Here is a 70972-nt window from a genome sequence, read left to right on the forward strand (position 1 = left end):
ACTGTCAGACCCTGCTGGCGTACCCTCCTGGAGTGTAGTACCATCGTTATCCGCAGCTCTCTCTACGCGCAGGATGGCCTGCTCAGACCGCCCAATACACGTCCTAGACGTCCGCCTCTCTAATGCCTCTCCACTTTCTTTGCCCTCAGACAAGCACTCAGGGTCAAAGGTCAGTTCGTGGCTGAGCCGACTGACCTCCCGCATGTTGAAGCCGAGCAACACCTTGGCCTTCTGGGTCTCACAGTCCCGCGTGCATATCCTCCTGCGGTTGGTGAAGTGGCTGGAGATGTCAGACTTCCACAACCACAGACTGGCGGCTAGCTTCTCCACCTCCCTACGCATTGGGTAGGGTTCACGGTTAAAGTACTGCGTCAGGAAGGCTTTCCGCGCCTCGTACGACTCATCCTCGTGGCCTTTGGGGTCAAGGACCAGGTTGACAGGATCGTCTGGGTTCTCTACAAAAGCCGCAGAGCCCTCATGCTCTCCAGGCAGCAGCTTACGGCGCTTTGGGTCGTTAGGGTCACAGTTCTCAAAGCCAGCCCGTTTGAGGGCAGTGCCCTGAGCCTGGGAGACCCTGGGAGAGGGTGCAGGCCTGTTGTCTTGCCCGTTCTGGGTCTTTCCCACACCACGGCAGTGCACCAGGTGCAGTGTGATGGTGGAGGCAGTCATGTTGCTTGTGTACACACCCAAGCAGTGGATACATTTGTAGGTGAGTTTTTTCTCCACTGGGTGCACTGTTTGGATAACCTGGTGCCTCTCTCTCAAGTGGTGTGCCAGTGCATCAGAGATGGGGCCCTTGAGGATGGAGAAGCACAGCGGGCACAGAGTCTTGCCCACGTCTTTCTTGTATGGCACGGCCGCCTGAGGTGCACTCTTGGGAGGCGAACCATCTTCGGATTCAGAGGGCATCTTTGGGGGTTGGCTGGGCACTGTCCTCTTGCCAGTTTGTGTGGAAGAGGAGGCACTCTGGGCATGGAAGGCCACTGACTCCTCTGGTGCGTCTCTCATGTTGTAGGTGGTGACAATCAGCTGGACATTCTTGGGGTTGCCCTGCTGCAGAGTGAGGTCAAAAGTCAGAGGGGAGTCAGTGCGCGGCCCCACCGTCTCGTCCGGGTGGGACTGTCGCATGTGTGCCACAATTTTCTCCACGTCGTTGAAGGTGGCGCGGCAGTGCGGGCAGGACAGGCCGTGGATCAGCATGTGGTTGAGGAGTGTGTCGCTGGGCAGGTAGCGGTTGCAGTACAGACACTTGCTGGTGAAGTTGTGGATCTTCATGATGTAGTTGGCTACTGCAGGGACCTTCTCCGCCTTGTGCTCCTTCTCAAAGTGCGAGCTGTACACATTCTCAGGGAACAGCTCGTTGCAGATAGTGCAGATCTTCCACTTCTGGGTGTAAGACGTGCCCAGGACTGAAGTGCCTCCCTTCCCCTTGGCCGTGACTGAGGCCACCGTGGTGGCAGCTGCCTGGACCCGGGAGTTCAGCTGGGTGGGCTTGAGTGTAGACGAGGAGGAACTCACCACTATGGGGCTCCGCAAGCCACCAGGGAGGTTCTGTTTGGCAGCCTGCGAATGCTGGGGCACAGAGACCTGTGCGTTGCCGGGTAGAGTGATTCTCACCTGCTGCCCGCCTATAGAGAAGGACTGAGTTGTCCCGCTCTTTAACCCAAAAGCCCCCTGCTTCAGGTGAGACCCAGACAGGAGTCCCGTTGAGCTTAGGCCTGACTTTGGGATGACGATCCTGCTGAGCTGCTGGGTGGGAAGGGAGCGGACTCCCCCCACTATGGTGGTCACCAGCTGACCTTTGGGTCCTACACCAATGACCGTCTTTTCCCCCGGCTTGGGGGATACCATGATGACAGGCTTGACCCGTGGCACCACCACGTTTGTGTGACCAATCATGGCAGTCACCTGGTAACCAATGCGCTCGTGGTCCTCAATAACATGCTGCACGAGTGCCTCATAGGTGCGTAGCACAAAGAGGCAGCGCTTGCAGTGGATGGTGTTGCTGTTAGCATTGACATTGGTGTTGCTGCTGCTGTCTGTGTTCCCTGTGCCCGCACCTGCTGCAGCACCGTTAGGTGTGGTCTTTTCCCCAGGCTTAATCAGGTAGGGTGCGGCCACATGCTGAAAGTGTTCTCTGTAGATGTGCTTGCGCACCACGTTGTAAAGCGGGTCCCTGTAGGTACACTTCTTGCAGTAGTACACCGCCTGCTCGATGCTCTCTCCAGGCCTCTTGCCCAGCTGCATGCCATCCTTCAGCCCCTGCATGCCTCCGGGGCCCTGTCGCACCACGTTGTTGGGCATGTGGAACAGCTTGATGTGCGTCTCCAGGGTCTTTTTGTTCCCATTGTAGGTGCAGTAGGGGCAGTTAAGCAGGATGCGGCTCTCGAAGTCCTCACTGTGGACATTGCGGAAGTGGCTCTTGTACGCTGAGAAGAACTTGGAGGAGAAGGGGCAGCCGGAACAACAGAAAGGCTTTGATCTGTAGTCCTGGGAAACAAGGGGAAAATAAGACGACAGCGGCAAGTCAGTTGTTGATGTTTATCAAATGTAAATACATAATTTATTGAAAATAAGCAGACACAATAACAATACAATGAACAGTGGGTTCCAGTGAGCCACTCACCTGGGCTTTGGTCAGTGAAGGATCCCACATACACACATCATCCCAGGTGGTGTGCTTGATGTAGAACTCATTAGGGACATAGTCTTTGTAGTCCTAAGGGGAGAGAATTACAATCACAATTAATATATACATCAATAAAAATCAAGTCAGACAGAGGTGATTTGCTAGGAGGGGTTATAAAGGCCACAACCTTTGGGAATGTTATTATGGTTGTGGACTGGGTTTAATATAACATCAAACTGACAAAGTGATAGACATCATAAACATGAGAAATTTGACAACTCCTGTGTTGATGGCTGAAACAATGACTGATTGTTTAATGAGCTATTACTTCTTCATGTTTGAAAAACCAGTATGGTCAAAGGAATGATGCTCATTCACAGATAATAGAACTCCATGTGCTGCTCACCTCAATATGGTCTTTACAAAACTCCAGGCCGATGTCTCCCAGAACCCGCTTGACATTTCTTCTGGCTTTCCGTAAGCTGCCCAGGTTGTTGACCGGGAGCTGGAACATACTGGCCACTTGGAGAAGGGAGGGACACAGGTGTGACTAATAGGTGAGGTCAGGTAGGTCAACATATGTACTAAGCATTGTTGTAGAGAGCAGAGTTCCGCAGACCCAACACAAAAACCTTAGTGTTATCCTGGGTGACCGAAACACCCCCCCCCCCCCCCCAAAGAATTACACTAGAGTTACATTAACATAATCACTGGAGTGACTAGTGCATCTATGGGGGGGAAAAGGCCACAAGAGAACCAGCTGTCTGTCAGTCACCTTTCCTCATAAAACCATCAATGGTTTTCCTCAGCAGCATTACTCATCATGTCTATCCATAATGACCCTACCACCATCTTTATGTCTGTCTGGACTGATTGGTTTGTTTTATATTCCAGTCAACGGTAAACAATCAAAACACTGCAGAATGGATTCTCTACTCAGGTCAAAGGTCAGATAGGACTAGATGCTTTAGTGACAAGCAGCATGAGACCAAACACTCTTCCCCTATCCAGTGATGTCATAGCTCTAGTTGTATGTTCCAGAAGATGCAACTATGGTACAGTGCTGCTGAGCTGAATGCCGTCTGGCTGGCTGTCTGTCTGCCTTGCTGGCTGGGCTTACTCCCTCCTATGCTTTCTCCCATCGCTTGTAGATGGCGCTAGAGGACAGCTCCGCCTCCATTATGTAAGGCTTCCATTGCTCTGCCTGCCCCCTTTTTGCAGCCTCTCTGCAATCACGGAATGGCGCCTCCTATTGAGTCAGCAGCAGAGCCCAACATTTACAATATGTCTGCAGTGTATTTTTMGGGGGGAGGGGAGTGGGGGCTGGGTGGGTAGCTGGCAGAGAATAGCCACTCTCTACAGCTGAGGCGAGAGGAAGAGGAGGAGAGGAAGAGGAGGATAGCACAAAGGGAGATAGGCCTAATGGGTKAAATATAGACTATCTAAAAAAAAATCTTTCAGTGTGTTCTGTCCTCAAAGCAACAATGACGACATTCCCTCTGGTCACCATAAGATCCTCCAAACTCACATTGTTTACAAAAATAAAAGTTGATTGTATCAGTCATACCCTCTTTTAGCAAATTGTTACCTATGACCATACACACACCAAAAGGAAGGGAGTTGGCATTTAAGTAGAACACCTATCTAAATGACCAAAAGGTTCAATCAGGATCACCACATTGTTTCTCCTGATGGCCCTCACACAGGGACCATGGGAACATATGGTTAAATCAACAGAGTACCAGTATAAAACCAACCTCGAAGACTATGTTGACACCTTATAAAAGTTGCTGGCAACATATCAGATACCCATTATGATAATTGTGAGGTGAATAACGTGAGGTGAGACTACTTAGCAATCTGACGTCACTTGTGTTACAACATTCAAAATCAAATGTGCGACCTGCAGATCACAACTCCTTGTCACCTATACACACGCTGTAGGCAAGTTGCTGAATGAGTCTGACTAACGTACCAGTTAGCTGCCAGCTAGATTATAACACCGGGTTCAGTTATATTTTAAATAATGGGGGYAAAATACCATTACATTTGATAAAGGTCAAATGTGTCTATTAACTAGGAGAGTGACGTTAGAGTAGGTTACGAGCTATCGTCTCCCTCCTTCAATTTGGCTAAATGATGGCTTTGATTGAAGTCAATGATGAATATCGTATATGGATGGCTATCTGGTCGACCAATGAAAGAGGATACAATTATTTCTTACACGATTAGCTATTACGTGAATCATGCCTCATGGTTCTACACCTTAATAACGTCTGACTTGGTAATACTGTTACCAGAAAGATAGCTGATTGCTTCCTCTCAGTAGCTAATCACCCACCACAAAGGGAAGCGCAAGTAAAACACAGCGAGCTAGCAGCTGCTACATGAGTACTAGAAAGGAGCCCCGCACGAGCTCTTCAGTAGGTGCTGATTTTGAGCGCTACTCGGTGCCCAAGTTTAGCTGGCCAAAAGTGGCACAATGTCACCGACAACTTATGATATACGGTATCATAACACTCCACGTAATACTGTTTAATTTGTTATCATCAATACATAAAGCTTAAGTCTACATTGTTCGCCGACCTTAGCGAGGAACGAATAGCGGCAACGCATCATCGTAGTTAACCCTCCTAGCTAGCGAGGTTGTATGAAAAGCGGAGTGTGACGAGTTTACCTGGTTTGAAATACGGTGGTCCCGTTGGTGTAAATGATTTCAATTACGAGAAACGGTGAGACAAATCGTTGGGCACTCTCACGTCCCCTCCTATTCCTCCAAATAAGCAGCCGGGAAAACCGCCTTGCCGTCTACTCTCCAAGCGGTCACACCACACCGTGAGTGAGCTCGACTCCTCTCACTATCCGACACAGAGTATCCTTCTCGGATGCCGGGGATGAAGTGCCGCTGGAACTCATTTAGCTAGATAAACATCGAAAATGCCCATTGCAGGAAAAGATAAAGTAGCGTTGTTTTAAATATTACGACGTAGTTACCCCTCATCCAAAACGGTGTAAACTCTGTGACTGTTTACTGATAATAATGCATACCCATCTCTTCCCTATAAAGACAATACACCCATCCTAGACTATAAACTGCCCTATCCAAAATGGCGCAATTGAAAGGGCGGAAGTGACATATGTTTGATTAGCATAAAAAGCTAATTGTGATATCAAAATGAGTCGAGACTTATAAAACTAAATTACTGTGTGGTAATCAAGTCTCTCTTACCGTGCAAGACAGGCCTCAGATTTTGGTCTCGGTCGTTCTTCAACGTCTGTCAAATTCTATGCCTGGGGGATTGGGGTAAACAAGCTCGATCTGCAATTACCAGATTGAACCAACAGGAGGCGCCCTCTAGTTGAGCGTGAATGCATGCGTTAGGACTAGCTACAACTGGCGCCCTCCCCTGCAGAGGGTCGGATGTATACAGTGCCTCAGTACTAACACAGTGCCTTTGCACTTGCCCAATGTCAGAGTGCTATGAGAACAGTAGGTGGCGCTGTTCTATGCTGGCACTTAACTCACCGGGACTACTTTCCTTAGAGACTGGGCAGCTACCAAGCCTGAGAGCATATTGTTCTCTGTCCATTTTAGCATGGGCCCCTTGGCGAGATTGGGGTGGGGGTGGATGGAGAGACCTCATCATGTGAATACTGGATTTCAATTGATGGGTGATAGCATGACATGGATAGTATAACATGGCCTCCTTGGAGGTCTCTCAGCTCTTTGCTGTGCATGGCTTGTCTTCCAAGTAGAGGTATTCTCGGATCCGGACCCGAACGGACCTGAGGACAATCAGACCCGGACGGACCCGATCATTATTTAAAAGGGGGACCTAGACCCGTACCCAAACGGGTCTGGGTCTAGACCAGACCCATTTGGGCGGCACGTAGCCTAGTGGTTAGAGCATTGGACTGGTAACCAAAAGGTTGCAAGATCGAATCCCCGAGCTGACAAGGTCAAAATCTGCCGTTCTGCCTCTGAACAAGGCAGTTAACCCAATGGGCTGTCATTGAAAATAAGAATTTGTTCTTAACTGACTTGCCTAGTTAAATAAAGGTAAAATAAAAAAGATTGGACCCGAGTGACAAAAAAAAWYTTTATCAGCCAAGTTGCTCTTCTGGTTAATGAATAGGTCTTTATATGTCAATAAATTCACCTTATTAGCATAAAATAAATATGCTACAGGCCAGTGGTCACCAACCAGTGGTCACCAACCCCAACCAATTCTAAATCAAGCTTTTATCCAAAGCGAGACCATTTTGAGTCAAAATGCAAGCCGAGACCTACCGCTCAGATTTGTTTTACAAACGTAAGCCTATGCAATATTAACCAATTAAAAACAGTTATGTAGCAATGAGGTTTGTGCAGTAGGCGATAGGCCCAATACATAATCAATGCATATTGGCTAAGCTTAAATTGCCTTTCCAATGTTGTTCTTTTCAGACCATTTTGCAATTATATTTCTGGACTGATTTCCTGCATCTGATGGTCAGTCTGAGGGAAGGGAGGGAGCAGCGGTGAAGCTGCCTCTCACCCGAATCACCGACACTGTCCCTTCGCTGTATTTGTCGAGTCTCTCTCTCTAGTCATTGTTTTAAAAGTTTTGAAATCTCACATCAACTTTGCTGTGCATTCGAGGCTTAATTTTACAGTCTATGGAGCAAACTGTGTAGATACAGTGATCTGAGCTATGTGATTGGCCAGTGGTAGGCCTATAACTGCACTTGATTTGCTCTTTGCTGGGTAGGCGAAGTTCTACCTTCAGACACATGAAATGGTTCAAAATGGTAACACTTTGCCTTTCTGGCACTTGGGCTGCTGAATCAAGTCTACCAAGTGACAACAGTGCAAAAAAAATAAAAATAGGAACCAAGGCTTTATCGTTGGGGTTTTTACAGAAATGTTTTGTGATTGACTAGGAATTCCATGGAGATCGGTTGGTGACCACTGCTCTAGGCCATGCAGAGCCGTGGTCGGGTCCATTCGGGTCTATCAGCTGTAGTTACATACATTACCTTCAGAAAGTATTCACACCCCTTTACTTTTCTCACACTTTGTTGTGTTACAGACTGAATTTAAAATTGATTAAATTGAGATTTTGTGTCACTGGCCTGCACACAATAACTCATAATATCAAAGTGGAATTACATTGACTTCAGAAAGTATTCATACCCTTTGACCATAGCCGCAGGAAGTAGTTTGGGGGTGGGGGTGCCGTTATATTTTTCCGGTGTGGGGGTGATAATATTTATTTGTCAAAGGCGCCACAGATGGCTATCTCGGTCTGCTAATAAAGGACTAGTAAAGGGTCAGTGCACTACTTTGGTGATTATTATTTTATGTTTAAATATATACAGTACCAGTCAAAAGTTTGGACACACCTACTCATTCAAGGGTTATTCTTTATTTTTACTATTTTCTACATTGTAGAATAAGTAGCCACCATTTGCCTTGATGACAGCTTTGTACAGGCTTGGCATTCTCTCAACCAGCTTCATGAGGTAGTCACCTGGAATGCATTTCAATTAACAGGTGTGCCTTGTTAAATGTTAATTTGTGGAATTTCTTTCCTTCTTAATGCGTTTGAGACCATCAGTTGTGTTGTGACAAGGTAGGGATGGTATACAGAAGATAGCCCTATTTGGTAAAAGACCAAGTCCATATTATAGTAAGAACAGCTCAAATAAGCAAAGAGAAATGACAGTACATTATTACTTTAAGACATTAAGGTCAGTCAATGCAGAATATTTCAAGAACTTTTAAGTTTCTTCAAGTGCAGCTGCAAAAACCATCAAGCGCAATGATGAAACTGGCTCTCATGAGAACCGCCACAGGAAAGGAAGACCCAGAATTACCTCTACTGCAGAGGATAAGTTCATTAGAGTTCACTGCACCTCAGATTGCAGCCCAGATAAATGCTTCACAGAGTTCAAGTAACAGACATCTCAACATCAACTGTTCAGAGGGGACTGCGTGAAGCAGGCCTTCATGGTCGAATTGCTGCACAGAAACCCCTACTAAAGGACACCAATAAGAAGAATAAACTTGCTTGGGCCAAAAAACACAAACAATGGACATTAGACCGGTGGAAATCTGTCCTTTGGTCTGATGAGTCCAAGAGAGATTTTTGGTTCCAACCGCCTTGTCTTTGTGAGACGCAGAGTATGTGAATGGATGACCACCGCATGTGTGGTTCCCACCATGACGCATGGAGGAGGTGTGATGGTGTTTGGGTGCTTTGCTGGTGTCACTGTCAGTGATTTATTTAGAATTCAAGGCACACTTAACCAGAATGGCTACCACAGCATTCTGCAGCAATATGCCATCCAATCTGATTTGCGCTTAATGGGACTATCATTTGTTATTCAACAGGACAATGACCCAACACACTTCCAGACTGTGTAAGGACTATTTGATCAAGGAGAGTGCTGCATCAGATGATCTGGCATACACAATCACCCAACCTCAACCAAATTGAGATGGTTTGGGATCAGTTGGACCGCAGAATGAAGGAAAAGCAGCCAACAAGTGCTCAGCATATGTGGGAACTCCTTCAAGGCTGTTGGAAAAGCATTCTTCGTGAAGCTGTTTGAGAGAAAAATATAGGAAAATGTAGAAAAACCCTTGAATCAGTAGGTTTTCTAAAACTTTCGACCAGTAGTGTAAACCCATCAAAATATGAAAGTAATGAACAGAAAGGAGTTAATCAATCTACAATAATACATAGGAAGAAGCTTGATGCTTCAACATCTTTATGTATGATTGGAGATCCATCTGAAGCAGAGGCAGTGAAGATGGAATATTTTAATGTATTACTTTCTGTGCTTTGACTTGTCAATAATCAACTACTCATAGAAAGGAGCATAGTCTGTCCATTTCCCCTTCTCTCATTTTTATCAGTGACATAGTGCAGTTTCGCGAGGTCCCCATGCAACGTTCAAGCAAGCCCCCCCCACCCCTGAGAGAAAATGTTGCTGTTTTAAAGCAAATTTGCTTAAATTCTACACATTTTGCCATGGGGTAGAGAAAATGTTGCAGTTTTAAAGCAAATTTCCTGCAATTCTACACATTTTGCCATGGGGCAGAAAGAAAAATATGCAGTTTTATAGCTAATTTAATGCTATTCTATACATTTTGCCATGAGGGTGAGAGAAAATATTGCAGTTTTAAAACAAATTTCCTGTAATTCTAAACATTTTGCCATGGCTTATGAAGTGTTCATTTGCTATCTGGGAGGCTCCCTGAGTTATAGGGGTTCCCCAACCAAAATAAAAGTTTGTTTGATGCTCCCTAAAGCTTGGGGGCCCCAGCCTCGCGTGGATTGTGGGGGTGCGTCCTACGCCACTGATTTTGATGTAGGTTAATTACTGCACTAAAGGCCATGACTGAAAAACTAAAAAGCAGTGCTGAGTCCAAACATAGAGCATCATAAATCATGTTGTTGCGAAGAGAGTAAGCAGTCCTTTCAGGAACGACACTATTTCATTTCCTCCCAGTTTAGACTCCCCATAAACACGATCCACAAACGAAATTGGAACCTGTTTGGAAGAAGGAAAAATATAGTTAAAGGGATAGATTGGATTTTGGCAATGAAGAGTCAGATGAACTCCAGGATACCATTTTTATGTATCTGCCTCCAGTATGAAGAAAGTTAGAGGTAGTGTTTCCGATATACTTCCAGTCATTGCGCTAACGCTAGTTAGCAATTGTACACTAGATAGCAACTTCCTTCAAACTGCACGCAGAGACATAAAAATGGTATCCACAAGTTAATCTGGCTGTGGGAAAGTAGATAAAACTCTCTCTTTAACTAAGCTACATACAACCTATTGACATGATAAACAGAACTTAATACAACAGATGTATAATGTATTCCCAGAGGATAGCACTTAAAAGTATTAATTAAAACASTGTGTCCAAATGTGGTCCTCGACGGTAAAAACAAATCAAATATCTCATGATTAAGAAACTWAAAAAAATTACACAAAACCCACAACACAAAAAAAACACACAAAGGGTTAAAAGGCCTCACCTCTCCAATGGTGTAGTTCAGCTGTCTAGCACGGACAATCATCTCCATCTGAAAGACGTAGCCTTTGGACACACACCTCTCCACCAGACTCTCTAGTACCACCTTCTTGTAGAGCCTGAGATCACCATGCATAAAAAAAAAAACAGTGAGATAACACACACTGGCACACTGATAAAGGAAGAAGTTGAAGCCAGAAGTTTACATATACCTTGGCCAAATACATTTAAACTCAGTTTCACAATTCCTGACATTTAATCCCAATAAAAATTCCCTGTTTTAGGTCAGTTAGGATCACCACTTTATTTTAAGAATGTGAAATGTCAGAATAATATTACAGATAATTATTTATCACATCCCCAGTGGGTCATATGTTTACATACACTCAATTAGTATTTGGTAGCATTGCCTTTAAATTGTTTAACTTGGGTCAAACGTTTCAGGTAGCCTTACACAAGCTTCCCACAATAAATTGGGTGAAATTTGGCCCATTCCTCCTGACAGAGCTGGTGTAACTGAGTCAGGTTTGTTGGCCTCCTTGTTCGCACACGCTTTTTCACAAATGTTCTATATGATTGAGGTCAGAGCTTTGTGATGGCCACTCCAATACCTTGACTTTATTTCCCTTAAGCCATTTTGCCACAACTTTGTCTATTTGGAAGATCCATTTGCGACCAAGCTTTAACTTCCTGACTGATGTCTTGAGATTTTGCTTCTATATATCAACATCATTTTCCCTCCTCATGATGCCATCTATTTTTTGAAGTGCACCAGTCCCTCCTGCAGCAAAGCACCACCACAACATGATGCTGTCACCCCCGTGCTTCACGGTTGGGATGGTGTTCTTCGGCTTGCAAGCATCCCCCTACGATCTTTGTCCCCATGTGCAGTTACAAACCGTAGTCTGGCTTTTTATGGCAGTTTTGGAGCAGTGGCTTCTTCCTTGCTGAGCGGCCTGAACGGCCTTTTTTATGTCGATATAGGACTCGTTTTACTGTGGATATAGATACTTTTGTACCTGTTTCCTCCAGCATCTTCACAAGGTCCTTTGCTGTTGTTCTGGGATTGATTTGCACTTTTCACACCATAGTACGTTAATCTCTAGGAGACAGAACGCGTCTCCTTCCTGAGCGGTATGACGGCTGCGTGGTCCCATGGTGTTTATGCTTGCGTACTATCGTTTGTACAGATGAACGTGGTACGGCCTTCAGGCATTTGGAAATTGCTCCCAAGGATGAACCAGACTTGTGGAGGTCTACAATTTTTTTTCTGAGGTCTTGGCTGATTTATTTTAATTTACCCATGATGTCAAGGAAAGAGGCACTGAGTTTGAAGGTAGGCCTTGAAATACATCCACAGGTACACATCCAATTGACTCAAACTATGTCAATTAGCCTATCAGAAGCTTCTAAAGCCATAACATCATTTTCTGGAATTTTCCAAGCTMTTTAAAGGCACAGTCAACTTCATGTATGTAAACTTCTGACCCACTGGAATTGTGATACAGTGAATTATAAGTGAAGTAATCTGTCTGTAAACAATTGTTGGGGAAAAATGACTTGTGTCATGCACAAAGTAGATGTCCTAACCAACTTGCCAAAACTATAGTTTGTTAACAAGAAATTTGTGGAGTGGTTGAAAAATGAGTTTTAATGACTTCAACCTAAGTGTATGTAAACTTCCGACTTCAACTGTAGGTGTGATTGCTGTGCCTGCTGTTCTTCACACCTATTTACATTTAGCCCCTTACCTGAAGCTGCCAGTCAGGTCTGATGCCCCAGGTCTCAGCAGCACCTGTGTGACATAGTTTGCTCCCCGACTGTTAGAGAGGGAGGGACACACACAGACGTGAGTTTAATACTGGCCTTCTGTATAAGCAGAATAAAATACGGCCAACAGCCTACACTACCATTCAAAAGTTTGGGGTCATTTAGAAATGTCCTTGATTTTGAAAGAAAATAACATTTTTTGTCCATTAAAATAACACGAAATTGATCAGAAATACAGTGTAGACATTGTTKATGTTGTAAATGACCATAGCAGCTGGAAACGGCTGAAAGGAGTATCTACATAGGCGTACAGAGGCCCATTATCAGCAACCATCACTCCTGTGTTCCAGTGGCACGTTGTGTTAGCTAATCCAGGTTTATCGTTTTAAAATGCTAATTTATCATTAGAAAACCATTTTGCAATTAAGTTAGCACAGCTGAAAACTGTTGTGCTGATTAAAGAAACAAAAGATCTGACCTTTAGACTAGTTGAGTATCTGGAGCATCAGCATTTGTGGGTTTGATTATCAAATCAAAGTTTATCTGTCACGTGCGCCGAATACGCGCCGAATACAACAGTGAAATGCTTACTTACAGGCTCTAACCAACAGTGCAATTTCTAAGTAAAAAAAAAGGTATTAGGTGAACAATATATTAGGAAAGAAATAAAAACAACAGTAAAAAAGACAGTGAAAAATAACAGTAGCGAGGCTATATACAGTAGCGAGGCTATATACAGGCACTGGTTAGCCGAGCTGATTGAGGTAGTATGTACATGAATGTATAGTTAAAGTGACTATGCATATATGATAAACAGAGAGTAGCAGCAGCGTAAAAGAGGGGTTGGCGGGGGGGGGGNGGGGGAACACAATACAAATAGTCCGGGTAGCCATTTGGTTACCTGCTCAGGAGTCTTATGGCTTGGGGGTAAAATCTGTTGAGAAGCCTTTTGGTCCTAGACTTGGCACTCCGGTACCGCTTGCCATCCGGTAGTAGAGAGAACAGTCTATGACTAGGGTGGCTGGGGACTTTGACAATTTTTAGGGCCTTCCTCTGACACCGCCTGGTGTAGAGGTCCTGGATGGCAGGCAGCTAAGCCTCAGTGATGTACTGGGCCGTACGCACTACCCTCTGTAGTGCRTTGTGGTRGGAGGCCGAGCAGTTGCCATACCAGGCAGTGATGCAACCAGTCAGGATGCTCTCAATGTTGCAGCTGTAGATCCTTTAGAGGATCTGAGGACCCATGCCAAATCTTTTTCGTTTCCTGAGGGGGAATAGGCTTTGTCGTGCCCTCTTCACGACAATCTTGGTATGTTTGGACCATTCTAGTTTGTTGGCGATGTGGACACCAAGGAACTTGAAGCTCTCAACCTGCTCCATTATCAGCCCCGTCGATGAGAATGGGGGCGTGCTTGGTCCTCCTTTTCCTATAGTCCGCAAACATCTCCTTTGTCTTGGTTACGTTGAGGGATAGGTTGTTATTCCGGCACCACACGGCCAGGTCTCTGACCTCCCTATAGGCTGTCTTGTCGTTGTCGGTGATCAGGCCTACCACTGTTGTGTCGTCAGCAAACTTAATGATGGTGCTGCAGTCGTGCCTGGCCACGCAGTCGTGGGTGAACAGGGAGTACAGGAGGGGACTGAGCATGCACCCCTGAGGGGCTCCAGTGTTGAGGATCAGCGTGGCAGATGTGTTGCTACCTACCCTTACCACCTGGGGGCATCCCYTCAGTAAGTCCAGGATCCAGTTGCAGAGGGAAGTGTTTAGTCCCAGGATCCTTAGCTTAGTGAAGAGCTTTGAAGGTACTGTGGTGTTGAACGCTGAGCTGTAGTCAATGAATTGCATTCTCACGTAGGTGTTCCTTTTGTCCAGGTGGGAAAGGGCAGTGTGGACTGCAATAGAGATTGCATCACTTGTGGATTTGTTGGGGCGGTATGCAAATTGGAGTGGGTCTAGGGTTTCTGGGATAATGGTGTTGATGTGAGCCATTACCAGCCTTTCAAAGCACTTGGTCCACATTGGTGTGGATGTGAGTGCTACGGGTCTGTAGTCATTTAGGCAGGTTGCCTTAGTGTTCTTGGGCACAGGGACTATGGTGGTCTGCTTGAAACATGTTGGTATTACAGACGCAATCAGGAACATGTTGAAAATGTCAGTGAAGACACCTGCCAGTTGGTCAGCACATGCCCGGAGCACACATCCTGGTAATCCGTCTGGCCCCGCAGCCTTGTGAATGTTTACCTGTTTAAAGATCTTACTCAAATAGGCTACGGAGAGCGGGATCACACAGTCGTCCAGAACAGCTGATGCTCTCATGCATGCCTCAGTGTTGCTTGCCTCAAAGCGAGCATAGGAGTGATTTAGCTCGTCTGGTAGGCACGTGTCACTGGGCAGCTCGCGGCTGTGCTCCCCTTTGTAGTCTGTAATAGTTTGCAAGCCCTGCCACATAACGAGCGTCGGAGCCGGTGTAGTACGATTCAATCTTAGCCCTGTATTGACGCTTTGCCTGTTTGCTGGAGTTCCTCTGTCCAGTGTCTGTGTTCTTTTGCCCATCTTAATCTTTTCTTTTTATTGGCCAGTCTGAGATATGGCTATTTCTTTGCAACTCTGCCTAGAAGGCCAGCATCCCGGAGTCGCCCCTTCACTGTTGACGTTGAGACTGGTGTTTTGTGGGTACTATTTAATGAAGCTGCCAGTTGAGGACTTTTGAGGCGTCTGTTTCTCAAACTAGACACTCTAATGTACTTGTCCTCTTGCTAGAATAGACTGACGAGTTTTAGAAGAAATTTCTTGGTTTCTGGCCATTTTGAGCCTGTAATCAAACCCACAACTGCTGATGTTCCAGATACTCAACTAGTCTAAAGGCCAGTTTTATTGCTTCTATAATCAGCACAACAGTTTTCAGCTGTGCTAACATAATTGTAAAATGGTTTTCTAATGATAAATTAGCCTTTAAAATTATAAACTTGGATTAGCTAACACAACGTGCCATTGGAACACAGGAGTGATGGTTCCTGATAATGGGCCTCTGTACACCTATGTAGATATTCCATAAAAAATTTGCCATTTCCAGCTACAATAGTCATTTACAACATAATGGACAATTTTTTACAAAAACAAGGACATTTCTAAGTGACCCCAAACTTTTGAATGGTAGTGTAGATGTAGCAGACGGGAGTGTGCCCCTGCAGTCACCTGATGAGTTTCCTGCGCAGGTCCCATCCGTATACGCCCCCATTTCCTCTGTATCGGGTGCCTGACACAAGGTCATACCCGCCTTCTCTCTGTTTCCTTGGAGACAAACACATTCACATCAGATACTTGGTTACAGACGATCACATTGTAGAGATGTAGATTGCTAGCAGACATACTATATTCAGAATTCTATGTTCTACATTTCCCCCAAAAATATACACATTCACATTTTGCGATGAATTAAAATAGATTACTTACTTTATGAATTCTGGAATAAATTTAGGCTGCAAGGAAAGATAAAATTATGTATTTTAGGATGTATGCATTCAAAGGATTTCATAAAAGATTATCCTGGCAATGAAGCATTTTGATACAAATATCCAACCAAGCAATGTAACACCACAAGTAACCTCCTGATTAGAAAAAGGGACTAGAAAATAGCCTGTTCTTGGGAAAAAAAAWTATTGTTATTATTGTATGTACAGGGTCCGGTGCCATTATCCCAACCTGCTTCTCTGATAGTGTATTGTCCAGATATACAGGAGATCCACTCACATGATGGGAGAGGTCTGCATCCATTATGAAGACATAGTTCCCTCTGGCATGTTTAATGCCATGGATGTAGGCAGTTCCTGAATGCAGAATTAAAAGGACATTACCTGACATGTGTACCTGAGATAGTGTTCAATAACACTGTGTTCACTCTGATGAATGAGTATGTGACACTTACCTAACCCTAGTTTCTTTGCTCTTGGTCGAAGGAGCTGAAAAATAACCACAAAGAGCAGAGAGTGAATGAGTGTCTTGTTATGCCAGCAGGTACGTGAATGTTAAAGTATATACAAAAATAACAACTAATCTATTAAATTCACTTACTATCTTGTCCTCTCCGTATATCTTCTGCAGTTGTTCTGCCACCTCAAGTGTCCCATCTGGACTTCCATCATCAATGACAATAATCTCGTACTCGTATCCACTGTGAATAAGTAAAAAGACGTTTCAACCCAACACACAACAAATGCTAATCTGACATTTGATGAAAACTGGGACTTTACAATGAGCTCTATCATAGTTCCAGTTACAGCTTGAATTTCAGTCAGTCTTTCAAATAMGCAATATCTGTTCAAATTGTGTAAGTTATATGCTATATTCTCATAAAGGTACAATCTGCAAAATGTTATTGCAGTCTTTGATGTCTATAGAGTAAAATGTTGCATGTTTACATCATTGCTTGGCCCACCCACAACTGCCTTTTGTTGTTATGAAGACCGCAGAGGTAAGACAGCTGTAATAAGCTCATACAGGTATTTATATAAGTCATATTCCACACACACACACACATACAAATCAGAGGGTATGTCATTAGCTGAAATAATCAATGAGCGGCTGGTAATCAAAGAAACTGATGGGTGGGTATAATTTGTGATACGTTCCAACAGGAATCTGTTCCAAAAACTTAGTAAATACAAAGTTGTATAGCGGCAGAATAAGATACCGGGTAGGGAATGGGCTTTTTAATTAAGTTTTTCACTCACCACGTTTATTCCCGAAAAATGTCTGTTCTCACTCTGGTAGCCTATGGACAAACATTAAGAATAAGCTACGTGGTAAATTGATGCCTATTCGGCACCTAGTTAGCGAGGTGAATTGATCATGCTACTTTGGATGCGTTGTTTGTTGGTAACCATGTACTTTAGAAGTTTTTTGGAACAGATTCCTGTTGGAACGTTCCACAAATTATACCCACCCGCAACAGATTGCAAAAGTAAGCCATTGACTATCCCAATGAGGGCTGTCCCCTCTTGGCAAATCTGATTTTAGTGACAGCTCATCACTGACATCTTGTTYCACACTCCGGACAACATAACCTGAAATGATCTACCTTTCACCGAAGTATTTTACCAATAGCCAKACAATAAGCGGTAGATTCTCTCGTTCATTGTAAGTGGGCAACAGCACCGAGTATTTATCACCATCTCCCCGGCTTTGCTGTGAACCTTTTCGGCTTGCCATGTTGGTTGGAATGTTGTTGAGCCGGATGCGGGTGCGTGGTAAAATATTTACCCCTGCAACAAATTCTTTAAAATTTGGTTCCTAATAATATACATACCACTAGGTGGAGCCACATACAGTAGTTATAAATATATTTGACTGTACGGGATTTCTTCTTATTCTTTGGCATTGGGTTGGCGGATCGCATCCAACGTTCAATGTGCATTCATCACCACCTACTGTACTGGAGTGTGAGGCCAGTCACAGACTAACTACATTAAATTATCTTCATTAGTCATGTTCCTCTAACAAAGGGAAATAGAGCCCTAGACACCACTTCCCTCCCCCCACTACACCACCCAAACCCGTCCAGCCTCTCTAACCCTTTCACACAATCTCTCCCCATCTACGTCATACAATTCACAAAATATCAACACATGGTCCACCGTTTCCTCCACTGAACACTCATCACACAGACCTGTTTCATGTCTCCCTATCATCCACAACGTGGCATTCAAACCTGTGTGCCCAAACTGTAGTCTACTCCACACAACTTCCTCTCYCCTACATCCCATGCTCCCCCCTCTTCCTTTACTCACCGATATCGACATGKAATAACATTGTCTCCCCTTACTACCAGCATCCCACTCCATTTGCCAGACTGAGCCTTTTTGGCCAGATCAAGGACTTGACTTCCCTGCGGCCCAGTTGACCTGAATATCTACCCCCTCTCTCCTCACTGCACTGTCAGCCACCACATCGACCTTCTCATTACCCTCCACACCCACATGGGCGGGAACCCTACAAAAGTTTACCACCACTCCATCCTCTCCAACAGCACTAGCATCTCCACAAACACGTCTCCCCTATCCGACCTGCCTGTCTTCACACTACTCAACACTGCAGCCGAATCAGAGCAGATCATCACTCTGAGTGGTTTCACCTCCTCCTCCCATCTCAAACCTAGAATCATGGCTATCAACTTGGCCGCATACACTGACACATAATCAGTTAACCGCTTACCTACTCCAACATTGAAATCTGCAATATACATCCCTGCCCCCACCTTTCCACTGACTGGATCCTTTGAACCAATTGTATATATCCTTAAAAACGAATAAAAACGATTATCTATATATCTCTCCAAACACCATCTCACGTCCTTACTCCATTCTCTCCTGCCCTCAATCATGTCCACACCTACATTTGTTTTGGAACAGCCACGGAGCAACGTTCCCCAATGCCATTGCCGGCCCTATCTCTCTCTCTCCCAGTCGATATTCTACCACCTTCTGCCCGATTGTCCACCCGTATGCCCTCTGCTTACACCCTCCTCTCTCCCAGCATTCCCCAGTTGACGTGACCACAGGATGTCCTTCTGAACTCCCTTTCAACCTCGCCCAGTATGCTAATGTTTGCCCCGCTTTATCCTCAGTGGCAGTTGCCCACTATCTACCTGCAATGCCTCAACAGGTGTTGTCCTGAAGGTACTACACACAATCTCAGGGCCCTTGACTGTATCCTTTCCATGCACTGTAGTACCGTTTTGGCTGCCGATCCATATACAAAGCACACATAATCCAAAGATGACCTAATCACATCCCTGGGTTGCTCCTCTTTTCAGTTCGCTGCAGCTAGCGACTGGAACGAGCAGCAACTAACACTCAAACTGGACAGTTTAATCTCAATCTCTTTATTCAAAGACTCAATCATGGACACTCTTACTGACAGTTGTGGCTTCTTTGCGTGATGTATTGTTGTCTCAACCTTCTTGCCCTTTGTGCTGTTGCCCAATAATATTTGTACCATGTTTTGTGCTGCTATCATGTTGTTGTCATGTTGTGTTGCTACCATGTTGTGTTGTCATGTGTTGCTGCCTTGCTATGTTGTCATCTTAGGTCTCTCTTTATGTATTGTTGTGTTGTCTCTCAAGTCGTGATTTGTGTTTTGTCCTATATTCATATATTTTTATTTTTAATCCCAGCCCCCGTCCCCACAGGAGGCCTTTTGTCTTTTGGTAGGCCGTCATTGTAAATAAGAATTTGTTCATAACTGACTTGCCTAGTTAAATAAAGGTTAAATTAAATTWAAATCAATAAATCAATGTCTGGTACATATATAACAGTGTTTGTCTATCCGACCCCCAATCATATCCTGCCACTGCCCTTATGAGGTTCAGCACCTTCCTACACTTCATTTCAATATACTCAACATGTCTCTTCCACGTTAGCCTCTCATCAAACCACATAACTAAGTACTTAAACTCAGACACCCTACCTATATTCTGACTGTATATTTTCAGCCTAACATCTTTAACCTTCCTCCTAGAAAACACCATAAAGCAGGACTTGGACACAGACATCCTAAACCCTCATGTTTGAGTCCAATCTTCCACAACTCCCACACTTTCTTGCATCTTCATTACATATTTCACATTCCCACCTCTCTTCCATAGAGCCCCATCATCAGCATACAAGGCCACACCCACTCCCTGTCCCACATCCTCTAATATGTCATTTATCAGCAGGGTGAACAACATCTGACTTACCACACTTCCCTGAGGAGTACCATTGTCCACTTCTAACAGCATTGACAATTCTGACCCACCCACACCTGTAAGACCATGATCGAGTTATACAGACGTCCCCCAACACACTCAGCTTGATCAACAACCCTTCCCTCCACATGGTATCATAAGCTTTCTCAATGTCAATGTCAAAATACACAACAGTCATCKCCTCTTTTATTGTCAGGGCCTTGGCTATCTCTGTACTAACTGTCACCAGGGCATCCATGCCAGGCCTCCCTCTCCTGAACCCACTCTGTGCTACGCTCATCAAACCCCTAACTTCCAAGAAATACATCATCCTACTCACTATCATCTTTTCCATCAACTTACACGTTGGATGTCAGTGCGATAGGCCCGCCCGGGATCTTTACCTGGTTTTACAAACGGCAACACCATCGTACGTTTCCACCCAGCAGGTATCACCCCCAGTCATCCACACCTACCAAAAKACGACCCAAAAATGTATAAATCAAATAAATCAAACAGCTTTTCTGTTACATTTTTTTTTTTACAGATCGGATCTTCTGGCGCCAGTACCCCTTGTAAATCTTAATCTAAAATCCTGAAGTCCCAAAATCTTTTCTACCACAGCCACAATAATGTCCAGTTTCTTAGACTTCTTTGAGACTTGTGCTGTACAGTTTATAACTGTGGCAATGAACGCAACAAAATCCACCTTTTTAACACACAGGGTATATTTTGTCTGGAAGGAAACATTTASTGCAGGCTGTGGTGTATCCACTACCAGATCTTCACTAGAGTCACTTCTTTTAATCGCCTCCCCATAGGAGATTCGATTGACCGCTCTAACTTTTGCCACCTCWATCTCCTTCACCCTTACAGGGCACTCCAGGACCTCAGGATCATGATCCCCACCACAATTGCAACAAAATAATGAATGAAAAACTCAGTGTAGGCTATAGATAGAAATTGCACAATAATTATACATTCAGGGATTTTTTAAAGATAMCGTTTTATTTTTATTCAACCCGCTCGCCACCCATACCCCCTTTATCCACACACAATAATTTCATGACCCTAAACCTGCCGTGACTGCGGGTTTTGAGTCAACCATCTCATCACTACTTTGCATTACCATTGGGGTGAGGCTCGGACTTGGTCAGTCTTCCCTACATCTGCCACCGCAGAAAATCATCCCCACTCCCGTCAGGGTTCAATCTCCATCAGAGACAGCAGAGTATGGTTTGTAGGCCTACTTGGCYCCATTCTTCCTCACCTTCCCTCTACACTTGGCTCTTACTGTTCCTAGCTGTCCATAACCACTTCTATCCATTCTCATGCCTCGCCTTCATCTGCTGTATTGTTTCCAGAACACGCGCGGATGGCCTTCAACCAATACCCAACTTCGGTTCCTTGGCCCAATTTACTAGTCTGGCTTTCTCTGGCCTCTCCCTGCTGGTAAAACGTGGGCWACTCTGCATCCGAGCTCTTGCATCAAATATCATTGATGAGGTATATTTTAGCAATAAGGCATGAGGGGGTGTGGTATATGGCAAATATACCACGGCTAACGCCTGTTCAAAGATGCAACGCGGAGTACCTGAATACAGCCCTTAGCCGTGGTATATTGGCCATATACCACAAACCCCCGAGGTGCCTTATTGCTATTATAAACTGGTTRCCAGRYTATTAACAGAYGTAAAAATACATGTTTTGTCACACCTGTGGTATGTCAGCCAATCAGCATTCAAGACTTGAACCATACAGTTTATAATGGATAATACAGATCATGCCAATATTCAATTCAATTCACCAGTAATAGTAGCCTATAATCATTATCTCATTAATGTCAAAAGTGGTCCACTGTTTAGGGATTAAGAAAAAAAGAGTTCAGGGAAGTTTACTTTTATAGGTCATGATTTTATTACTCTCAATTGGCTTCCTGCTGTTTAAGTATTTAGACTACCATATTTATGTAAAAGCTGGTCTAATGCTGGTCTCTCATGCGCTCTCTCTCTCACACACACACACACACACACGTCGGAGTAGAAAAAAAGTAAAAAAACATAAAATATTTTCAAGAACACATGGCAACATTACAACTGCCAATGGCCGTTTACACACATGAAGCAGGAATTGTAAACAGGGCTTTCCTGTGAGACAACATACAAAACGTAATACAGGAAATCTGTATGTTAGTGTATAATGAGAATAACAAGATTCAATTTATCATATACAGTATATCTATAAAATAATTAAGACATTCTCACAGTATATCATTTGTTTGAAACAAAATATAGTTTTTTTTACAAAATTAACTCTTTGGATTAACATTTTGAGGCAGTTTAGGTAAAAAAAAAAAAGCTACAGATAGTAACCATATTTGAATTTATGCTAAACATGTAATATGTTACAGTGCATGAGTACAAAAACATGGACATAGTAAGGAACAGCTTTAACATTTTCAGTGCGAAGGTGGTAACATACATCAGTTAACTATAACAATAGGCCTACTGTCTACCAAGATATCCACTACATAGCCTCCATTAAAACATAGGCCTTTACAATATGTTAGCGAGTTTATTAACAGGTAGACCTATTCAAATACTTAAAAATGTACTTTTCATCAGTTTGTATGTAAGTGGAAACACATGATACATTTGTGTTTCATGAGAAGGAGAAGTGTAGTAGAGGCACCATGTCAACTTCCTTTTCCCCTTAATAGTGGCGCATGCATCTCTGAGTCACTGACTAGCTCCAATGCACCAAACACGCTCCACTGTGGTGCTTCGTCAGCTCCAGTCCCAGTCTGTCCATCAGGTCTAATGACACAAGTGCTCTATGGCCACTTAAAATGAAGGAGATGACAGGAGCTGGACCACAATGTCACAAGAAAATGCAGCTTCCACTGTGTGCTCAAGGCTGGTATCCAAAATATGGGTCCTCTGAAAAACGACATGCAGTCAAAACATTAAAATAGCATGGTAATATCTTCAAGCACTGTAAATGGTCCTAGATATGGCTGTTGTACCTGCTTGTGTCTGAGCACCTCTATGACAGCCACTGCTATCACAAACACCAGGGGGACCGATCTCTCCTGTCTGCCCGACTGCTCCTGCGATGCCCGGAGGTCCCGTCTGGCCATCCTCTCCTCTAGGGCCGGGACTGCCCAGCTTGGCCTCTCCTGGGAGACCTGCACAAACACAATCACAAAAAACCCTAATCACTAAGTTGACAGCAGCAATTAAACTTTTGGGACCATTTCTTGATTTTTCTGCTCATAGAGAGACAGCTGATGAGTGTACCTGCAAATCCTTTGATTCCCTGTGGTCCCTGGACATTGGGCCCTAAGTTGCCTTTCTCCCCGGGGGCACCTCTACGTCCTGAAGGAAAGAAGGAACCACTGATGAGAGACACTTATCACTTAAGAAGTATGACCAGAACTGAATATATACCACCACCACCACTAGTAATTATCAATATCATTAGAAGGAAGAGAAGGCGTAAAACCCAAGGCCTCACCCTGCTCTCCTGGGTATCCAGACTTCCCTGGTTCCCCACTAGATCCCAGTCTTCCCTGGTTCCCCCTCTGTCCTGGTGGGCCCTTTCCCCCTGGTATACCAGGCTCTCCTGGGGGACCCACTGGCTCCTCAATGGGCACAGGCTTACGGCTCATCTCATTCAGGAACAAATCCAGCTTCAGCACCTCGTCTGAAAAACAATCATGAGTAAGTCTACACAGATACACACACAACTATGTGCACTTCCTCAAACATCAGCATTGCAGTACGTACTGTGCACCAGTTGCTCACAGGCCTGTGTGACTAGCTGGAAGATCATTGCCATGGACTGAGGCTCTCCCTAAAACACAGAGCATGTCTGTCAATCAACGGGTCAAGAGAGCACAAACACATTTTCTTGCACAGAGACAAACTTGCATGATAAAAATGTACCTTCTCTCCCCTTTCACCTTTATTCCCAGGAAGACCCTGTCAATAGAAAGGGAAACTACGTTCAACTAGTTGATAACCATTATCGCTACAAATACAAATTTGGTTCACCTCAGACAATGGATTATCACTTAATGAGTTAACATTGAGCATACTGAAATTGTGTGATGGCGTGATTGTTGTTTTCAACAGTATATTGGATGCGACCGTCCCAGGGTATGAAGCTCCGTTTGTGCCACAGTACTTACTGTCGGCCCCACCCCCCCTAAAGGTCCTCTCTCTCCAACAACCCCTGGGTGTCCTGGCATACCCTGGAAACCCTGAAAACACAGATGGGTGGATTAGGGGAGGAGCAATAGAGAGAGAGATCACTAGAAAAGCAATGACAACTATMTCTCCGCTTGACATTCATCCCATTCTTACCCTAGGTCCAGTAATCCCTGGTCCGCCCATGTTCCCCTCAACTCCTCTGATTCCCTGAAAAACACCGGGGAGGCAAAGGTCAGGGTCAGTGCTGGCTTCAGACTGATACACATAACTAATAATACAAACACTTGGAGTCTTGAGCTCCAGGCATGGATTGTGGAACGTGTTTGAATAAGGGTTGAGATTGAGCTCACCTTGGGGCCTGGGGCTCCTTCGTTCCCTTTGGGTCCAGGAGGACCTGGTAAACCCTAAAGAAACACAGGGATGAGGATGGAAGGGGGGAGGAGATTATAGGGAAGGAGAAGGAAGGAAAGTGGAGGGATCAAAGAAAAAAAACATAATGCAAACTACAGCACAGTGAATCAAATGTTGGAATACAGGTAAATCTGTTTATTCAATGGGAATGTTGTAAATCAGACTCACCTGCCCACCTGGCTTTCCCACCTCCCCCTTCCCACCCCTAGCCCCTGGAGGTCCCTGTAGAGACGGAACGGGCAGAGAGGTCAAAAGTGTTGATATTGTTGTAATCGCATAAAAACACGGCACAGATCTGCAATATGCTGACATTGCACAATTGATCACAATAACATATTTTTCCAATTCAAAAAGGGCAAACATGATAGATGCATTTAAAAAGCAATGTAGCACTTTGCTTTTTAACATAAGGATAAGGATGCTCTAAAATAATCATTTAAAATTGACCCACCACTTTGCCCTGAACTGTCAATCCCCGAGGGCCACGATTTCCCAGGGGCCCAAGAATGCCTTCTGACCCCAATTTCCCTGAAGGGCCTATCTCACCCTGAGAAAAACAGGAGTGGAGAACAGAGGTTAAAATATAGGAAAATCTGTCAGCATCACATTCTGACAAACATGATGATGTCCAGTACAAGTGAAAATAGGCTATGATGCAATACAGATGGTGTTCAGCTGTGTATGGTGAACTGTTCAGGCGCTTCTGTATAGGCTTCACAAGTGTCACGACCTCTGACCTTTTGGCCCTCCTCTCCCTTTTCACCCTTTTCTCCACGAGGACCCGGTTTGCCCTAAAAAACAGGGACAAGGATTGTTGCATAATAACCTTAGGATCAGTCATGAAATCATTGCAATTGCTAATCACTTCACAACTACATTACAGTTAACTGAATCCATTTATTCTGATTTAATCATAATGTAACACTGACTCACAGGAGGACCAGTGACCCCAGGAGCTCCAGGTATGTCGGAGGTACAGGTGCAGGCATAGGCAGGGGCGGGGCAGCTCTCCTCATCCCTCTGAGATTGTCACACAGGCAGGATTACAGTCAATGAAGTTACAGTGATATTCAGGGCAGGACGCCAGAGGGCCTCCGCTTCTAATGCATTAATTAACTCCATATTCCTCAAGACGTCGGTATTTATTCATTTCCCATGACCTTTAATAGAGAGTTACTGTGTGTCACTAACCAGGCCTGGCAAATCACAGCAGGTGTCCTCTAATGCCCAGGTGGTGTTGCACACAATCTCAAAGGACTGTAGCTGGAACTGGAGGAGGCAACAACAAAAGTCTGGTTACTACAGTATATGTTATGTGTGGGTAAAAGTAACAGTTTTGTTCCAACTAACCGGGGCAGAGCCGCTGTGTGGTCCACGCGTCTTCATCAGTTTGCCCAGTGTCTCAAAGCCGTCAGTGGGCAGAGTCCCCAGTGGCCGTGCGGGCCTCTCACCCACATGCTGGCAGTCCACAGACAGGGATACGCTCACCTGGCTGATAGACAGGTGGATCTGCCAATCACAGAACAGAAGGGTGTGTTAGAACGACTCGTGCTGTATGTCATAACCATAGACAATATATTAGAGTTCTATATCTATGGTCACATTCTCTAATCACCATCTAAAACTCAGCATTGTCTTGATGTTGAACTGCCCCTCGTCCTCGTTTTCTCTCCCCCTTTCTTCCTTCTATTTATCAAGTATTTTTTCTCTCGTTCACCTTGTGGAAGCTTCCGTAGAACAGCCTGTGGACCTGTGGCTGGTTGAAGGTGAGCTCCTGAACCTCCCCTCTGTAGTCCAGACTGAAGTACAGCAACAGTTTGCTCACAGCTGGGGGGCACAGAGAGAGAAAGGAGAGAGAGAAAGGAGAGAGAGAAAGAGAGAGAGAGAAAGAGAGAGAGAAAGAGAAAGAAAGGAGAGAGAGAAAGAGAGAGAGAAAGAGAGAGAAAGGAGAGAGAGAAAGAGAAGGGAGGGGAGATGAAAAACAGTTTTTTGGGGGAAATGATCCACCGTATGATGAGTAAACAATCTTCCCCCTAAAGTCAGACCGCGGCGTTCCTGCCCATCTTCAGAAAACGTCTACCCCTTTGAAGAGTGTTTTTAATAACTCACGGTGCCCCCCCCCCCCACACACAAAAAACCACTTGTCTTTTCCTACTGGCACTGACTTTGCTAATAAATACTTAGTTGAGGGAAAATGTACTGTGATGTATTGTTGTCTCACCTAGCAATCTTATCATGAATGCACTAATTGTAAGTCGCTAATGATGGCTGAAGCAAATTTAGTGAGATCCCTGAGCACAACAAACAGTAAAAACTACAATTCCCTCAAAATGGCAGTCCTCAACCCCATCCCTCTCCTCAGACTCACGGTCCAGCACCACGCCCATCTTGGGCTGGAAGTCGTTGTCGGTGAGTTGCCAGAGGGCAAAGGGCTCCCTCGGGGTGTCCTGTAGTAGACGGAAAGCTATACTGATGGTGTGCTCTGGAGAAAAGCCTGCTGGGTGGATGAACCTGTGGATGGGACAATATAGAGATAAGTGACCTGTGTGTGTGTGTGTGTGTGTGTATGTGTGTAAATGTCTCACCCTGTGCTCTGGGTCAGTTGGATGTCTCTGTACACAGTATAGGTGTGTAGAGTATTGAAGACAAAAGGCTCAGCAGCCACCCCCTCCACAGATGAGTAAGCCCTCTGGGTCAGACCAAAAGCCTCCATCATATCGAACCCTGGTGCAGAAACACACACAGACTGTCTCACACACCCATGAGTATATGACAAAAGCTCTTTACTTTACAAACATAATTTTCTTACCTTTTACAATGCTGTTTCTGATGGTCACCTCAGGGCATACTGTAACACAACAGGGCAGTGTTTAATCACAAACAAAGTTATGTTACAGCACTGTCAATATAGCTCTGTTCTGTACAATTAACTATAATATAAAGAAGTACCTTCATTGCGAATTGGGTGCAGTCTGGGATGAATGGGGATTCTGGCTGGGGCCGATGCTGTAGGGGTCAAAATCCAAATGCTCATTACTTCTATCTAGTTCTACTTTCATGAATGTGTAATGTTAGGTTGAGAGTGTTACACGCCGCATCTATCCACTCTATGACTAAGTCAGGATAAATCAAGAGGATTGTACCCCAGTGATCTGTTTACATCTACAATCATTCCCCGAGCTGACATGGTAAACATCTGTCGTTCTGCCCCTGAGCAAGGCAGTTAACCCACTGTTCCCCGGGCGCCAAAGACCTGGATGTCGATTATGGCAGCCCCCCCACACCTCTCTGATTCAGGGGTGTTGGGATAAATGCGGAAGACACATTTCAGTTGAAGGCATTCTGTTGTACAACTGATTAGGTATCCTCCTTTCCCAATGCTGATGTTATACAGACCTGTGGGGTGGAGAATGGAGACTGCAGCTCCCTCTACAGTGTCGAGGCGGGAGTGCACACTGATGCGATACACAGTCTCTGGCTCCAGCTCAGTGAAACAGTAGCTGCTGCTTGATGCATCCACTATCTCCTGCTTTATCTGCTTGTCTGGGCTCCCAAACACAGTAGGGACAGAGAAAAACATACACCACACACAATATTCTTGTAAGAAACAGCGATGGATGGTAGCTCCAAAACCAAGATCCCTGACTACCCGTGTCACTTCGAGATGTGCTAGAAAAGGTCTTGTTACCTTTGAAAGACTGGATGGCAATGCGGTAACCGCTGACTGCTGAAACAGGCCTCCAAGACACACAGATACTGGAGTGATCAGACCTCATCACACTGACACTGCTCACTCGCAGACTGACTGGAGAAACAGACATAGAGAGACAACTGACAGGATGTCTGCGTACACTAGAGCATGCGAGACCATGCATTCACAGGTGATAGACTATTAATGACAGTTAGTGTGAGTGACTCACTGGTCTTGCCCTGTGCGGAGGCGCTCCCTCCCTCTCGGTTGCGGTACTCCGCAGTGACCAGGATGCTGTAGCGTGTGTCAGGTAGCAGGGTCTGCAGCAATGTTCGTCTCTCGCTGCCTGAAACCAACACCTGCAGAGGCATAACACTGTAACAACCAACCTAACCTGTGTGTGTGTGTGTGTGTGTGTGTGTGTGTGTTTTACTCACAGTGCTCTCCTGTGTCTCTCCTCCCGTCAGGGCGGTGTAGGAGACATGGTATTGCAGTACATGGGCGTTGGGAGGAACCCAGCTCACCAGGAGACTGACTGCAGTCTCCTCTGAGATGGACACACTGGAAGGGCCGCCACCTGACACTAGGACACATTAAAACGTGCTCTTTAAGCTGAGAACTACAACACTACATCCCAATATTACATATTGATCCGATTAACATCTCCAGGTCTGTGACAACGTGTGTATTTTGTACTCACAGGTGCTGTATCGGATAGCCACTGCCTCACTCTGTGCTCCATCGGCGTAGAGGGCAGACAGTGAAATCTGATACTCCTTATCGTCCTGCACCCCCTCCAATATGGCCCCCTCGCTGTCCCCATCCACCCTCAACTGAAACACACACAGCAAATGTAACACTAAAATCCATGCAACACAGCGCTGAATTGGCAATGAAATATGGTGCGTCTTACTAGATAACAGACAAGCGGAGGTTCCTCCGCATACCTGTCTGAGGTCCCCTCCACTGAGTGAGATCCATTTAATCAGGTAGGAGACAACATCATCGGCGGCTGACTCCCATCGAACTGTGATGTCACTTCCTGAGAAGTTTGTGACTCTGAGATCAGAGGGGGCTGGTACCCTCACTGACAGAGAGACACAGAGAGAGGGGCAGAGGGGAGGGAGAAACCACAATCTCTGTCATATGCACAGGTCATGTATGGATGTGTGTGTGTGTGAGACGTGCTAGGTTTCATGATCTTACATGTGGTGACGTTGGCTGTGAGCGGTGAGGACAGGCCCTGCTCATACTGTGACTGCACCGACACCAAGTATCTAGACAGAGAGGACAGGTTCTGTAGCAGCACTGAGTTCACACCTGTCACCTCCACCTGGAGAGAAGAGAGGCGAGCGGGAAAGTGACAGACAGAGAGAAAGAGATACTAAATGAATCACTCAATCAAGGAAACATCTTAAAATAAAACAAGTTTGTTGAGTAGTGTGTGTTTTATTCCACAGTAGTTAAATGGTGAGCACCTGTTTGACGTCACTGCCATGGTTAGTGCTGCAGGTGATTCTGTGACCGGGAACATCGACCACTCCAGGAACCCAGCTGACCCTGACCATGCTGTGGCTCACATTGGGAAACTGCATACTGACAGGGGAGGGCAACGGGTCTACAGATAGAGAGAAGAAAGGATTTTCATTTTATTATTTATTTATTTCACCTTTATTTAACGAGGTAGGCCAGTTGAGAACAAGTTCTCATTTACAACTGCGACSTGGCCAAGATAAAGCAAAGCAGTGCGACACAAACAACAACACAGAGTTACACATGGAATAAACAAACATACAGTCAATATATACAGTGTGTGCAAATGTGGTAGGATAAGGGAGGTAAGACTATAAATAGGCCATAGTAGCGAAATAACTACAATTTAGCAATTAAACACTGGAGTGATAGATGAATTTGCAAGTAGAGAAACTGGGATGCAAAGGAGCAAAAAATAAATAAATAATAAAATAACAGTATGGGGATGAGGAAGTTGGATGGGCTATTTACAGATGGGCTATGTACAGGTGCAGTGCTCTTTGAGCTGCTCTGACAGCTGGTGCTTGAAGTTAGTGAGGGTATGAGTCTCCAGCTTCAGTGATTTTTGCAATTCGTTCCAGTCATTGGCAGCAGAGAACTGGAAGGGAAGGTGGCCAAAGGAGGAATTGGCTTTGGGGGTGACCAGTGAAATATACCTGCTGGAGCGCGTGCTATGGGTGGGTGCTGCTATGGTGACCATGGATTCTGAGATAAGGCGTGGCTTTACCTAGCAAAGACTTATAGATCACCTGGAGCTAGTGGGTTTGGCGACGATATGAAGCGAGAGCCAGCCAACGAGAGCATACAGGTCGCAGTGGTGGGTAGTATATGGGGCTTTGGTGACAAAACGGATGGCACTGTGATAGACTGCATCCAATTTGCTGCGTAGAGTTTCAGGTTATTTTGTAAATTACATCGCCGAAGTCAAGGATCGCAGGATAGTCAGTTTTACGAGGGTATGTTTGGCAGCATGAGTGAAGGATTCTTTGATGCGAAATAGGAAGCCGATTCTAGATTTAATTTTGGATTGGAGATGCTTAATGTGAGTCTGGAAGGAGAGTTAACAGTCTAACCAGACACCTAGGTATTTGTAGTTGTCCACATATTCTAAGTCAGACACCGTCCAGGGTCAGTGGATGCTGGACGGGCGGGCAGGCGCGGGCAGCAATCGGTTGAAGATCATGCATTTAGTTTTACTTGCATTTAAGAGCAGTTGGAGGCCACGGAAGGAGAGTTGTATGGCATTGAAGCTCGTCTGGAGGTTAGTTAACACTGTCCAAAGAAGGGCCAGAAGTATACAGAATGGTGCAGAGAGTGGGATAGAAAGAGAGTGAAATGGGAAGGACGCATATCTTTCAAACTTCACGCGTATCAGTACTGTAACATTGTCTGGGTTAACAAAGAGTTAATAAAAGGTTGATTGGGGCCTCCTGAGTGGCACAGCGGTCTAAGACACTGCATCACGGTGTTGTGGCATCACTACAGCCTGGGGTTCGATAGGGCAGCGCATAACTGGCCCAGCGTTACTTGGCTCATCGCGCTCTAGCGACTCCTTCCTCCGACACATTGGTGCAGCTAACTTCCGGGTTAAGAAGAGTGGCTTGGCGGGTCATGTTTCGGAGGACGCTTGACCCGACCGTCACCCCTCCCGAGCCCGTTGGGGAGTTGCAGTGATGCGACAAGATCGTAATTGGATATCACGAAATTGGGGAGAAAAAGGGAGGAAAATTACACACACAAAAATAAAACATTTGGATTGAATGTTAATAATAGGCAGTGATAACATCCTCACATGTGGTGGCGATGGCGGTGACAGGGTCACTGGGGTCCTCGTCATACAGGGCGTACAGGGTGACAGAGTAGTCTGTCACTGGCATCAGACCACCCAGCATCACATCAGTCTGGTCTGCCCCAAACTTCACCTGGGACAGGGATTTAATACACAAAATTATCCTAACAAACACGTCAACATATTACACACGTCAACATATTACACACGTCAACATATTACACACGTCAACATATTACACACGTCACTCTGCCATCCCCCAGTAACCTCACCTCCTTGGCATCGTCGGGCTCTCCGTGGCTGAGGGAGGAGTAGAGAACCATATACTGAGTGGCCCCCGCCGTGGCACCCCAACGCACCCTCAGACTGCTGGGGGACGAGGGGGTCACCTCCAGACCCTCCGGCATGGCCAGGGGCACTGATGATCCAGGAGAGGAGCGAAAGAGAGAGAAGGAGACGGTAGAGGGAATGTATCAGAAGTTATTTCCATGGTTTCGTCTAGTTATTTGCATTATGAAGTGCATGATATGTGAGGAATGTGGCAGATGGGTTCTGCCTTACATGTGGTGATGGTCCCTCTGAGGGCCAGACCAACGTTGTCATCGTAAACAGGAAAGATTGATATGTGGTAGTGGGTCTGGGAGGAGAGTCCACCCAGCAGAACACTGGAGACGGTCCCATTCACAACCACCTGAACACAGACGCCACACAGATCAAGTCACTCACAGCCAAAACCACCAAATAGCTACATGTTCACACAACTGATTTTTTTCCATGACTAAAGTTCTAGAGCTTCATAACTYCAATGACTTGTAAATGCCGACATTTATGACAACATTCTGTCTAACTCTGACCTCCTGTGGGCTCTGTCCCTCGGCGCTGTGAAACACCACTCTGTACTGCAGGACAGGTCGGGTCGGTCCAGTCCAGCTCAGCTGCACCTCCCTGGGGCCCAGCTCAGAGAACTTCAGGTCTGTGGGGCTTGGGTAGTAGAGCACAGGGTCCTCTGTCGGCCTTTCGTTTCCTACGCAGTAAACAGAGAATGAGGAAACTCTACTTGGTATTTCCTTACAAAAAGAGAGTTTTGTAAGAGTTTGTAMAAACATATGGATGAATGTACTGAAATACTAAACTCACTCTTAGCAATGCTGCGCTCCTCTATCTTCCCACAGAGGATGTGCACCAGTCGYTCCACCAGTTTGCTGAGCAGAGGGAAGTCATTCACATTGTAGACGTTGATCTCCAGAGGCTCAGACGCCACTTGCCTCAGCTCTGATTCGTCTGCGTTCTTTACACCTGAAAGACACAGGGACTGTCCTTTTTTCACACGGTAATACATTCACGAACAGACACACAAATTACTGACAAACACAACCAAGCATAAATAACATGCAAAAAACAAACAAACAAAGCCACAAACTCCTGTACTTCAGGCTGCACCACCAGGGTAGATCTCACCTACAGCGATGATCTCCACGCCTGTGTTCTTCAGCCGGTTGGCTGCAGCGATGGCGTCATCCTGCGACTTCCCATCCGTCAGGAGGATCAGGAAACGAGGGGTGTCCGGCCTCGCCCCRGACTCTTGTCTCAGGTTCTCCTCCAGGACATGCAGCAGAGCCAGGCCTGTGAAGGTGTTGCCTCCCTTGTATCTGAAGTTCCTGACTGCCTCCAGCAGTTGCTCTTTGGTAGTGAAGTTGTTGAGCTGCCACTCAGTGCGAGGGTCTCCACTGTACTGAGAAAGGGCTGGGAAACGGAGGGGCAATAAACTGTTAATATCACTCCACACGACAGTTATTGGTGTCCCGTAAAGTATAAACCTAACAGAGGAGAGTTCTGTTATAGGGCTAYTATTTACAGCTGCAGAAACAGGAGAGAGGCCAAAACAACCTGGATTTAGATGAAAGAAAATGTAAAAAACAGAATCATTAAGATCAAAAGACTTCTGCCTGGGGACGTCTTATATGTGGCTTATTATTATATTAATTATGAGATCACACCACACACCCTTTCATAAGAAACCCAAAACGCTAATTCAGCAGAAAGAGTCTGCTGTGTCTCACCTATCTGCACCCTGTCTGGGCCGATATGGAAAGGCGTGACTAGACCCTCCAGGAAGTCCCTGACACGTCTGAAGTTGGTGCGTCCAATGCTCCAGGAGCCGTCCACCAACATGACCACGTCAGCGGCTGCTGTCGTGTCACACTCAAAGGCCTTCCGAGTGGACACCACTGGATTAATGAAGAAACACTCTTAAATCAAGAAAACTGGCTGATCCAAACTAAGGAAAATGCATTAGTAGTAGTATTAGAAGTAGGTGTGTGTGTGTTACAGAGGAATACAGGAGAGTGCGAGCACATTTCTGCTCCAGAGGCCCTATCATTATCCTGTCCTCTCTGTGCTCCCCTCCTCAGGAAACACTGTCATCAGATCTGAAATTGCCACTCACTGGAATATTTTTTCTATGATTGCAGTGCTGAGGATGACAAAGTAAAGCCCAAACTCCTCTTCTAGGACTTAACTTTATCCTTTAGCGTTAGAAGAGTGTGCATACTATGGGCTCTAAATAAGGTACTTCACTTACAACACTGAAAATACATAGACAGGCTTTTTAAACAAAAACATTTTGCCTGGTACATCTTGAAGTAACACTAATAGTGTTTTTACAAACTGTTTYCTGTAGGTGGGATGGATGGGAGTTAGTGTACCTGTGACAGGCTGGGTGGGGARTGTCTTCCTGACTTTCTCCCTGTCGGAGTTCTCATCCTCTACTGGTTTCCCCTGAGTTGTCCCCTGCTCCTCCTTATTGTCCACCTTGGAGCGATCCTTCTCTTTCTTCCTCTTCCTCTTCTCTTTGGGAGCCTTCTCTGTCACCAACTCATTATTCTGGGTAGTTGTTTCTGGAGTAGTTGGAGGTTCTACAGATACACAATTTGACAGTTGGTAGTGTTAAAGAAACAACGTCTGACAGAAATTCCAACAGCATAATTATTTCAGGCCACCAGTTGTTATATGATGGCAAACATTCAGGAATAGGTCATAGTAATATCCAATTTCCAGTTCTTATGAGACATTGTTAAGATACAGGGAACTAGGAAAAGCCCTTTGTACCGTCCCTTAGCCCTCCACCCCATGTCCACTCCCTGTTTCCTCTCAGCCATGTTTCTCTCCAGTGCAGTCCATCTCCCATGCTGGACAGGGCAGCTTACAGTTGTGGCACTGCATCAGCGCTCTCATTACAGACCTAGTGTGACAACGCAGGCGCCTCTCTAGGCTCCTACCCCCACCCTGCCAGTTAAACACACATAATGACAGAGCCCATGGCGAAACAGAGAGGAGAACACACTATCAACTATGGGGAGGATGTGAGGGGATTGTGTTTTGTATTTTCTCTAAGTGCCACTGTTGCCACACACAAACAAAGCAATTATCAGACCTGAACACATTAGATATGGTATGCATACCTTTTTCCAACAGCACTGTAGTGTGACGTATACAATTACGACAGTAAACAGGAAGTGAAATAACCCTCGGAACATAAAATCCTGTAACAGCACATCACTTGCAGAACTGATTGAGGATGACCATTATATTAACTTCAGTGCTTATTGGCCTGAGTAAGGTTCCTGGGCATTGCTCTATGGCCATCAAATTCAAATCTGGACCTAAAAAACAATTCCACTAATTTCCCCCCCCCCATTATAATCAGAGACTGATTTAGCCCCGTCACCAGGTAGATTCAATTAATTATCAAGTATAACAGAAAAACAGTGGCACTCTCGACCTCGTAGGTTAAGATTTTAATACCCCTGCTCTAGTGTAAAATCCTTTGACCTAAAAGCCCTCCCTGGGTGAGAACACACCCTACCTGTAGTGGTGGTGGTGGTTGCCGGCTCATGGTAGACCACAGTGGGTACAGCTAGCAGGGCCTCTATGGGGTCATCCAGTTCACCTGACCCTGACCCCCCTGGTAGGGCCTTCCGCCGCTGTTCACGACTGCCACTACGGACCAACTCCTCCTCTCGCAAGCCCTCAACTGGCAGGATAGAGAGGAGAGCAGAAGGACAGAAGAGAGGAAATAGAGCCATGGATAGACAAATTAAGGAGGAAAAGATGGTGGAAGAGAAATGACAGCAGTTGTTGAACAGGAAGGAGAAGAAGAGGAGAAAGAGTAAGAATTGAGAAGGAAAGGGGAAATGTGGAACAGCAGATGAGTAAATGAATCTAAAATAATTGTACATTCTAAACATACCATTTTTATGCAGAGCTTGACAAAAATAAATGCCAGCACATACACAGCACRGGGAAAAGGGCAAATGTTGCCTCGAGAAAATGGTAAGTGCGACAGAAAATGAGTATGACATTTCTATGGAAATAACAAGTCGGGCTGGGGGTTTGAGAAGAGGCCAGGAAGGAGCTCCCAGACTAGGATCATTATTGAATGATAGACAGACGTTTTCCAGTCAACACCAAAGTCTGACTTGTCCCAACGCGCTTCCGTTGACACAGTAACCCACTATCACTGAAAGGCTGGCAACAACAAGAAACATTTTGAAGGGCATTTTGTTCCTATAACAGCTTTTTACATAAACCAGGTTTCCATCCAACCTTTTTATGTGACTAAAGTACATTGGCTAAAAAAAATGTCATGACATATGCCTGATGGAAACAGAACATTTTTACATAAACTTTCCAAATGTCAACATAAACAAAATACACTAGACAAGGTGGGATCTTTTTGTGTCGGTGGAAACGCTTTTATACACAAATATTGATATAATAACCATCATATCGAAGTAAACTTGGGAGTCACGCGATGACATGTTGTGTGGTCCTCCCACTACGACTCCTCGGGAAAGCATGCAATTTATTAGGCTACAGATGAAATAAATACGGGCACTGGGGATGGGGGGACATGTCCCCCCACATTGTGAAATTGCATTTTTGTCCCCACCAGTTTTATCATTGGAATGTGATACAAAACCAGGCAAAGGTGTGCGTTAGGACCATGCGGAAGCCTCCGAGCGGTCGGGTAGGCTGTTTGGAGTGTTTATCCAACTGAATAATAATTATAATTTATGTCCCCTCCACTTCTAAAAACAAAGTTGCGCCCCTGGAAATAAATGATGAACTTCACAGTGCAGTGAAATTGCAAGGTGATGAGCTTGATGCTCCTTTACAATAAATATCGATGGACATGATAATTGAGGCTTGGCTGCAGTTTGACAAATAAAAATAATCTTGCTCTGTTATCCATAATAACAATCTCATCATGTACAGCGCTGTTGGCTAGAGTCCACATGCCAATACCAGAGTGGGCACACTTGCTATATAAACACATTTTTTTTGGTGAGAAAACCATCAGTAGTGTTGAAAATGCGATGGAAACCCATTTAACTTGTATTTTTTAATTCGGTACATGGGAATTTAACAGCAAAAAGCATTTTACGTGGACTACATCATCACGCACACCCTTTAAACTGCAACAAGTCAATTTGATGGCAACATCTCCGGAGGGAAAATTAGCATATTGTTTTTATGCAGATTCTAGAATATTTGCATGTAAATCTGTCGTCAATTGGATGGAAACCTAGCTTCTGTCTCCCTCCCGCAATATTCACAACCTGTAATTGTGCAAGAATACTCTTAAAATGTGTAAATTACAGACAGTCCTTTGTGAAAGAAAGGCTGATAGGTGTGTGTGTGTGGTTACATGGAAAGGAATGATACGGAAGTGTTCGCACACATTAAAATGTCAAAGGCACACAGGTATTTAGAAATTCCCAAATAACTGGGGGGGAAAATGTACTGCAAATGTCTGAATGTGTTGGGTCTATAAAGGCTTCTTTTGTCAACCCACAGGCATGATATGTCTTGTTACCTGACAGAGAATAACAGTTGCTTTGTAATGACCAGTTCACCAACCAGAGATAAAGTGAATTTGGTAAAGCCCACTGAGGTCAACTGCGTTTTTTAAAGGAATTCGCAAAATTCCCTTAATGCTTTGAGAATTCCTACGGTGGTGGGCATGAGACATAGGCCTACACTAGTGGGCATGAGGGCCTATGTCGTCACTCTTGATCTTTGTACAGTATCTGTACAGCTCTCCCTTGCTGTGCCCTTCACTCTCTCCTTCTCCGTATAGTGGTCATCTTTCTCTAACATATGTTACTCTTTCCTTCTCGCTCTCATTTCCCCATACCGGTCATTCCAAACATTCACCTAACCTCCCACTCTATCGAACACTCTCTCCCTCCAGTCCCCCCTTACTGTAAACTCTCCCTCTCTGGCTCTTTATCCATCTTCCTCCTGTCCTTCACACCCTTAATTTCATAGTCTCTGCTTCCTCTTTAATAATTCTCTTTAATAATAATAATTCCTCTCTAATCCTACTCAATATTAACCTCCACCTTTCCAAACTCCCTCCGCCATTACATTCTTTCTAACATCATTTCATCTCCCTCTTAAGTCATCTGCATTCCTTCTCTCCCCCCCTGTTATTCCTCCTCGCCTCTCCTTCCTGTTCAACACTCCCTCTCCCCTGCCGTCTCTTACTGGTGAAGCGTCTCTTGGCGATGAGTTTCTCCAGTGTGCCGTTGAGCACTAGGACCTGGAGGGCGTATTCCTGGCCGGAGTCCAGGCCTGCCACTGTGGCCCGGCCACGCGTGGTCGTCAGCATCAGCTCCGGCTGGGGCACCTCTGGAGGACAGAGACATCAACACATCACAGACAGTCTCTCAGATTGTTACAGAAGTGAGAGAGCAACTGATAGACCGACACATACAGCTGGTGTTACCACAACAAATGGTAGAAAGAGATAGTGAGCCGAAGAAGGGGAAAAAATGGACAAAAAGATGTGCAGCGTTTTCATAAAAAGGCAAAAACTCGACAAGGAAGAGAGACGACTGTTATCTTGTTGTTCTATAAAAAGAATGTGTGAGTCATGACCCAGAAGGTGGTTGGATAAACCACAGCATATCTCCCTAAGCTATCAGGTGAGAGCCTCCACAGCCAGGTGTGCTCACGCTGCAGCAGCCAAAACATCAAAAAGATCAATTGTTCCTTGAGGCTTTGTTAACAACATCAACTGAGCCAGATATACTATACTCCTTTTCCCTCTTCTAGCCCACTGCCACTTCTCTTCATCATCATCCCCATCTCTCCAAAATCCATAATGTCTCCTTGTGCTTCTTTCATAGTGGTCCCCTCCGCTCTTGCTCTGTTCCCCCCTATCTCCTCATCTCCCTCTAGAGAGCTGCAGGGTAAGCAGGCATGTCTCATGTCTGTTTCACTGTTAACAGTCTCTGAGTCTTACGATCACAGACCTGTCTGGACACAGCTATGACAGAGAAATGGAGATACAATAAAAGATAATATGACAGTGAGAAACAAATGTGGAAGGGGGGGATGGACAGAGAGCTGACACAATGAGAAAATACTCTTGTGAAATAATGTTTCACACCTATTTATTAAATAACATGAGAATGTAAATAAAAGAGAGTTGTATAAGTAGAACAAAGGAGAGAGACATCTAGCTAAACAGAGTAGCAGGGCAGCCCTTGTACCCTGTGGTTCTGTCAGATTGACCAATGAACGGTTTCCAACTAAATTAGAGTGAGGAGGTGTTTACTAGCCAGTGGCCAGTGCTTTGATCAACTCTGGCTCTAGTTAAATAAAGGTTAAAAAAAAAAAAAAAAAAAAAATGGTCTTGGTTAAATATGTAATCCGTAGTATCGTAGGGAAAACAGCACCACTGTCCGCCCCCATGGCCATTGTTATTGATTTTGTTTTGTTGTCAAACCAGAGGTGGGGTGCATCGCTAATCAGTGTAAAAAAAATAAAAAATAAATGCTGTACATATGCTGCTGTTCTAACGCGCGTGCAATGACTTCAGAGGGGGAAAAACACTGTTAGTTGTTTGTAGTAACATCTTTGTTGTTTTAATATCGCAAACAGACGTGACAGTTTCACCATTAAGGTTTCCAGCTTCGAGTCATTGTGACCCAACATTGTCAACTCTTAGTTAGAATCAACCTCACAGTACACACCAGTACTGCTGTCTCACCTGAGATGGGCTTCACGCGGACCTTGTATCCCTGGACCGGCCCTTCAGCCTCTTTCCACTTCATCTGCAGCCGATCCTGAGACAGCACTGTCAGCTTCAGACGCCCTGCAGTGTAGCCAACACACATGCGCACCCACGTTAGGAATAGGTCCACATCTAACATCAAATCAATCAGCCAAATCAACAATCAGACTGCAGTTCAGAAGTATACCCGCCAGAGCACAGAACAAAAACCAAACAATCAACTTGTGATTGGAACAACTGATTTTTGTCTCACACAGACAAAAGCATAATCAACACGAGGCACTTGAAATATGAACATCTATGCAGTGATTACTTGTTGTGAGAGACCAACTGAGCTGTGTATCTGCTGTGGAAGTGATTCTGGGTACGAGTATGGCGGTGAACTTGGCAATGGGTGGTGGTGGTGAGGGGGTTGCAGGGGTGGTGGGCTGTTCTAAGATCAAAGAAATCCCCCCCCCAAATGAATTTATTAGTAGGTTCTAAACCTTTTTCAGACATCCAATTTTGGAACAGGAGCCTCCCATCCCTCTTCCTCCTTCACTAATCAAATCAGTCTCTTGTTTTCAGGTCATCTACATAATTTCCAACGGGGGATTCCCAACAATCCTCTTCTTTCATGTGTCACTCTCTGTCCTCCTCTCTCCTCTCCAGCTGCCCCTGTCTGCTCAAAGCAGGCCTTGTGTTCTCCACTGGGATAGCAAGAGGGACAGGAAATCCGTTTAGGGCCTGAGGTTGAAGGTCAGTTTGAAGGCACCTTATACACAACGTCATGGGGAAAACCGAAGACATTGTAGAGGAGTGCAGATATGAATCATAGCACTTACTGTTGATGCCTGACTTTAGGCACAGTCTTCATTCAGGGAGGTGGGGGCTGGGACAGGGGTAAGGGGCAAGGGTCTCTGTTCACATGGAAATTCTTTAGTAGTGTCCCACTGTCTCTGCATCTAGTTCTGGCAGAGGATCAGAGGGGAACTGGAGACTGGGGTCAATGCCCCGCACTCCCATGAATAACAACAACAGCCCAGAGATCAGTCATCACTGCACTGGGAGCTCTGAGGGAGCAATGTTGCATAAGGATAATGAAACATAAAAAAAGGTACACTGAAAAATCTGGCAAAATTAATTGTTTTGTTTAAACCTATGACTAATATCTGCCAATAATATTATCCGGTCATTATTATATTATATGATTATCGGACACAAACGGCTTAGTGTGTGTGTGTGTGTGTGTGGGCAACAAAAAGGAGTGAATGAGTTCACATTAGTGTCCTGGGAGTTTGTGTAATTGCTACCATGAGTCTGCATGTCAGACAGACATCTACATGTCAGTCTAGAGAGATTTCACAATGCCAGGGGATTTGTATGCTTCTACAGCTAGAGCAAAATATCCATTGAATACTATGGTCACATGGTACAAACATGATCTGATACATAGTAGTGATGATGTATTAGTAATGAAGTACATGGTACCTTGGCTATGGACTCCAGAGTTCATTAGCACCAGGAGAGTGACCAGGTAAGGCACCATCAGCGCTGGGCAGCCAGGTCGGAGACAGTGAAGAGGCATGATGACTAGAACATAAAAACCTGAAATAGGAAGGCAAACAATGGTCATAGTTAATAGCTAATAGTAGAGTTAATAACGATTTGATTATGGCCAATATTGGTGAGTACTGTGCGTAGGTCAAAACCTGTGGGAGCACAAATGAGAGTTTGTCAAAAGTCATTTTGTCAAACTTTAATCTCGAAGAAACCCACTTAAGCAACTGGATAAGGCAGGTAGTGTGACTAGGACAGGCACAATTACCGTATAACCAACAGTTATGGATGAAGACGGTCATTCAAATAAAATAAGTCATAACTGAACAAACAGCTGACTGAAGATGGGTCGTCACGAGTTACAACGTCATAAATCCTGCTTATTTCTTAAAATCAGATTTGAAACCGAACCACACTGCTAACCTTAAATTAAGACCAAAAAGCACATTTTTGTTTTCATGATTTTTTATGACAGAGCCAATTTTGACTTTGTGGCTGCACCATCTAGTGGAAACCCTGAAAACGTGATGCTCGAGCATGTGTGTGGTTGAGTCCGTTTCGGCCTTAACATCGACTCTTAACAACCAAGGTTATGTCTGTAATCAAGGTTCAGTGAGCTATTGGATCACTCCAATATGGTATCCTTCCGCTTGACAGGATACATTCAAAGTAAGAATTTCAGATTAGTCCCGGTTACCGGGTAGTGCTGCGGTTGACCCCATTAAACACGGCCCTCTCCAGACCTGGTTGYCGGCAGCACCATTGACTCGATAGTACCTAGCAAAAGTGCTAGACGACGTCCAACTGGTCGATGCACACATTTTATTAAGGGGACAGGGCCCACGATGTAGCTACTCTAGTAGAATGTGCCACCACAGCAGACAGCAAAGGGCAGGCGGCCAGCTGATACGCTGTAGTAAAAGTGTCCACAATACAATGTGAGAGTTTCTTTAGGTGGAGTTCTGGAGATGAGCCTGTGAACATAACACACGAACAGCTTAGTCTGTGTAACGTACAGTTGAAGTCAGGAAGTTTACATACACTTAGGTTGGAGTCATTAAAACTCATTTTTCAACCACTCCGCAAATTTCTTGTTAACAAACTAGTTTTGGCAAGTCGGTTAGGACATCTGCTTTGTGCATGACAAGTAATTTTTAAACTATTGTTTACAGACAGATTATTTCACTTAATCACAATACCAGTGGGTCAGACGTTTACATCCACTAAGTTGACTGTGCCTTTAAACAACTTGGAAAATTCCAGAAAATTATGTCATGGCTTTAGAGCTTCTGATCGGCTATTAGGCTAATTGACATAATTTGAGTCAATGGAGGTGTACCTGTGGATGTATTTCAAGGCCTACCTTCAAACTCAGTAACTCTTCGCTTCACATCATGGGAAAATCAAAAGAAATCAGCCAAGACCTTGTAGACCTCTACAAGTCTAGTTCATCCTTGGGAGCAATTTCCAAACGCCTGAAGGTACCACGTTCATCTGTACAAACAATAGTACGCAAGTATAAACACCATGGGACCACACAGCCGTCATACAGCTCAGGAAAGAGATGCGTTCTGTCTCCTAGAGATGAACGTACTTTGCTGCGAAAAGTGCTAAATCGGTCCCAGAACAACAGCAAAGGACCTTGTGAAGATGCTGGAGGAAACAGGTACAAAAGTATCTATATCCACAGTAAAACGAGTCCTATATCGACATAACCTGAAAGGCCGCTCAGCAAGGAAGAAGCCACTGCTCCAAAACCACCATAAAAAAGCCAGACTATGCTTTGCAACTGCACATGGGGACAAAGATCGTACTTTTTTGAGAACTGTCCTCTGGTCGTATGAAACAAAAATTGAATTGTTTGGCGATAATGACCATCGTTATGTTTGGAGGAAAAATGGGGAGGCTTGCAAGCCGAAGAACACCATCCCAACTGTGAAGCACGGGGGTGGCAGCATCCTGTTGTGGGGGTGCTTTGCTGCAGGAGGGACTGATGCACTTCAAAAAATAGATGAAATCATGAGGATGGAAAATTATGTGGATATATTGAAGAAACATCTCAAGATATCAGTCAGGAAGTTAAAGCTTGGTCGCAATTGGGTCTTCCAAATGGACAATGACCCCAAGCATACTTCCAAAGTTGTGGCAAAATGGCTTAAGGACAACGAAGTCAAGTTATTGGAGTGGCCATCACAAAGCCCTGACCTCAATCCTATTGAAAATGTGTGGGCAGAACTGAAAAAGCATGTGCGAGCAAGGAGGCCTACAAACCTGACTCAGTTACACCAGCTCTGTCAGGAGGAATGGGCCAAAATTCACCCAACTTATTGTGGGAATCTTGTGGAAGGCTACCCAAAACGTTTGACCCAAGTTAAACAATTGAAAGGCAATACTACCAAATACCAATTGAGTGTATGTAAACTTCTGACCCACTAAGAATTTGTTGAAATAAATAATTCTGACATTTCACATTCTTAAAATAAAAGGGGTGATCCTAACTGACCTAAGACAGGGAATTTTTACTAGGATTAAATGTCAGGAATTGTGAGAAACTGAGTTTAAATGTATTTGGCTAAGGTGTATGTAAACTTCTGACTTCAACTGTAAGTGTTTAGTGTCCTCACTGGGTTCAGCACACTTGGGGGGAAAACCCAGCGGACAAATGTAAGTGCCAGTTCACATGTCTGTCAGACACGACCTTCGGCAATAAAGAGTGGATAGGCCGGAGGATAACACTCCCTTTGTCTGCACCCACTCTGAAACATTCAGCGCTCACTGAAAGAGCATGAAGTTCACTAACCCTCTTAGTAGAGGTAATAGTCAACAGGAATGCCACCGTCATGGAAAGGTGCTTCAAAGACGCTAACCCCAGGAGCTTGAAGGGTGGCCTAGCAAGTACTGACAGCACCACGTCAAGGTCCCAGTTTGGCACTGAACAGGCCTTAGTTAGACTTCTGCATCCAGCTCCCTTCACAAATTTGAGAGCAATGGGTGGCCATCGTAATGTCACCGTGAAATTGTAGCCAAATACACTCTCAAAGTAGATGCCGCTGCGTCCGCTCGCTGCCATACCTCTGAACACTGCCCCACAACCTGCTGGCGAGGCATCGGTGCACACTTGCTCCCGGTGGTGGACTGTGTTCAGTATCACTCCCTCCAACAGGAAGGAGTGAGAGAGTCTGAAATAGTTACTCCGAATGTGTCCTGCCACGCATAAGGATATCATATTGGAGTGACCGAATATGGGGGGGGCTTTACTTGGCTCATCGCACTCTAGCGACTCCTTGTGGTGGTCCGGGTGCCATCAGGCTGACCTCGGTTGTCAGTTGAATGGTGTTTCCTCCGACACATTGGTGCGGCTGGCTTCCGGGTTAAAGCGAGCAGGTGTTAAGCGCGGTTAGGCGGGTCATGTTTCGGAGGACGCATGACTCGACCTTCACCTCCTGAGCCCGCAGCAATGAGATAAGATCAAAATTGGGGAGAAAAAGGGGGTAAAATACCCAACCAATTTTTTTGGGATTCTAGCGACAAGTACAGCTACTTTTCAGGCTGCCTTTGGGGAGTTAACACAAAGGGTTTAAGCAACTTTTCCCACTCAAGAGTGAGAGAAGCTGTCTGTCCAACACAAGTCACAGCAACGGCACACACACAGGCAGAGAAGCACAAGGGGAGGGGGTGTGCGGCGGGAGAGGCAAAAAAACGCTACGTCGGGAATCGCAGGAAGGAAAATTGGTGCTGTGGCAGCGTTGCGGCAATGGCAAAATGTCGTTTAGCGACAAATCAAGGAGCCAATAGCGGATCTCACTGAAAAACTGTTGACAACACTGAGCTAACGTCGTTTCCCGCCGAACTGCGCATGTGCAGGCCGTCAATATAAGTTGAAAATTTTTGGGCCAATTGTGCCCCGCCTCATGGGTCTCCCGGTCGCAGCCGGCTACAACACAGCCTGGGATTGAACCCGGGTCTGTAGTGACGCCTCTAGCACTGTGATGCAGTGACTTAGACCGCTGCGCAACTCAGGAGGCCTATGAAGTTGAATTTGACTAAAATGTCAATATGTCAGTTTGTGACTGTCATGAGGTTGGAGTAATAACATGTTCAACTACTTAAGACATTGTCTTGAATCTAGGTTGTACCTTTTAGATTTTGAGAAAATTTACAACTAAGGAAGAATTTTTCACTTCTCTTATTGACTTCTCAAACCCCAAACCCCGGCCTGGTCTGCTTCGCAAGTGTTTCCGGAAGTCTCACGATGTTGCCTCTCTGGGTTTATAAACAGCACACATAAAAACAGAATGAATAGAACAGGTTTGGAACCTTTAACCCTGGCAATTTGACTGTTACACTCACAATAGACGTGGTAAAGGTCTCAATGGAACTTGACCAAAACAATGGAATTGCCATAGAAAACGCGTGGGGGAAAGAGCCATGGGGGAAAGATCCCAAGTCTCCTCATTGCCCACCAGCAAAATTAGTCTAGATTTAGGCTATTGTTTGTGTATTTTACACTATATTGAGGTAAAAATGTTCATGTCATCTTTACCATTCAACTGCATTACAGTTAAAAACAACTGACTACCATTAACGATTTCTGTATGCTAGCTATGCTAACCAGTTTATACAAACGGGAGTTCGTATTTAGCAGTCACTTCTTCTAAGCCTGAAAAGGGACAACTTCTGCATGTTATGCAGCAAAAACACACCAAAATATAAAAATTGGCCTTACGTAAGCACATTGTGTCCCATTCCACAACCTAAATCATGACAGATTCGACGAATATCCTATATGGTGCGTAGGTAGAAATCACTGGGGAAGCCAAGACAATAAAAAGCCATATTACAACCTGTTGTGATATTTGCTCTATAACCCATTTGTATATACGCCACCGTGATTTACAATAAGGCCGTGACAACAGTCACGGAATAAATTCAACTACGCATACATTTTGTCATCACAAAACCGGAGAGCCACATTGGTCTGGATAAGTCCACGTAACAAACAGTTGACCTGTAGCATGGTCAAGAAAGTTAATGTATTTGACAGTTTACTCTACAACTACTGATTTAGAACCACAGAGTTACCGCAAGTCAGCACAAAGACAACAGGAGCCCTGCCTCCGCTCTTCCAGCACCATTTCAACTTAAACATAATCAAATCAACAAGGTAATATTATGCTCAGTTTAATACACTGAAAACAAACTTAGACACCAAAACCAATTAAGTTGGCAAAATGGTATATGGCTCTGCCATTCAGTAAACCTTTCATTTTTGTTTTCATAGGCTACCTAGCTAAAATGATTGCTAGCCTAACTTCCTCACATGGGCAAAAATGAACCAGCTAAGTTAGCTAGCTAGTTAATGTGAGCCCACTAGGCTACATATTGACCTTCAATCATCTCAGGTCAGTGGAACAATATGCAAATGTATGGTTAGATCAGAATCACCATCATAATCATTGGCCTGTACAGAGAATTAGGTCAAAACCACAAGTCCAAATCGAGACCAGAAACAGACGTTTGTCTGAGAATGATGACATTTTGCTTAGGATGGTATTTGATTTGTGTGAAGCAAAATCCAAACTGTCGTTTTGCTGTGGCAGGACAACCCACATTTGAGCGCAGCTCAACACTGATTGGCTAATTATTTTATTTTAAAAATTACCACGTGAGACATAATGTTTGCTGGCGCCAATCAATCAAATGCTAGTGCAGCAACATGTCATACTCTTTTGTTCCAGACAGCATGAGATACATGGAATACACATACTGAGACAGAGGGGCGCTTTTCCCCCTTGTTCAGAGGATTTCTCGAGTGAGATACAGCCACTTGTGAATTAATGGAAAATTATGAAAACATGGTCAAATATATTGGTCAAATATTTGGGGAAGCCTGGCTTCCCTTGGCATCCATGAATACATAACACTGTTTGTTAGATCAGATTTGTTGGATGTGCGCCAATCTGGTCAATAGAACATCTGATTTCCATTCTCCTTTAACGCATCTATGGCTGCCTGGTATTGTGATGAATATCACAATGGAAATTATTGCAAATTTGCTGTGAAATGATGTTACTGATGTGGCTCAAGCAATGGCAGTTGAGTTGAATCAACGAATCACAGCACATTTTAGCACATACTTCCTGCTTTGCCGCCAGTCCAGCCATTGTGCTGTCATTGACTTGAATGGGGATGCCCGTTCTGTTCATTCTCTTTATATGTCAGCAAATACAGACAGGAGCAAAGGAGGAGAAAACGTGCGTAAAAAAATATACATATTTACACTGAACAAAAATATGAAACGAAACATGTAAAGTGTTGGTCCCATGTTTCATGAGCTGAAATAAAATATCTCCAAAATGTCTCATTCACACCAAAAGCTTGTCTCAATTTTTTTGCACAAATTTGTTTACATCCCTGTTAGTGAGTATTTATCAAGATAATCCATCCGACAGGTGTGGCATATCAAGAGGCTGATTAAACAGCATGATCACTAGAAAGGTGGAATTTGGGTTGGGGACAATAAAAGGCCATTCTAAAATGTGCGGTTTTATCCCACAACACAATGCCACAGATGTCTCAAGTTTTGAAGGAGCATGCAATTGGCATGCTGACTGCAGGAATATCCACCAGAGCTGTTACCAGAAAACGTAATGTTAATTTCTCTACCATAAGCCGCTTCCACCATTATTTTAGAGAATTTGGCAGTACGTCCAACCGGCCTCACAACCGCAGACCATGTGGAACCACACCAGCCAAGGACCTCCACATCCGGCTTCTTCACCTGTGGGATCATCTGAGACCAGCCATCTGGACAGCTGATGAAACAGTGGGTTTGCACAACCTTTGTTTCTGGCAGTTTGTGCAGAAATTCTGTCTCCGGGAAGCTCATCTGCGTTCTCGTCGACCTAGCCTGGGTCTTGACCTGATTGCAATTCGGCATCGGAACCAACTTCAGTGTGCAAATGCTCACCTTTGATGGCCACTGGAGAAGTGTGCCTTACGGATGAATCCCGGTTTCAACTGTATCGGACAGATGGCTGACGGCGTGTATGTCATTGTGTGGGCGAGCGGTTTGCAGATGTCAATTTTTTGAACAGAGTGCCCCATTGTGGCAGTGGGGTTATGGTATGGGCAGGCATAAGCCACGGACAACAAACACAATTGCATTTTATCGATGGCAATTTGGATGCACAAAGATACCGTGACGAGATCCTGAGGCCCATTGTCATGCCATTCATCCGCCGCCATCACCTCATGTTTCAGCATGATAATGGACAGTCCTTTGTCGCAAGGATCTGTACACAATTCCTGGAAGCTGAAAATATCCCTGTTCTTCCATGGCCTACATACTCACCAGACATGTCACTCATTGAGCATGTTTGGGATGCTCTGGATTGATGTTTACAACAGCGTGTTCCAGTTCCCGCCAATATCTAGAAACTTCGCACAGCCATTAAAGAGGAGTGGGACAACATTCCACAGGCCTCGATCAACAGTCTGATGAACTCTATGCAAAGGAGATGTGCTTCACTGCATGAGGCAAATAGTGGTCACACCAGATACTGACTGGTTCTGATCAACGCCCCTACTTTTTTTTTTAAAGGTATCTGTGACCAACAGATGCATATCTGTATTCCCAGTCATGTGAAATCCATAGATTAGGGTCTAATTAATCTGTTTAAATTGGCTGAGTTCCTTATATGAACTGTAACTCAGTCAAATCTTTGAAATATTTGTTCAGTATATACAGTACCAGTCAAAACTTGACACCTACTCATTGCTGGGTTTTTGTTTATTTTGACTATTTTCTACATTGTAGAATAATAGTGAAGACATCAAAACTATGAAATACATATTTTATATTTGAGATTCTTCAAAATAGCCACCCTTTGCATTGATGTTAGCTTTGCACACTCGGCCTTCTCTCAACCAGCTTCTTGAGGTAGTCACCTGGAATGCATTTCAATAACAGGTGCCTTGTTAAAAGTTCATTTGTGTCATTTCTTTCCTACTTAATGCGTTTGAGCCAATCAGTTGTGTTGTGACAGGGTATGGGTGGTATACAGAGATGGTATTTTACCAAATAGTGCTAAGTCCATATTATGGCAAGAACTTCTCAAATAAGCAAATAGAAACGACAGTCCATCATTACTTTAAGACATGAAGGTCAGTCAATCGGGAAATGTTGAAGAACATTGAAAGTTTCCTTGTGCAGTCGCAAAAACCAAGCGCTATGATGAAACTGGCTCATGAGGACCGCCACAGGAAAGGAAGACCCATAGTTACCTCTGCTGCAGACAATAATTTCATTAGAGTTACCAGCCTCAGAAGACACAGCCCAAATAAATTAAATGCTTCACAGAGTTCAAGTAACAGACACATCTCAACATCAACTGGTCAGAGGAGACTGTGTGAATCAGGCCATGGTTGAATTGCTGCAAAAAAAACACTACTAAAGGACACCAATAAGAAGAAGACATTTGATTTGGTCAGCCCTACCAAGCAAAAAGGCAGTAAACTGCTCGTAGCGTGGAACTGAGAAAAATTGCTATTATTTACCTTGGTCTCACAGTAACTTTATGCAGTCACTGCTAATATGACCCCCACAATAGAGGCAGGATACTAGTACACATGATTAAGCATGAATTTAATGTAGAAAAATTACATTAACACATTTGACCAAATGAGCATGCCATTTTTGCTTGGTAGGGCAGATCTGTCCTTTGGTCTGGAGTCCAAATTGGAGATTTTTGGTTCCAACCGCCGTGTCTTTCTAAAACGCAGAGTAGAAGAACGGATAATCTCCGCATGTGTGGTTCTCACCGTGAAGCATGGAGGAGGAGGTGTGATGGTGTGGGGGTGCTTTGCTGGTGACACTGTCAGTGATTTATTTAGAATTCAAGGCACACTTAACCAGCATGGCTACCACAGCATTCTGAAGCGATATGCCATCCAATCTGATTTGCGCTTATTGGGCCTATCATTGTTTTTCAACAGGGCAATAACCCAACAAGAGGTTGACCGATTAATTAGGGCCAATTTCAAGTTCATTAAAAAAAAAAGGAAAAAAAAACAGTAAACTGCATTTTTGGATGCCGATTATGGCCGATTAAATTGCAATCCATGAGGAGACTGCGTGGCAAGCTGACCACCTGTTAAGCAAGTGCAGCAAGGAGCCACGGTAAGTTGCTAGCTAGCATTAAACGTATCTTATTAAAAACAATCATTCTTAACATAATCACTAGTTAACTACATATGGTTGATGATATTACTAGTTTAACTAGCTTGTCCTGCATTGCATATAATTAATATGGTGCCTGTTAATTTATCATCGAATCACAGCCTACTTCGCCAAACAGGTGATGATTTAACAAAAGTGCATTCGCGCCAGGGTATATGCAGCAGTTTGGGCCGCCTGACTGTGTGAAGACCATTTTTTCTTTAAAAACACCGTAATTAATTTGCCCGAATTTTACATAATTATGACATAACATTGAAGGTTGTGCAATGTAACAGCAATATTTAGACTTAGGGTTGCCACCCGTTCGATACAATAAGGAACGGTTCCGTATTTCACTGAAAGAATAAACGTTTTGTTTTTGAAATTATAGTTTCCAGATTTGACCATATTAATGACCTAAGGCTCGTATTTCTGTGTGTTTATTATATTAAGTCTATGATTTGATATTTGATAGAGCAGTCTAACTGAGCGGTGGTAGGCTCGTAAGCATTCATTCAAACAGCACTTTCCTGCGTATGCCAACAGCTCTACGCAATGCTTGAAGCGCTGTTTATGACTTCAAGCCTATCAACTCCCGAGATTAGGCTGGCAATACTATAGTGCCTATAAGAACATCGATACTGCACTTTTACTTTCTTCTCCAAAACCGTGTTTTTGAATTATTTAAACCAAATTGAGCATGTTTCATTATTTATTTGAGACAAATTGATTTTATTTATGTATTATACTAAGTTAAAATAAGTGTTCATTGTTGTAATTGTCATTATTACAAATATATTTAAAAATAATAATTTAACTTACAAAAATAATATATATATATATTTTTTAATGTTTTTAAATAAACATATAAGAATAATAATAATTGTAAAAAATCAATTAAAAACATATTTTTAAAATAAATAAATAAATAAAATAAAAAAATATTTTTTTTATTTTTTACATCAGCCGATTAATCTTTTAATGTGTAACTTTTTTAAGTTACACATAATTCCATATGTGTTCATAGTTTTGATGTCTTCACTATAAGGGTTGCACATTTTGGGGAATATTCAGAGGTGGAAACTTTCCGTGGGAATTAATGGGAATATGTGAAAATTAACAGAAAATATGCGAATGAATATGAATACCATTTTAAATGTTTTTTTGCATTGGATATATTTACCATATCATATGGAGATAAAAGGTTTCTATGTTATCATAAGTAAACATAATTGCAAATGATTAAATCCTTCCAATAGAAAAAAAATTGTAAAAAATTGTTACAAATTGAACTTTAATTAAATGAGTTTACACTTCACATTGGATGATTTCACTGAACAACAAAAGGGAATATTGAATGATCCCAATGATCCATCTCTCAAAAACATTTATCTGTAAAATGATAGTCTAGAAACTAAAGCTTTGGTTGTTTTCCTCTCAGGCTTCCATGTCTTCTCCCTGGACCTCCTCAATGTCCACCACTTGAACATCAGACTGAGGCCTCATCTTCACTACTTCCCAACCTCGTTGTCAGGCTCAAAAAGCCTCAAATTTGCCCGGATGGCCACCAATTTTTCAACCCTTGTATTGGCCAGCCTGTTGCGTGCTTTGGTGTGTGTGTTCCCAAACAAGGACCAGTTGCGCTGATGTTGGTGCGATTTGGAGGATGATGGAGGCAACAGGGGAAAGAGCCTCAGATCTACAAAGTTCCTTCCACCAGGTGGCTGATGAGATACAGTTGAAGTCGTAAATTTACATACACTTAGGTTGGAGTCATTAAAACTAGTTTTTCAACCACTCCACAAATTTCTTGTATACAAACTATAGTTTTGACAAGTCGGTTAGGACATCTACTTTTTGGAGAAATGTCCTCTGGTTTGATGAAACAACAATATAACTGTTTGGCCATAATGACCATCGTTATGTTTGGAGGAAAAAGGGGGATGCTTGCAAGCTGAAGAACACCATCCCAACTGTGAAGCACGGGGGTGGCAGCATCATGTTGTGGGGATGCTTTGCTGCAGGAGGGACTGGTGCACTTCACAAAATAGATGGCATCATGAGGGAGGAAAATTTTGTGGATATATTGAAGCAACATCTCAAGACATCAGTCAGGAAGTTAAAGCTTGGTCGCAAATGGGTCTTCCAAATGGACAATGACCCCAAGCATACTTCCAAAGTTGTGGAAAAATGGCTAAAGGACAACAAAGTCAAGGTATTGGAGTGGCCATCACAAAGCCCTGACGTCAATCCTATAGAAAATTTGTGGGCAGAACTGAAAGCAGAACTGGAAAAGTGTGTGCGAACAAGGAGGCCTACACACCTGACTCAGTTACACCAGTTCTGTCAGGAGGAATGGGCCAAAAGTCACCCAACTGATTATGGGAAGCTTGTGGAAGGCTACCCGAAACGTTTGACCCAAGTTCAACAATTTAAAAGGCAATGCTACCAAATGCTAATTGAGTGTATGTAAACTTTTGACCCACTGGGAATGTGATGAAAGAAATAAAAGCTGAAATAAATCATTCTCTAAACTATTATTCTGACATTTCACATTCTTAAAATATATTGGTGATCCTGACTGACCTAAGACAGGGAACTTTTACTGGGATTAAATGTCAGGAATTGTGAAAAACTGAGTTTAAATGTATTTGACTAAGGTGTATGTAAACTTCCGACTTCAACTGTACATGCATGCACACACACACATTTCTTTTTATTCCAGCCCCCGTTCCCGCAGGAGACCTTTTGCCTTTTGGTAGGCCGTCATTGTAAATAAGAATTTGTTCTTAACTGACTTGCCTAGTTAAATAAAATAAATAAATACATTTCTACAAAACCCTTGAATGAGTTGATGTGTCCAAACTTTTGACTGGTTCTGCATATATATATATATATATATATATATATATATAAAAAAAAAATTAACTGCTATTCGAACGGTTATTATGGTGACCGCAGTCATTTGGCTGGCCAATTACCATCATCCTTAATACCAGGACCATCACTGCCCCAAGTGTCCCTCGCTTTTCCCATGGGAACATTGAAAATGCTGAGTCCCACTGACACCGAGGCCAGTACAGATGCTTAAATACTGTCTGCCCGCCATTAGGACAGCCCTCTAATTTGAATGGTCTAATTACACAGACAGACACCACTCTAAGACCCATTATACTGCAGGTGTCTGACTGAGGTAGGAGACAGGGAGGGGCATCAGAGCTGGGTCACCAGCATCAAAGCATGCAGTGATGTGAGGCTGATAACATGAAGAGACACTAAACTGAGAGGACAGCTGTGTGTGTATCAGAAAACTGTTGGGTGCATGTTTAGGCATGCAATGGGCACCAGTCCACACGAAAAACTGTGTTCAACAACCATTTTTAAATTTCAAAATATTCAGTAATATTATTTTACCCTCTTCTGCAGAATACAAAGGCCTAGCTTACATATGACAACTATTTTCCTATATATGTGTCCAGTATACTCATCCTTTCCAGCCAGAGGGCCTTGACATGTAGCTGCTTGCCTGATTGTTGTAAAACTTTATGTTTCGTCACACCGGGGTAGAGGGCAAATCAATCCACGGTTCTGTCGTATTTCTTCCATACTTCTTGTCTGTCAGACACTGGACAGAACAAAGTATGCCTACTGTTATGCAATGAAAACGGTTCTCCTGTGCATACCAGACAGAGGAAAATAATGGTCTATACTAGAAATAAGGTGTTGTACTGCCAGTGCTTGCTGCTTGGCCTCTCACAAAACAGCTTTTGGTGACTATTGTCAGGCCCTGAGCCCCATATACAGCACTCTGGTTCCAAGTCAAACATGCTTTGGGAAGCACGTCTCCGTGCTGCTGCAACTTTGTTTAATGCCCAAATCTACCGGCACCTCTGACAGCATCATGCCCCCACTTCTGACAGCAGTGTTGCAAACTGGGGTTAGGTAGCACGACCGGGACTCGAACCCGGATCTCTCTGGTTCTGCAGCAGGCATGTTAACCACAACCCCAATATAATTATTTGCCCAGGTGATTTCTTTGTTAATCAATTCCATACATACTTGCCTATTTCAGTAGACCTCGCAGGTGGATGGGGTCGCTTCCTATAAGCCTAGGGCGGGAGAAACTACAAGGCGATTCATCCCGGCCATACAATGTTGCTGAGATTTATCACTCCACCCCCGCCATTGAAATACATCCCGAGTTTCACGCTCCTCTCAAAATAGAACCGATAAGCGATGTTGGGGCTGGGCTACATCTTTGTTTCAGTCTGTCTACCTGCCGTATGCGAGTGAGAGAGCAAACCAGGCGCGACTGCGAAGCATGTTCTGTGACTCACCTACTATATCATGTAGGCTAATATAAACTAGATGTAGGCCTACAATGTAACAATGAAGTAGCAACAATGTAACATGTTACAGAGCCAATCAGCCTACCTGGGGTCGCAAGTTACGTCCAGGTTATTCCTTCAGCGCGAGTTGAGACTTTTGCATTCCAAAGGTGAGGATGTCAACAGGCAGAACTTCCGCTAGCACTGCTTTGCTCCCCCATCAAGTGCTATCTTCTAGAGTTGGGAATGAAATATGATAGCTCTACACTGCAGGCAGCCCTCCTACACCCTAACATGGGCGTGGTGCACTGTTTCAGAGAAGTATAACTTACCAAGAGATCAGCCCTTACTTTCATGTTTGACATAACATGCCTAGTCAGATCCTCTCCTCATTTAGCACATAAGAATAATATTTAATAGAATATCGACATTATTTAATTAATTGTTTCCTTTGAATTTAGTATACGTGCTGAAGCTGGGGTGCATGCGACCTCGGGAAAAATGTGGCAACTGGCAGGTTAATACAGTATATGAAAGGCGAGAAAGTAATGTAAAAAAAGTGTTGTTTTCTGAATAAGACTGAATAAGGGTTCTTACACAAAAACATTTACTGGACCCAACACCCAATGAAAACAGTAAATGGCAAATGCAAAAGTGAATGTAAAGATAAAACGTTGTAAACATTAGGTAAACATTATCATTCATGGTCTACTCTGGTTATAAACCCAATAGAGATGACAGTTGTACCACATATCCATGTCAGACAGAGACTGAGGGCAGGTCATAAGGCAGTTCGGACAAATGCCAGATGAGCTGGTCCATCTTTTGCTCTGTGGCTCTGTCTAAATTGGGGGTTTTGCACAGAATGAAAATGATTTGGCTAATAATGGGAGCCGGTATGGGAGCCGGTATGGGAGCCTCAAGGAAAATAATTGTCCGTTATAGAAATGCATGGGCCGATTTCTGATCCCAGTCCGTCCCTGTTGTCAGTGTTACCACATTTCCAAACTCAGTGACAGGGCCCATCTCTGTCTACCCAGTGAATTGTGCTCACATGACCACAGGTTTTATAAGTTAAGTCAACTCAATCAGATTGATGAGAGAGAGCTCTCTCCTCATGAAATGAGATTCCAAATGAGAAAATCTAATAGAGGCAGCTGAAGACCTGGCAGTGCACATCATGTTAAATCAGATTATATGGTCGGCCAGCAGGTGAGGACCACATAACAAACAGAGTACAGCTATTTGAAAGACCTCGGTGAAGAAATTATGCATACAGTTCTGAATAATTGTGCAAATGTTTTATTTAATTTAAGAACATACAGTACATAGTAGCAGCAACAAAAGCTGTGCTTACCCAATTCAATATTAACAAATGACAACCAAGTTGTTAAGAAATCGCTTTAACTCAAATAATCTAATTTAATTAGCATTTGACAATGTGGAGTCATGTGTAGCTCAGTTGGTAGAGCATGGCACTTGCAACAACAGGGTTGAGGGTTCAATTCCCACGGGGGACCAGTATGAAAAGGTATGACAACTGTAAGTCGCTATGGATAAGAGTGTCTGCTAAATTACTAAAATGAAATATTTACACACTTGTCTCTAACATGGAGGGTTAGCATTTCCAAACGTTGAACTTACTTCACCTGCCAATWTTGTCCCTATGTGGGATGTAATTTAATACAAAATATCCACAGGGAAGTATTATCAACACGGCCTTTAGTACACTGGTCTGTATATCAGTTTGTATTTCCTCTTTTCATTTTCAATACTTATGCAATTCGCACGTGACTAACACTTGCCCAATATGGCCGAGCCGAACCACAGACCGAACTGCAAACAGCTATTGTTTACATATTGTGCAGCACGTGCAATGAGTCAAGAGATTGAAAATACAAGTGACAGAACCTACAGGCACCGCAAAGTCGGGTAAACAACACTTTGCTGTGGATACCCTATCTCCACCTACCGCCAGAAGGACCAACAGCACGTACAAGCAGTAAAGTATGTGTAAATATAATTTTATTCAACATTTTGGCTTATAGAGAATATTGTTTATTTTTTTAGGGCGACTTTGGTCAGACTGACAATCATGGAGTAACCATGGTAACAGTCTGATGTTTAGGCAAGTGGTCCTCCATTTCTAGAAACATTTATCATTATAATGGCACATATGGTTTGGTCATTTCACATTATAAGGTAAACACTTCTCTTTCACATCACTGAAGGCCCTGAAAAGGCAACAGTAAATGCATTTGATAAAGTTTAGGGTGTCCGTCCGTGTTACTGTCGGTAATGCTCAGCGATTTTGGACAAATGCTGAAGAGAATGTTGGCTGTAGAGGGTTGGAAGCCTTCCTTTCTGTTCCTCTGTGGCCTCTCTGAAGAAGGCCAAAAGCCAAAACACGTTGGCTATACTTTTTGCAATAAATACACTTTTTTATTTAATTCCATTTGTCCTCCAAGTGTTCCAGAATCTCCTCTCAACCTCAGTTTGCTCCTCAACTCATGCACTTTGGTTGGAAAGGGAGGTAGAGGCAGTGATCCCTTCTCTTTGCCTCTCTGGAACAAGACAGTCAGTCAGCCATCTTGTTTGATTCAGAGTAGAATCTCCTGCTCTTTATCATCATCAGCAGCTGTCTCCTCCCCCTCGTCTTCCATATGACATAATAGGGGTACTTCCAGATCTTGGCTGTTTTTAACGGGCAGCTGTCTCAACGAGTGAATTTTACCTGGAGTACATTAGAAAAAGGACACCCAATTACTGGATATGACGGACAGCTTGTTGAAATACCTTTCCATTAGCCTCGGTACCTTCAGCAGCGCTGGCTTGATTAACAAGCAATTACAACATATCTAATATACAGACTACACCAGGGATAGATTGACAACAATTTGCTTTCATTTTACAGTGTAGGATACCACATATAGTAATGGTATGAACACTTACTTTTGGAATAGTATGTCTTCAGCCCCACATGCAGGGAGATGCCAGAAACACAGACAGCGAAACCCATCAAGTTGAGTCCACTCATCCTGTCCCCCATCAGGCCTGCTGCCAGCAGCAGAGTACACGCCTCCTAGTGAGGACAGGGAGGGTACGTTAGGGGGAGATGAAAAACACACTTTGAATAAAGAGTGTAGGGGGGATGAAACAAGGAGTGCTTGAGACAGCAGGAGAGATGGTGCAAAAGGAAGCAATTCAAGTGAGGGAGCTGAAGGGATACAGAGAGGGTAACTTGTGATATACTGTGTTATCCTCCTTACCTTAAAGATCCCTGCTATGGATAAAGTGAGACTGGAGGTCTTTGAGACTAGCAGGAACTCGGAGAAGCCCAGGCCAAAGGCCAGTGATCCGCCTATACTCAGCATGACCAGAGTGTAGAGCAGGGAAGAGAGCTCATTAACACGGAACAGCTTCTCTGAGGTACTTAGGCTCAGCCCTGCAGACAGAATCAGATGGAGAGAAATGGATAAGTACTGACACACAGATAGAGGCACTTATGTCATGCCCAGACTGACAGGCATGGACTATCACAAACAGGTTAGAGAGAAGCATCGTAAAAGTCTTACCTTCGTTGAAGAGGAAGAGCGGGAAGAGGCCCATGAACATGAGCGGCTGTAGATGGTACATGGTGTCTATTGGGTTCTGGAGCCCTGTGGGAGTGGAATGTGGAAGAGTGGGGTTACTGGGCTGAATGCCTAATCAGGGAATAAAAGGACAAGTCCAAACAACAACACAATGACGCTTGGTAACTAGTCTCCCTAGGCAGAAGGTTTGCCTCCCACATTAACTATGTTCCGACATCCACTGTTTCCCGGTTTGGGAAATCTGAGACTAGGTGTTAACTAACCCAGCTCTGCTTTCTGCATCAGGACCTGTGTGAGGGTCCACCGGATCCCGCCGATGAACGATGCCAGCAGTACCATGATGAAGCCCTTCAGGTTGAACTGGGTCGACTTGAAGGTGAACATGAACAGGCCGCTGGCTATCAGAAGGACCACCACGATCAGGTATGGGTTCTGTAAAAACAGAGTAACTTGGGGGTCAGAACAGAAGCCTTTCGTCCACATGCATACATTATGCACTTCCTCATCTTCTCACATCATACACATCAAGGGCATGGAACCAGAGTACACAACCATAAATAAATAAATAAATATAATACAAACACATTTCACAAAGTGCATATACACATAGTTAGATACACCTGAAGGGAATGGAACTTCCTCCTATGCATGAAAAGAGAATCCATTCACTGAATCCTATAGCTCGTTAGAACATTGGAAAGTCAGTGTCTTGGTGGGAAGATTGCAACCACAGAGACTTCAATTAGGCAAGTCTTGCCTTTGTAGTAATGAATGATCCAGATATTACACAGAGTGTAATTTGTGAGGGGGTGTGGTAAGAAAGCCTTCAATGAGAATGGCCTAACCATGTGAGCGGCTACGGTACACCTAGATGTAAGGGATATGCATCTTTCTCTTTCAAGACGATTCGATACGTATCTAATGTTCGATACATGTGCTCCGATACAATACAGGAACGATAGTCTACATTTTAGTTGAAAACGATTCGGGTTGGATTCGAGGAATGAACCGATGTGATACAATGCACAAACATTTGATGCATAAACACATTCATTTTCCATTCTAAATAAAAAATTGCTGCCGATGGAGCTCATGAGCTGGGCCTCTTGAGCCGGATCTGTCTGAGCGTGTGTGTGGTGTAAATTATGTCTATTTCTATGATGTATGTATGCACCTGAGCTGAGCCATAAGGGAAACGACAATGCTTTACCCTGTATATCTAAAAATGACCATATACAGTGCCTTGAGAAACTATTCACACCTCTTGACTTTTTCCACATTTTGTTGTATTACAGCCTGGATTTAAAATGGATTAAAGTTAAATGTTTTGTCACTGGCCTACACACAATACTCCATAATGTAAAAGTGGACTTATGTTTTTCTACATTTTTACAAATTAAAGAAAAATGAAAAGTTGAAATGTCTTGAGTCAATAAGTATCGAACCCCTTTGTTATGGCAAGCCTAAATACGTTCAGGAGTAATTATGTGCTTAACAAATTGCATGGACTCACTCTGTGTGCAATACTAGTGTTTAACATGAATGACTACCTCATCTCTGTACCCCACACAAACAATTATCTGTAAGGTCCCCAGTCGAGCATTGAATTTCAAACAGATTCAACCAAGCCAACGGTGACTTTAAAACAGTTACATTTAATGGCTGTGATAGGAGAAAACTGAGGATGGATCAACAACATTGTAGTTACTCCACAATACTAATCTAATTGACAGAGTGAAAAGAAGGAAGCCTTATTTTTCATTTCATACCTGTTCTACTTTTAACATAAATACAGAACATTGTACTTATTTTCTTCAAYGTTCAGCAACATTTTATTATAAAAGTCAGAATTTGGTCGCGGATTTTGACAATGCACCATTTAAAAGTAATTTCCGATTGAACCGACATATGCAGCGTTTACTGTGAATGTGGTCTCTGTGAACACAGGAACACTGTCTTTCAAACATGTAGTATGAACAAAGAGTGAATTTTAAATGCAATTGTCTGTCATGCAACATCCATAAATACTACTGGATAAACAATGACCAAGAAGAAACAACAAGAGTTAGCCTATCTCAAGTGAAATTGACTTACCGGATGCTCTAGTTTAAAAACCAATGAGAAGAAGAGGATGAAGAGCACTGCAGAAGACTTGGTCATTGTGTACCTGGAGGAAACATACAAAGACATTCTAATGCCATTCAGAACATTGATGATCAAAGTTAGGTAGATACATACAGTGCCTTCAGGAAGTATTCATACCCCTTGATTTATTCTACATTTTGTTGTGTTACAGCCCGAATTCAAAAATGTATTAAATAAATAAAACCGCTCACCCATCTACACACAATAAAAAAGAGAAAATATGTTAAGACATTTTTCAAAATGTATTGAAAATGAGATGCAAAATTTTAATTTACATAAGTATTCATAACCCTGAGTCAATACATGTTAGAACCACCTTTGGCAGCGAATACAGCTGTGAGTTTTTCTGGGTATGTCTCTAGGAGCTTTGCACACCTGGATTGTACATTATTTGCATATTTTATTTTTAGAATTCTTCAAGCTCTGTCAAGTTGGTTGTTGATCATTGCTAAACAGCCATTTTCAAGTCTTGTCATAAATGTTCAAGTCGATATAAGTCAAAACTGTAACTAGGCCACTCAGGAACAATCAATGTCATATTAGTAAGTAACTCCAGTGTATATTTGGCCATGTTTTTTAGGTTATTGTCTTGCTGAAAGGTGAATTTGTCTCCCAGTGTTTTTTGGAAAGCAGATTGAACAAGGTTTTCCTCCAGGATTTTGCCTGTGGTTAGCTCTATACCGTTTCTTTTTATCCTAAACAACTTCATAGTTCTTGCCGATGACAAGCATKCCCATAACATGATGTAGCCACCACCATGCTCGAAAATATGAAGAGAGGTACTCAGTAATGTGTTGTGTTGGATTTGCCCCAAACATAACGCTTTGTATTCATGACATATAGTTAATTTCTTTGCATTACTTCTTTTCACTCTGTCAATTAGGTTAGTATTGTGGAGTAACTACAATGTTGTTCAACTCTAACTGTTTTAAATTCACTACTGGCCTCATGGTGAAATCCCTGAGGGGTTTTCTTCCTCTCCGGCAACTGAGTTAGGAAGGACGTCTGTTTCTTTTTAGTGACTGGGTTGATTGACTCACCATGCTCAAAGGGATATTAAATGTCTATTTTTGTTGCGTCTTCCAATCTCTTAATATGTGTCCTTTTTGCGAGGCATTGGAAAACCTCCCTTGTCTTTGTGGTTGAATCTGAGTTTGAAATTCACCGCTCGACTGAGGGACCTTACAGATAATTGTGTGTGTGTGGGGTACAGAGATGAGGTAGTCATTAAGAAAATTATGTTAAACCCTATTATTGCACAGAGTAAGTCCATGCAATTTATTATGTCACTTGTTAAGCACATTTTTACTCCTGAACGTATTTAGGCTTGCCATAACAAAGGGGTGGAATACTTATTGACTCAAGACATTTTTTATTAATTTTAAACATTTCTAAAAACATAATTCCACTTTGACATTATGGGGAATTGTGTGTACTGTAGGCCAATGACACAAAAATCTAAATGTATTCCATTTTAGATTCAAGCTGAAACAAAATGCAGAAAAAGTAAAGGGGTGTGAATACTTTCTGAAGGCACTGTAGTAAACACAAACACACACACTTACAAGCTGATGGTGATGAAGAGGAAGCTCCAATTGGAGAGTCCAATGTCCAGCGCTGTTGCAATGGCTGAAAGAGACAGCTTTTTAGGACTGTTGATCATATCATGGCACACTGTTTTATTCCTACTAACAAAGGGTTTCTTTCTTACTGACAGGAAGGTGAATGCCTCAAAAGATTAGTTCAACTGTTGTACCCCATCAGAGGGGTGTAATATACTGTACAACAATATAAATGCAACATGCAAAGTGTTGGTCCCATGTTTCATGAGCTGAAATAAAAATTCCCAGAAATGTTCCATATGCACGAAAATATTATTTCTCTCAAATTTTGAGCCCAAATATGTTTACATCCCTGTTAGTAAACATTTCTCCTTTGCCAAGATAATTCTTCCACCTGATAGGTGTGGCATATCAAGAAGCTGATTAAACAGCATGATCATTACACAGGTGCACCTTGTGCTGGGGACAATAAAAGGCAACCCTAATGTGCAGTTTTGTCACACAACACAATGCCACAGATGTCTCAAGTTTTGAGGGAGCATGCAATTGGCATGCTGACTGCAGTAATGTCCACCTGAGCTGTTTGCCAGATAATTGAATCATACTTTCTCTACGATAAGCCGCCTCCAACATCGTTTTTGAGAATTTGGCAGTACGTCCAACCGGCCTCACAACCGCAGACCAAGTGTCACCACACCTGCCCAGGACCTTCACATCCGGCTTCTTCACCTATGGGATCGTCTGCAACCAGCCACCCGGACAGCTGATGAAACTGAGGAGTATTTTTGTCTGTAATAATGCCCTTTTGTGGGGGGAAACTAATTCTGATTGGTCCTCCAAGGCCCACCCATGGCTGCGCCCCTGCCCAGTCATGTGAAATCCATAGATTAGGGCCTAGTTAATTTATTTCAATTGACTGATTTCCTTATATGAACTGTAACTCAGTAAAATCTTTGAAATTGTTGCATGTTTCTTCAGTATACAAAGCAGGATCAATTAGTTAGTCAGCCAACTTTGATTAACAACCAGAAATAACTTGATTTTCTGGTTCATTATGAAATGTAAACTTAGATATGTGTTTTTGGTTTTTGAGTCGATTAGACCATGCACATTTTCAGCGCATCTATATTTAGGCAAGTTAGATGGCTAACTCATTGATCCTGCTTTGTAGTATACCCCTCAAAACCACAAATACAGTATATGGTTGTTTTACGCCTTTGTTTGTATCCACTACAAGGCCATGGTGCTTTACCTATGGAACAGCAAGAGGAACTGCCCCTCCCTACCTAGGCTCAAACCCTACACCCCAACCCGAGCACTCAGTTCTTCCACCTCAGGTCTCTTGGCCCTCCCACCCCTACGGGGTGGCAGCTGACCATCCATGATATCAAAATTATAGTTTAAACCAGGTTTTCAGCCTATACAGTTTTTGTTTACAATTACCCCCGCTCAGCCCAGTCCAAGCTCTTCTCTGTCCTGGCACCCCAATGGTAGAACCAGCTTCCCCCTGAAGCTAAGACAGCAGAGTCCCTGCCCATCTTCTGAAAACATCTGAAACCCTACCTCTTCAAACAGTATCTTAAATAATCCTCCTCCTCACCTCGACCCCCCCACACAATTTTTTWAAACAAAAATAACTGAACCAGCACTTGTACTACTTGACTTACTTTCTATGCCTGTGCTATGTGGTTATCCCATCTAGCTATCTTAAGATAAATGCACTAACTGTAAGTCCCTCTGGATAAGAGCATCTGCAAAATGACTCAAATGTAAACAAACACTGTATAGGCTGAAAACATGGTTAAAACTATAATTTTGATCTCATGAATGGTCAGTCCTTCCATCCATAGCTCTGTCTATGAATTTGAGAGTGGATACATTTCTCCAACCCCATCCCTCAGCTATTTACCAAATAGGTGGCGGGTGTGACCACTGTTATAGTTTGAACTGCAGATTGCCCCTTTAAGATGTATTTAAGTAGTTCCAGCCAAGATTAGTAGAGAAAAGTAGACAGTGGTATCTTATCACACAGACGGACTATGCCTTTTATTATGCAGACTGAAGTCCATGTTGATTATATCGTGTCACATACAACTCAAACTGTTTGGCATACATTCCTCTAATATATGCACTCACCGACTGGGGCAACCTTTGTGAGGTAGTCTGTCCAGTTCAACATGACCCGAGGCTTCCCTGTCCAGCATTGCATGGCCGAGCGGGTCAGGGTAGAGAGACAGAATATTATGGTGAGGTGGACCAGCGTCATGAACAGTGGGTAGTGGAAGCCCTGAGAGAAAGGGATGGGAACAGTAACAGTGAGTTAAGCTACATGGCACTGCATGCAAAGCAAACATACCAAGTACACAATGTTATGTCGCATGAGGAGTGTGAGCCAGCCTCAGACTGACCTTCATCAGCCACTTGTTATAAAAGGTGATGCCGATGGAGAAGACATAGTAAACGAGGACCAGGCCCACAGTGCGGACAGCCCGGCATAGGAACTGGACAGGGCAAGCCATGGTGCTGCTTCACCCTTCCCCACAGGAACTACTGCAGAGGCACCGTCTTCAAACAGGAGCAATGTGCTGAAAGCTGGGAAGGGAGAGAAGAGGGAAGAGCGAGAAAGATGAGTCTTATCAGTGAGTAATGAGCATACTCCCAGCTGTATGTTAACACTGACACAGCCATAGTGTGTTGTGGCGATACTGTACATGAACATGCAGATTTTTTTCATAATTAACATTGTAGCTATAATCTCAGATAAACCTATGTTGCCAAGCTAAATAGATGTATTGCTGCTGATGATGAAGGCACTGGAAAACATAAACCTGAGCCATATGGCATGGCTAACAAAGCACATAAAATATGGACGGGCAAGCCACTGGGGAAGACAGTGGATAACTTGTTAGCTGGCTAGCTACAATGTCTAGCTGAACCACATATCTTATGAAAACATTTAAAAACGCTAGCTATTGTCTGGCTGAACTCACCTGCTGGCGAACGGCGGCGAAAACAGGTAAACTAGCTAGTTAACTAACGTTAGTTAAGCAAAGTGTGACCGGTCCTGTTAACTGCTATACAAAGCTGCGTCTAAATAACGTAACGTTGGCTAGCTAGCTTAGCTATCAAGCGATGCATGTAAACACATGTCTGTACAGAGTAATTTAACATTGTTTTACTTTCCAAATTACAGTAACGTTACTTTGTTGTTGCCAGTTAGTCCACTCTACACACGGGCCACGGCATCGATTCATCAGTACAAACCGCAGGCTCTACGTGGACTGAGCACAGCCAGACAAGCGATGCACTTGATTTTGCTTGCACGCCGCGCGTCGGTGCTTGGTGGAATGTAGACCTTGGTCCAATGCAATGGATCACTCTGCCTACCCGGTCGGATGGCTGACCTGAATCAAGTGCGCCCGACTTCAGAACTGCAGCTAGGTGGCAGTATTTTTGTTTTTCCAAGCAAAACAACGTAGCCAGTTACTGTAGCTACTTCCGGCAACTACAGCGAAGAATAAATTGACAATTTGGTTGAGTAGTCGTTGTCGTGACCCTCTGTGTTTGTCATTGTTATAAAGTGAAAAAGCCGCCACAACGCAACAAAAAATAAACGGCCAGGACTCCAATTGCATCTAACCTGCACGGTTTGCGAAATATCGTTGGACACACTGGGCTTTGTAACTAGCTAGATAATCACATAGCCAGCTAGCGTTAGCTACAATTGCTAGCTCTAGTACACCGTTGGGTCTGTGAGGATGGCGGAGGAGGAAGACGAAGTTGGTTTTGACGAGGATTTGGATGACGGGGCGGGTGGAGCGGATGGGAACCACGGCAAAAGGAAAAGGCTGTTCTCTAAAGAACTTCGGTGTATGATGTATGGATTTGGAGATGACCAGAATCCCTACACCGAGTCAGTGGACATCCTGGAGGACCTTGTGATCGAGTTCGTCACGGAGATGACACACAAAGCCATGTCCATCGGACGCCAGGGCCGTGTCCAGGTGGAGGACATTGTTTTCCTTATCCGGAAAGATCCAAGGAAGTTTGCCAGAGTGAAAGACCTCTTGACGATGAACGAGGAGCTGAAGAGAGCCCGCAAGGCCTTTGATGAAGCGAACTATGGCTCTTAGGGCCTTTGGTAGAGGGATTTGGCCTTCACCACAAGTACATGTCTTCTTTCCCTTTTTTAAACTTCTCTTTCATATTGTCCAAGCTGTTTATTCTGCTTTGATCAGTGGACATGTGTTTTTGAGGATTTAAACTTTGTTGTTGCAGATGTGAACATAGAGAGTGTTCATTCACCACCCACTTGTGACTAAAGATATGTTTGTGCTCATGTGAAATGCTTATGCCTTCTATAGACATCTTTCRATCTTTATTTAACTAGGCAAGTCAGTTAAGAACAAATTCTTATTTACATTGACGGCCTAGGACCAGGGGCAGAACGACAGATTTTTACCTTGTCAGCTTGGATTCGATCTAGCAACCTTTCGGTTACTGGCCCAATGCTCTATCCACAAGGCTACCTGCCGCCCCATTAACATACACACATCTAATCCTAGAAAGTTGTGTTATTTATGGTATACTGTGCTGTATCCACAGAAGGACATCACATTGCAGTATGAATCATTAGGTCCTGTGAGGAAATGTCTCTTAGGTGAGAATTGTTGTCCTGTTTATCAGTAAGGATAGTGACGTAATGGTGGAATGGACATTTATGAATAAAGTAACTTCCAATCCTTGACACTTTCATCCATCCTTTACTGTGAGATTTCAGGACATGGGCCCAGAGGGGAGTTCAAATATAGACTTTCTGTATTAATCCATGGATGGGTTCTCTTTCATGAAACGTTTCACTTTCGCTACACTTGCAATAACATCTACTAAACAAATGTATGTGACCAATACAATTTGATTTGATTGCTACACCTTGAGACAATGGATATAGCTTCAAAACTTGAATAAAATGTTTTGTTTAATTTGTGCAAATGAATGCACAACTTCCGTAGATGGACCTTATTGTGCATGGAATAAAACCCTCTGAAAGTTACTTTAATTATCTCCGCAGGACTAAGGGCTCAGACACCTATAGGGTTTGCTAGCCGAGAGTACTTAGCACATCTGAACCTGATTTGTGAACCGAGTGTGCACTGACTTTACATGTGAAATGTTGGCAGTCAGACATTACAGTGGGTGGTCCTTAAAACACAGCGCGCTGGACGATCGGCAGATGAACGCTAGATCTAAATTAGGTGTGATGTGTGCGAGCCTTAAAGGTACATTTCTACGTTTTCTAACGTCATGTTCATCTCCAGCACCAACCCAACATCAACATATGTGAAAATGGTGCATTTCTACGTTTTCTATTAAAAAAAAGAGGAAAGTAAATATTCATACTCATTGACTTATTCCAAATACAGTTGAAGTCGGAAGTTTACATACATTTCAGCCAAAGACATTTAAACTCAGTTTTTCACAATTCCTGATATTTAATCCTAGTAAGAATTCCCTGTCTTAGGTCAGTTAGGATCACCACTTTATTTTAAGAATGTGAAATGTCAGAATAATAGTAGAGTGATTTATTTCTGCTTTTATTTATTTCATCACATTCCCAGTTGGTCAGAAGTTTACATACACTCAATTAGTATTTGGTAGCATTGCCTTTAAATTGTTTAACTTGYCTCAAATGTTTTGGGTAGCCTTCCACAAGCTTCCCACAATAAGTTGGGTGAATTTTGGCCATTCCTCCTGACAGCTGGTGTAACTGAGTCAGGTTTGATGGCCTCCTTGCTCACACATGCTTTTTCAGTTCAGCTCACAAATTTTATATAGGGTTGAGGTCAGGGCTTTGTGATGGCCACTCCAATACCTTGACTTTGTTGTCCTTAAGCCATTTTGCCACAACTTTGGAAGTATGCTTGGGGTCATTGTCCATTTGGAAGACCCATTTGCAACCAAGCTTTAACTTCCTGACTGATGTCTTGAGATGTTGCTTCAATACACCCARAATTTTATTTTCTCATGATGCCATCTATTTTGTGAAGTGCACCAGTCCCTCCTGCAGCAAAGCACCCCCACAACATGATGCTGCCACCCCAGTGCTTCACGGTTGGGATGGTGTTCTTCGGCGGTTTTGGAGCAGTGGCTTCTTCCTTGCTGAGCGGCCTTTCAGGTTATGTCGATATAGGACTCATTTTACTGTGGATATAGATGATTTTGTACCTGTTTCCTCCAGCATCTTCACAAGGTCCTTTGCTGRTGTTCTGGGCTTGATTTGCACTTTTCGCACCAAAGTACGTTCATCTCTAAAAGACAGAACGTGCCTCCTTCCTGAGCGGTATGACAGCTGCTTGGTCCCATGGTGTTTATACTTGCGTACTATTGTTTGTGCAGATGAACGTGGTACCTTCAGGCATTTGGAAATTGCTCCCAAGGATGAACCAGACTTGTGGAGGTTTACAAAAAAAAATCTGAGGTCTTGGCTGATTTCTTTTGATTTTCCCATGATGTCAAGCAAAGAGGCACTGACTTTGAAGGTAGGCCTTGAAATACATCCACAGGTACACCTCCAATTGACTCAAATGATGTCAATTAGCCTATCAGAAGCTTCTAAAGCCATGACATAATTTTCTGGAATTTTCAAGCTGTTTAAAGGCACAGTCAACTTAGTGTATGTAAACTTCTGACCCACTGGAATTGTGATACATTGACTTATAAATGAAATAATCTGTCTGTAAACAATTGTTGGAAKAATTACTTGTGTCATGCACAAAGCAGATGTCCTAACCGACTTGCCAAAACTAGTTTGTTAACAAGAAATTTGTGGAGTGGTTGAAAAACAAGTTTTAATGACTCCAACCTAAGTGTATGTAAACTTCTGACTTCAGCTGTAGGTGTCCTTTGCGAGGCGTTGGAAAACCACCCWGGTCTTTGTGTTTGAAATGTACTACTAAACAGATAATTGTGTGTGTGAGGTACAGAAATGTAGTCATTCAAAAATAATGTTAAARACTATTATTGCACACAGAGTGAGTCCATGCAACTTATGTGACTTGTTAAGCACATTTTTCTCCTGAACTTATTTAGGCTTGCCATAACAAAGGGTTTGAATACTTATTGACTCAAGCTTTTCGTTTTTAATTCATTTCTAAACATTTCTAAAAACAAAATTCCACGTTGACATTATGAGGCACTGTGTGTAGGCAGTGACAAAAAAAAATCTACATTTAATCCATTTTAAATTCAAGGTTGCAACACAACAACATGTGGAAAAAGTCKAGGGGTGTGAATACTTTCTGAAGGCAGTGTGTTTACAATGACATCATCGGTGTGCTTTTAACCAGTTTTGAGTAGGCATTGCCTACTAATTGGCTGATGATGTCATTGGAAACTTACTGTATCTTCCTTTATTTTCCATAGAAACGGGTCATTTTCACGTGTTGATGTTGGGATTGTGCTGGAAATGATGAATATGACATAGAGAAAATGTTGATGTTTGTCCTTTGTTCCTTAACCCACTGTATCAGTAATCTATTTTCATAGGGATGAATTTGATTACCTAAAGTTCAGTTTGTATAATGATGAAGAATTTAAACTTGGCAGGAGGTTCCGGGTGGCATATCATTTCATAATATTAGTTTTTTAATTTGTGTTTTGCCATAAATAAATATGCCTGATCTAGCTTTACTGCTGTCTAATCTGTTATGCCTTATGGCTGTGTGGGTCAAAGAAAAATGAAAAAATATATATATATAAAATATTWTTTTATTGATATTCCTCAAAACAATACCGTACAGATCATAATTATGTCAGACCAACTACCAGTGAGCATGTGTTTATTCATTTATTATCTCGGTTCAAACAATAGTTTGTTATTATAGTGAAGTGGCAACAGTTGGCCTTGGTCTAAGCAGCTATCACAAGCTGCCCATCTAGACTACATCTAGACTGAACTCCCAGCTTGAGGGTGTTGAGGTGGTAAGTGATCCACTGACCCATTCTGTGATGTTGAAGTGAATTTCACATCCCGGCTTTTCCCTCCTGATTTGGGGGAACAGCAGCAGCTTGGCATCAATGGGGCATCATAATCACACGCAAGAAGGGCTCAAAAGCCCTGGTTACCCCCACCAGGTGCCTGTCTGTTGAAGAGGTTTAGTTTAATCGAGGTGGACGAACATAGGCAATGGWCCAGTAAGGGGCGAAGAGTGAGGGAGAATTGCAGTGGGTCAAAAGAGGATCAGAATAGGTCAGCAGGGGGTCAAAGGGAGGAAGAATGTCCTTGAGTCTCTTTTACTGCACATTTTCCATCATCTTGAGGAACTCTGAAAAAGAGTGACAAATCCATTATGAAAATGATAATTTAAATCACAGTGATGTAACTCATGGTTAATAACAGGCCTAACATTCATTATGAATGTTCATTATCTAAATTCAAGCACCAGCTGTCAGAGCTGCTCACAGATCATTGCATCTGTACATAGCCCATCTGTAAATAGCCCGTCCAACTACCTCATCCCCATACTGTATTTATTTATTTATTTTGCTCCTTTGCACCCCAGTATCTCTACTTGCACATTCATCTTCTGCACATCTATCACTCCCGTGTTTAATTGCTATATCGTAATTACCTCGCCACTATGGCCTATTTTATTGCCTTACCTCCCTTATCTTACCTCATTTGCACACACTGTATATATACTTTTT

At 43.5% G+C, this 70972-nt stretch overlaps 6 protein-coding genes across 8 annotated transcripts in view; 1 reads left to right on the plus strand and 5 right to left on the minus strand.

Annotated features, from left to right (window-relative positions):
- The window catches only part of adnpb (activity-dependent neuroprotector homeobox b), a 7537-nt gene extending 1569 nt beyond the window's left edge, over positions 1-5968 (minus strand). The window contains exons 1-4 of one of the 2 annotated variants that reach the window (XM_023991052.2): positions 5859-5968; positions 3036-3151; positions 2627-2719; positions 1-2490 (exon numbers count right to left, since the gene is read on the minus strand). The exon at positions 1-2490 is cut by the window's left edge and continues 1569 nt beyond it. In XM_023991052.2, coding sequence (XP_023846820.1) covers positions 1-2490; positions 2627-2719; positions 3036-3143 — 2691 coding nt within the window. In that variant the 5' untranslated portion in view covers positions 3144-3151; positions 5859-5968. Of the gene's footprint in view, positions 2491-2626; positions 2720-3035; positions 3152-5306; positions 5779-5858 lie in introns of those variants that run through there. The other variant, XM_023991050.2, reaches the window with a different exon arrangement.
- A 3763-nt stretch (positions 5969-9731) lies between these two features.
- Positions 9732-17691, minus strand: dpm1 (dolichyl-phosphate mannosyltransferase subunit 1, catalytic). Its single transcript, XM_023991053.2, has 9 exons — positions 17510-17691; positions 16504-16603; positions 16358-16391; positions 16183-16259; positions 15886-15911; positions 15628-15723; positions 12413-12481; positions 10666-10780; positions 9732-10171 (listed from the first exon to the last, which is right to left on the minus strand). Exons 1-9 carry the CDS (start codon positions 17638-17640, stop codon positions 10067-10069), a joined length of 753 nt encoding a protein of 250 aa, XP_023846821.1. The 5' UTR covers positions 17641-17691; the 3' UTR covers positions 9732-10066.
- Positions 17692-22048: 4357 nt separating this feature from the next.
- Positions 22049-55198, minus strand: LOC111966431 (collagen alpha-1(XX) chain). The gene is made up of 41 exons (XM_023991054.1): positions 55073-55198; positions 41350-41466; positions 39856-39960; positions 38346-38489; positions 35659-35826; positions 34499-34708; positions 33854-34021; positions 33252-33536; positions 32931-33089; positions 32648-32817; positions 32355-32484; positions 32066-32211; positions 31797-31926; positions 29950-30089; positions 29678-29804; positions 29419-29558; positions 29172-29304; positions 28909-29054; positions 28701-28830; positions 28469-28585; positions 28177-28323; positions 27730-27786; positions 27590-27628; positions 27366-27504; positions 27149-27291; positions 26498-26607; positions 26131-26289; positions 25972-26049; positions 25714-25800; positions 25518-25571; positions 25232-25327; positions 24949-25002; positions 24720-24773; positions 24523-24576; positions 24348-24419; positions 24103-24138; positions 23944-24010; positions 23672-23860; positions 23455-23532; positions 23181-23342; positions 22049-23094 (listed from the first exon to the last, which is right to left on the minus strand). The coding sequence occupies exons 2-41, from the start codon at positions 41444-41446 to the stop codon at positions 23066-23068; spliced, it is 4749 nt and encodes a 1582-aa protein (XP_023846822.1). The 5' UTR covers positions 41447-41466; positions 55073-55198; the 3' UTR covers positions 22049-23065.
- Positions 55199-56252: 1054 nt separating this feature from the next.
- slc35c2 (solute carrier family 35 member C2) lies at positions 56253-65685 on the minus strand. 2 transcript variants are annotated; one of them, XM_023991056.1, is made up of 10 exons: positions 65469-65685; positions 64675-64858; positions 64403-64553; positions 62270-62333; positions 60654-60726; positions 58823-58991; positions 58542-58625; positions 58236-58411; positions 57919-58048; positions 56253-57700 (listed from the first exon to the last, which is right to left on the minus strand). In XM_023991056.1, the coding sequence occupies exons 2-10, from the start codon at positions 64783-64785 to the stop codon at positions 57567-57569; spliced, it is 1092 nt and encodes a 363-aa protein (XP_023846824.1). In that variant the 5' UTR covers positions 64786-64858; positions 65469-65685; the 3' UTR covers positions 56253-57566. The 2 variants fall into 2 exon arrangements, with proteins under 2 accessions (XP_023846824.1, XP_023846823.1); XM_023991055.1 differs by having other exon boundaries at positions 65257-65685.
- A 95-nt stretch (positions 65686-65780) lies between these two features.
- taf13 (TATA-box binding protein associated factor 13) lies at positions 65781-67013 on the plus strand. The gene has a single exon (XM_023991058.2). It carries the CDS (start codon positions 66025-66027, stop codon positions 66397-66399), a length of 375 nt encoding a protein of 124 aa, XP_023846826.1. The 5' UTR covers positions 65781-66024; the 3' UTR covers positions 66400-67013.
- A 3080-nt stretch (positions 67014-70093) lies between these two features.
- LOC111966433 (troponin C, skeletal muscle-like) overlaps positions 70094-70972 on the minus strand; it is a 2914-nt gene continuing 2035 nt past the window's right edge. The window contains exon 6 of the mRNA XM_023991057.2: positions 70094-70590. Coding sequence (XP_023846825.1) covers positions 70559-70590 — 32 coding nt within the window. The 3' untranslated portion in view covers positions 70094-70558. The remainder of the gene's footprint in view (positions 70591-70972) is intronic.

Source organism: Salvelinus sp. IW2-2015, linkage group LG7 (genome assembly GCF_002910315.2).
Source record: "Salvelinus sp. IW2-2015 linkage group LG7, ASM291031v2, whole genome shotgun sequence".
Lineage (NCBI taxonomy): Eukaryota > Metazoa > Chordata > Actinopteri > Salmoniformes > Salmonidae > Salvelinus > Salvelinus sp. IW2-2015.

Coding starts and splice junctions, on each gene's coding strand:
- slc35c2 (XM_023991056.1), bottom strand. CDS start 64,785: ATGGCTTGCCCTGTCCAGTTCCTATGCCGGGCTGTCCGCACTGTGGGC. Junction 58,992..60,653: donor TTTTTAAACTAGAGCATCCG/GTAAGTCAATTT, acceptor CTGTTTTTACAG/AACCCATACCTGATCGTGGT. Junction 57,701..57,918: donor GAAGACATACTATTCCAAAA/GTAAGTGTTCAT, acceptor AATGTACTCCAG/GTAAAATTCACTCGTTGAGA.
- taf13 (XM_023991058.2), top strand. CDS start 66,025: ATGGCGGAGGAGGAAGACGAAGTTGGTTTTGACGAGGATTTGGATGAC.